This window comes from Elaeis guineensis, chromosome 6, assembly GCF_000442705.2.
Source record: "Elaeis guineensis isolate ETL-2024a chromosome 6, EG11, whole genome shotgun sequence".
NCBI classification, from domain to species: domain Eukaryota; kingdom Viridiplantae; phylum Streptophyta; class Magnoliopsida; order Arecales; family Arecaceae; genus Elaeis; species Elaeis guineensis.
Genome location: NC_025998.2, coordinates 57,492,074 through 57,564,162, shown reverse-complemented (window position 1 = coordinate 57,564,162; position 72,089 = coordinate 57,492,074).

Sequence of the window (72,089 nt, the reverse complement as noted above, 5' to 3'; positions counted from 1 at the left end):
TCTTTTTTCCTCCTTTAAGTGTCTTTATATCTTCAATAGATGGTGGAGAGTAATCTGGGTAGAATTAGAGCCGTTGGAGTGCATTAAATGAACATTAAATACGGCCAAAACGAGCTGAAAAACTAGCCATTACGGAGATTTTCCGTCGCAGGGGTCGACCTCTGCACAGGGATCGACTCATTGGGTCAACCTCTGTGGCACAGAACAAAAAATCACTGTTCTATATCTTTGACTTGCACAGCAACAGAGGTCGACTCATAGGATCGTCCCTTTTAGATGTGTCAGTCAAAAATAGCGTGCCATTCAGCCCTTTTGACAGGGATCGACCCTAGGGGTCGATCTTTTTTTTTAAACTTGATTTTCTTTCAAAATACACATTCAAAAAATATGAAATTACCTCCAATAGATCATAAATCTTCTGTTCTTGCTCTTGAGGCTTTCGAATCAGAACTTGATAAAATTATGATTTTGCCCCTGAAATACAATAAATCTTTTTCCAAGCTAAAATCATTAGTAATCTCCTCAAATATTTTGTAATCGTCAAAATCAATTCAAGGAGCAACAGATGGTCATTCAACTATTGGATAAGGTTGGCACCCCTTGGGATGAGTGGCATCTTTTCAAAGAAACACCGAGAAAAGTCATCGGTGTTTTGAATGTGCAGCCCCCTTGAAGAGTCTTTTTGTGAGAAGGCATCTCTTCATTTTAAATCACTGGTAGTTATCTCAGATGGCGTGAAATTCAAATGGGGCGTGAGTTTTCTATGAAAGGACATGAGATCATTTGAAGGGGCATGAGATCATTTGAATGGGCATGTGGAAGGGTTGTGTGCCAATTGGTTTGCATCCCCACGCCAATTATAAATAGGTGGCATGCCAGGGGATCAAGGCATTCAATCCCAATCTCTTATTTCTTACATCCAAGTCTCCAATGTTGTCTAAAATAGTTCCTTTTCTTTCCTTGTCAAGACAAAGTCCTTTTGGATAGGACAAGTCTAATTTTAGGACAAGGGCTTAGAAAAAGAATTAGGAAAGATAAGGAGGAGAAGAAAGAAAGAGAGAGAAGCCAAGAGAGGAAGGAAAAGGGCCAAACACTTGGGAAGTATTTTCCTATCAAGAAGGCTAAAGGAATTCTTGAAAAAAAATTCAGCAAGAAGAATCGAAGTAAGGAGCTAGAATCTTGAACCCAGTTCCTATGTGGATCACCGTTGGAGGGTGAACATTTGGGCATCTAGTGAAAAAAATTTTGGATTTAGCATGACAGGTATTCTTTTATCCTTACTTTTATTATACATGTTTGATTGTATACCATCAAGGTGTTCTTGGGTTTAGGGTTTGATGTTATGGTATTTCATAATAAAAATTTTGAAATTCGTGCTTCCACTGTACTATCAAAACCCTATAGGTTCTTCTCCGCAATTTCAATTTTAGCTTTATACATGACCATCATAACCACTAATAGATATTTAATTATTACCTTGCCACTTGTCTACCGGTTTTCACCATCCACTTCCCTAATAGCCACCACTTCTAGTTTAACTCCCGTGCAGTATCTCTACTCTTGATATTCTGACCTTTGATTACTGTCAACCAACTATTCAATGCAGTTGCCCAGTGCCTTGCCCCATGCTGACAATCAATTCTTCAGATCATATTCTAATATTCATCTTAGTATTTATCAACTAATCAGCACTTTGGCTTCAATTAGTGGCCTCTACGCTCAACTTGTTAAGTCAATCCTAGATGCTCATCTCGTCTCTCATATCTTGGCATATATGTTTACTTCCATTACCAGGAGTGAGGCCTTCTATTATTACTCAACTTCTAAGGTGGCCATGTGACCATTACTCAACTAGTCTCTAGGCCTTCACTATTAGTTAGGATATGATATAAATAACTGCCAACTAATTTATTATACTCTTATACCTAAAATGGTGGTCTTGAAGTTTTTTGGCATGTGCAGTGGGATATGGGTAACTGTTACGATGTTGCCTTGGAAGAGAAGTGAACTACCATTATTTAGTTAAGCCAATAGTTATAGCAATAGTGCCATTGGTATTAAGATTAGCTATCAAGACACGACCCACATAGACAAGTAACCACTCTCAGCAGGCGGACTAGTTCTCACAAACTAGGGAATTTAAGCCTTGAAAATTGAGTTCCCTGCATAATGCCCTTTTGGTGGAATGATTTTGTTACTCAGTTTGAGTTTCATTTAAATGAAAGCTACATGCTGGAAGTGGTTACTAGCCAAGTGGCCATGATATTAAGACCATTTATTGCTGAGTAGGAGACTTCACTGACTGTGATTATGAAGAAGCTTGAGGGGTTGATCAATGTGTCGATTGACCATCGTATACCATAGTTTCCTTAGGTACTAGAGCTATAGTTTTTAGCCAGATAGATGGTAGTCCATACATAGAAAGCAAGCCTACCAACTAATTTGCAATATGGAAGTGTTAGAATCTAGGAGAAACCCAACCTTCAAAAGTATATGTAGTATGATAAAGGTTAAGTCAAGGTTTAAGCTAAAGAATCCTTAGAATCAGAAGTGTCAAGATGAACAACAATATGGTATGTCCATGTTCGGATCCTCAAAAAAATTGTTGGTTAATCCCTCTAGCAATTTGAATTTTATCCTGGCATCTCTTCATCCTCTGAGTCTTTACTGATCTTATGTAATGACTGGTGGGTGGTCCTCGAACCAAAAGGATCCTTAGTCAAACCCAAGGTGTCTCTCTTCTTGCTCATAGTCAAGGACTAAATCCAAAGGGGCTGGTTTAGACCGACGGCCCAGATGATTCCTCCACGTTGTAACTGAAGCTTTTGCTTCTATCTAGGATGATCGAATAGGAATAGCCTCAAGGAGAGCTGAAAGAAAAGGAACAAATGTGAGTTAGCACTTGAGTCAACGCCAGAGATAATGTATGAGCTCACCTTGGTAGCCAAGCAAGACGCTTACATCTGTTCCATAAGCTCCCCACTCCCGGTCTGAGTAATATTTCCCCTAGTAAGTGTGACCAAGCTGCCCAAGGTACATTTGATCAAGGTGATGATCTGCTCTAAATCTGGGAAGAGACTTGGCAGGCTAATAAGAATCCGGCCACTCTTCAATTTTTTTATGGAAGGCCAACTAGTTAAGCATTCTCCCTGCCCTAACATTATCAACTTTAGTCCAAATTTGGATTCGACATATCAATCAATCATATTTTATTTTTAATTATATTTGCATTAGGTTTATTTTATTAGGACTCTACCTCAGGAGTAGTAGCAATCTAAATTTTTTCTATCATGTCCTCGGCGACACCTTATCCAAATCCATCTTTTTTGAATGATATGTGATGATAGTTAAAAGTTTTTAAAAATCAAGACACCTAGACCCATGCTACTCTCTATATCATCTTTTCTAATGACTTGAATGCCAATGGCATGCCCGCATATCTATGACATCCGTTGCTATTACACTTATTAAACAAGCTTTCTGACATGCCCATCCTTAGACAGTGAGAAAGGCCTTGGAAACAAGCTATCTAATATGTTTGATGGGACTGCCATGTAGTTACCATTGGATTGCTAAGATGACAGATGCTCATTAGATAATGGTGACTCATGTATCAATAGATCTTCTATAAAAATTAGCTATGCAACATTAGTCCTATCCAGAGGAAGCCAATGCAGCTTGTTGAAGATGTTTTCATGCAAAGTGGTTACTGTGTTAAAGTCATTTGCTGAGCAAAATATGATAGCTCTATAGATAATGATAGAACAAGTGGAAAAGCTCAACTCTGTTATTGAAGACTAGCATCACTAGCCACAGTGTACTGCGATGAAGGATATGGTGAACATAACCAATCAGGAAGCTGTGGGAAATAAATTGGCATGTCAGTTTTTGGAGCAGAATGTTGAGATCTTTAAGCCTAAGGATCTAATTTTGGCTATGCAATAAAATAAGACTGAAAACTATCTGGTGTTCTCAAAATTTTTTAGCTAAGACAATAAATTATGCACAATAGATTGTGTCAAATTGAGGAAGAAGTGCATGCTTCAATCAAGGAAATCAGCCAACCCTTTATGGATATATAGGGGAAGCATGGCAGCCCTCTAGTCACAAGGGTCAGAGGAAAACACTATATGTTATCCAAATGCTGAATGCATTGAAGCCATATATCAAGAGGCATTGTCATTTTAGCTATACTTGGAGATCCTACAATATATGGAGCTTGACCATTTGAATGGTTAAGGATCTTTATATGGACTACGAGTAATATGGATCCGAATACTATACAAAAGATTGCAACTTTGAACCAGATAGACAATAAAAGAAGTCAGTTAAAGTGATTGAGACAAGATTCATCTTCAAATATTGATGATAAAAGGAGGTGTTTAGAGAGTAAAGAGGCAAACATGAGATTGCTTGAGCAAGGCCAGCCTTTCTAGCAAAAAAGTTGGGAGAATAGTGTTGGACAAAATAAATATTTTTGCCAAACCATTTAATAGTGTATATATAGATACCATAAGACTAGAAAAATATCTCCGCAATACCTCGATAGATTTGGCCTCCTTTGGAGATATATCAACACTTGGAAACCGAATCTATAAAGGTTACATGGCATGGTAGAATAGGAAGAAGAAATAATTGGCCTAAGGAGCCAAACCATCGTAGAACTACTTGAAATAATCAGAAAAGAAACGAAAGGACCACCCAAATGAGTAAGATGGAGACCAACTAGATGAGTGATGTAGCATAAGCTGTAGCCAATAGGTACTATGACCAACTAGATCATACCAAGCTTTGAAGAAGCAAATAAATTCACTGGCAAAGCTTGTACGAAGTAAATATTTCGATAATTTTTTTATAAATTTTCCATTAGGAGTGGTATCAAATTTTAACTAGGTTTTTAAATTTGTATTAGAATAATTCTAGTATATTTTCTAATTGTTGAGTCATTTTTCGAGTATAACTCTATATTGCATTTAATATCCGAATTAGCATTAGGGTATCTACCCTATAAATATGTGCATAATGCATTGTAAGAGTAGCCTTCGAGATATTAATAAAATTCTTTTCAAGAGAATGTCTTTCACCAAGTGAAGAATTCTTCAATCCAATTTTATTCTATTTGCATGTAGATCATTGAAGTGTAACCTCATCAATCAAATCACCCCTTCTTCTTTTTTCTGTTGTCTCAGTATGTCTCATGAAGGGAACAAATGGTGGATCGATTAGAGGGAAGTAACATAAAGCCATAGCTAGAAGATTCATAAAAGACCACCACCACTCCAAGCACCAAAAAAAATACTTGCTTAAGACGTTGATATAAATCAGACAACATTAGAGGAGCCAAACTGATCCCTTAGATAAAGGCAAGGCCCAATCATAGGTGGGCCTTGACAACTTTGACTAACTGAGAACATAAAAAGAATTTATAGATCCAAAAAAGGAAAAAGGCGACATAATCTTGCTTAGAAATGGGATCTATTCTTCAACTGAAGGTATTTATGTAACTAGCATGACTAGTATTTTTCCTCAAATCAAGGCCAAACTCATTATCAAGAACACTGACATGTGTATCGGCATTACACTCTTCACCAGTTGGTTTGAGGAAAGAATTCCATGGTCTAGAACACTAGGACTTGGCTTCCCATGATTCAAAGGCAATGAATTGGTCAAAGAAGACCCAAAACAAAGGGATGTAAGAAGTAAGGACTGACTAGAAAAAGCAAACTTAGAAAAGAAAAGAATATTCAAAATCACATTTTCCTCCTAAATAGAGGCCTTCTTACAATATACCCAGCCAGCCACCAAGTCTAGAGCCTATATTTAGTTTCCCAAGACAGGTGCATGGTATGACCTTTCTAGACCAAAGTCTTAAAGTTTGGCCATTGATAGGGAAAGATCTCATTATGATGAAAAGGAAAAGAGAAGGAAATGGAAGTGGGGATGCTAGATTCAAAAATAGGGCCAAGAATGAGAAGACTAGAGGGTCGGGAATGAGTACCTAAGGAGAAACAGCTTTCGATAGACCATACATTCACCACAATACAGTGGACCTTTGATGATGCTTAAAGCTTCAATTCTTGATGCTAATAAGCATCGAAAATGAAATTTTCCATGCTATCCAAAGTATCAAAAGAGTGTCGGTATATGAAGAGCTGAAAAAAGTTTTACCGATGCAAAGAAAAAGCGTCGATAAGTTTCTAACATTTTTTAATGCTTAAAAGCATCACTAAATGGACAAAACTACTGGTGCTTTAGAAAGTGTTGATATGTTTTAACAAAATTATGATGAAGAAAAGTGTCGCTAAGCATTGCAACCACTGACGCTTTCAAAAGCATATGTAAGTTTTAAATTTTCTAACGCATTTGTTGACGTATACTAGTGTTAGCAATTCTTACATAACCGATGCTTTAAAGTGTCGACAATATTCTATTTCAAAATAAAAAATCTTAAAACAACACACTAATCTATACAAAATATATAAACATGTTCAAAATTTATAAGAAAATGCAAACACCAATATAATCACAATAAACATGTTATATCATAATCAGTACATAAACCTATCCAAAATTTATAAAAAAATTCAAACATCCATATAAAATCATAACAAACACTCCATATAACATAAAAAAATCATAATTACATTGTCCATAATTTAAATCCATAATCAAAGATAAGAAATACAACTCAAAAAAAATATAGAGGCATCAGGATATAAATGATCCATAGAAGCATGATCGTCATCGATTATGACTGCTAGAACTATCGAGAGCCAACAATAAAAAAAAAATTTAGTAATTGAGAAATTATAATGTAAATTAAATAATTAGGTATATGAAAGAATATAAATATAGTAAGATATGTATCCTATAAGAGTCGACAAACGTCTGTAATATGTATGCCAACTGATCAATCTAAGATCTCATGGTAGATATTACAGTATCATAGCTCTGTATGTGATGTAGCTCAAAGCACGGAAAAGACAACCCGAAGCACTATTTGGAGCTCTTGAATAAGTCAAGAAGAAAATGAATACCGAAGCTATAAAAATCCCTAAAATAATTGAGAATAGAAAAAGATGATTCAATTCATTGATGTCAAAGACTCTCAAAGAGTTACAATTTATAGGCACAATGACTTGTGCTTGAACAAAAGAAAAGACAAATAAGAAAACTCTTAGCTAGCTTTTCTTGAAAAAAAAAATTGAGTATAGAAACTAAATATTGGCCAATTAATTTGTTTAATCTCTAATTGGCATCTTCCATACATAAAGGATCCTGTATCAAGTGGACATCTTCTACATATAAAAGATCAGGTGGATATCTTCCATATATAAAAGATAAGGTGGGTATCTTCTATATATAAAAGATCCTACATCAGATCCCCTCCACTTGGATGCAACTTGTCCTCGAGTTAGCACTTCTTATCAAAGATTGGAAAGGTTCATGAAACTTGAAGAGATCTTTTACATTAAAGGTCTTGGAGATTTTCATGGAATCAGGTGATTGCTCTTGAAAATACTAGGGCATACATCTCTTCTCCATCCTCTAGCTCGAGTTGAAGATCTTTGACAATTAAGAAAGACTTCTCCTACATGTTAGAAGCTTTAGGTTGGTCTTCCTTTACTAGGACCAGAGTGATCTTCTTGCCCTCTTTATAGAGAATGAGTAGGTTGTCTCTGCCCTTGTGAGTTGAATCTACAACATATTGCCAAAGTCTTCCAAGTAACAGATGGCATACGTCCATGTCAATGACATCACAGAAAATCATATCCTTGTAACACCATCCTCTAAAAATAAGAACTAAGCATTGTTGTGTCACATTTCTTTGCTCTTTTCTCTTGATCCATCTAAGGAAATAAGGAGATGGATGCTTCATGGTTTTCAGTTGGAGCTCATTAATCATAAATTATGAAACCATATTTTCTATACTACCACTATCAATAATAACATCACATACTTTCCCTTGGCAAGTATATTTGGTCTTGAATATATGGTGCTTTTGAAGGAAATACTAATAGTTCTATGCATATAATTTTAAAATTTTCACAGCGGATCTTCTAAGATTAAACAATTTAATCTATCTTACATGCATAAGATCTAATCTAAACTACTATACCAAGATCTATGATATGATTTAATATGAGTTTAAGATTTATAAATTAAAAATCTGCATCGATCTAATCGATGCTATAGACTAGATCTAACCCTTAGATCTATCAAAACTAATCTAACGAGTTCAAAACTCATTACCAGATTGTGGGTTACTGATCTCCATAAGTATTTCACATGGAAAGAAGTTTCTTCAGATTGCTCATAGCAGCACTAAGGAGTCCAGCCTCTATAAATTATCCATACGAAGAACGGATGCTGATCAGGCTCCTCAGGAATGCTAGCTCGCAAGAATCTTCGAAGGTTGATCTACTTCTTCTTCCTTTGATCTCTTGGACGCTCTAGAAGAGAAGAAGAATTTATGAAGAAAAGAAAGAGAGGAGAGAACTTTGGAGGAGAAATAAAATTCAGCCAAGAACACCTATGGGGCATCCAACTATTGGACCCCACTTTAAATAGATGGGCATCAGGGTTTTGGATCAAGAGAGGAGGTGCCAAAGACTCCACACCATATCCATATGTGGCATCCTAATTTTCTCAAAATTAGGTGATGGTGTGAGAAAGAAATCAGATCTTTCTCGCACCAACAAACTCTTCAAAGAAAATAAGAAAAAAATCATTTGGTGCCATCTTTCTTTCCAAACATAACGGATCTCTTTCCTTCTTCCCTCCTTATCTCTAATTTGGATCTCATTCAAACTAGGAAGGAGATAAGGACCATGACTCATCATGGTTGCCACCCATCCTATCTATGTTCTCTCTTCTCATGCCCAAAAATCACATGATAGAGTCCAGGTGGGTCCAGGGTGGCGCAAGGAAAAGAGATAGAGTCCCTGCTGGCTAGGACTCTTTATTTCCAATTTGATTCTAAATCAAATTAACTTTAGTTTGAACCCAATGAAAGAAAGGAATCTAATCTAATTAGGGACCCAATCATATCAATAAATTTCTAACCCAATTAGAAATTAACTAAACCTAAGTCTTGATCAAATCAGAAATAAATTTTCTTGTAATTAGGCTTGATCAAATTAAATCTAATCTAAGTCAAATTAAATCCAATTCAATTAGACTTGATCCAAAACTCTTTGCTTAATTAAATTGAATCAATTAGCAATCTAATTACTAATAAATCTTTCATTAACAGTAGAGTCCCAGTCCAGTGGGACTCTCCTCTAGAGTCCCAATCTAATGAGACTCTTCAGCCATCAGATCAGATCAAATCTTTTAATGTGTGTGACCCCATAAGTTCGAACTTAAGTCGATAGTATAGGAATAATTTTCTATACTAATCGATGTAACTATTTAGCAATGGGATCCGATGTCTGGATGGGCCGAAAGATTGTAAAGCAACATCCTAGAACCTACTGATGTATGGTTACTGCATAATTCATCCCTTTGATCTAAATGCTCAAGGTGACCTAGGGTTTAACTGTCAACCCTAATATAGTCAACCATATTGTATTTCAACCTTTCAAATCCAACACATAGATTATCCTGATCAAGATTTTGCTAAATTGAAATACACTGATGTATTAACTCCTACTTATTCAAAAGGATCAGTCCCATCTTGACTCATGCATCGATTTGATAAGTACTTGACTACATCCAAAAATTTTTCATTACTGAATTAGAAATTCAGATGGTCCGACGCCAAAGTATAGTGAGTTGCTTACAAGTTACCATGATGATCTCAGATCGGAGGGACACTTATATACCCATATCCTTCACGAGCTACTCTTGACAGTAGAGTGCTCAGCAAATGATCACATTTGGTGCGAATGTACTCCTACATTCCACCTATATGCTATACTAGTATCTCCATACTCCTTGATTAAGTGCACAATCAATCCGTATGGTATATAATGACCTATACTTGATATTGCTATCATCCTATTAATAGCATATCATTTGATCGTGAACATATTTTAAAGACTAAAGATAAATCCTCTTTTGTCGATTAATTATAGTCCTAAAGACTTCATCACAATACAAGAGTTCAAACAAGATAGACAAAATATGATGAAAAAGCCAAATAATTATTATTAATAAAAATTTATATATAATTTATAAATATGAGCACAATTATCAACAGGCTGATGATTGAGTTTGAGATATAATTTTCAATAACTCCCACTTGAGAGTTCAAATAACATAGACAAAATATGATGAAAAAACCAAATAATTTTTATTAATAAAAATTTATATATAATTTATAAATGTGAGCACAATTATCAACAGACTGATGATTGAGTTTGAGACATAATTTTTAATAACTCCCACTTGGACTAAAGTCAATTGGTACTGTATCGTATACCCATTTTTGACTTATGATCATTGAACTCTTTGATTTTAAGAGTTTTAGTAAATAGATCAGTAAGATTCTTCTTTTCATCAATTTTTTGAAGATCGACGTCACCTTGATCTACAATCTCTAGGATAAGATGGTAGCAGTGCAGAATATGCTTGGTGCGTTGATGGATTTTTGGCTCCTTAGTTTGAGCAATGGCTCCAGTGCTGTCGCAATATAATAGGATAGGGCCATCGACAGAGGGTGCCACTCCGAGCTCATCGATGAATTTTCGTACAGTTTTCTTCGCAGCATCGCATGCCACGATATACTTTACCTCACAAACAGAGTCAGCCATGATTTTTTGCTTAAAACTTTTCCAGCAGATTACTCCATCGTTCAGGGTGAAAATATATCTTGACACACTTTTACTATCATTATAGTCTGACTGAAAGCTAGAGTCAGTGAACCCCATTAGTTTCAAGTCAGTTTCACCATAACAAGCCACTAGTTCTTACTATTTCTCAAATACCTAAGAATAATCTTCACAACCTTCCAGTAGTTCTCTTCAGGATTAGACTGGTATCTACTCACTACCCCTAATGAGTATGCCACATCTGATCTTGTACATGTCATGGCGTATATTATAGAACTAACTGCTAAAGCATATGAAATTCTACTCATATACTTTCTCTCTTGAGGAGTTGTTAGATAACCCCTCTTTGAGAGAGAAATTTCACGGCCTATCGGGAGAGCCTTTCTTAGAATTCTCCATACTGAACTACTTCAGCACGGTGCTATGTATGTAGACTGGGACAATCCAAGCAACTTTTTTGATCTATCTCTGTAGATCTTCATTTCAAAGATATAGAATGCTTCTCCCAGATCCTTCATAGAGAATTAAAATGATAATCAGACTTTTATTCTTTGTAATGTAGGGATGTCATTCCTGATTAAAAGAATATCATCCATATACAAAATGAAAAATATAACTATAGAGTTATTTATCCATTTGTAAATGCAAAATTTTTCTCCATTCCTAACTAAGCCATACATTCTGATAACTTTATCAAAATACATGTTCTAACTCCTAGATTTCTTCTTCAATCCATAGATGGATCTCTGAAGCTTGTACACTTTAGACTCATCTATGGATGTGAAACCTTCAGGCTGTATTATATACACCTCTTCTTCCAGCTCTCTATTTAGAAAAGCTATTTTCACATTCATTTGTCAGATTTCATAGTCCATGTGTGTCGCTATCGCAAGCATAATTCGAATGGATTTGAGCATTGCCATAGGAAAAAATATCTCATCATAGTCAATACTATAATGCTGATGATAATCTTTGACAACCAAATAGGAGAAAATATCTCGTCTCTACCTTTCTGTCTGTGCTCCTTTTTTTTTTTGAAGATTCACTTACACCTTATGGGTTTAACCCCTTCAAGTGGGTCAACTAATGTCCATACATTATTGACCTTCATCGACTCCATTTTGAATTTCATGACTTCAAGCCATTTATCAAAGTCAGACCTCTACATTGCATCCATATAGGTGATTAGGTCCTTATTGTTCTTGTTGGTGCAGAATTCTGCTGAAGCCGGAGAAGCTGGAGCTGAGATGACTGCGGCTGCCACCGGGACCTGCAAGGAAAGTCTAAACCGGAGTTGGGGGTGCTCCGACAAGATCCTTCAATGCTCAAGTCAGTACTCTGCTTCAACAAAAATGGAGTGCTCGAGTGAGAATTTTAGCAGAGTTTCAAGATAAAATTTAGAGCTTAGAGAAGAACATATCTGGGGGTCCCTTTTATAGATGGAGAGCGTAACTGATTGACAGCGACGTCTGTAACCGCTTGGTAGTGGGCCGTTCAGAGCCACACGAAGTTTGTTATAAAGAGTAGTGGCGTCAGGGGCCATTCAGGGCCACGTGGAGTTTGTCCGTTGTCGTGACTTGCCAGAGAGTGGTGGAGCCATGCGGAATTTATTGCAGAGAGTGGAGTAGGGTAGTGGCCATTATCATGATTTGCCAGAGAGTTTGGATCTATCGGTGGGAGCTCGGCTGGGATGTCTGATGGAGCAGAATGGCTCTCTATCTCGTCGATCTAGGAGAAGCTCGGATGTTTTTGAGGTTGTGATGGGTCTACTATTGTTGGGTGCCTAGAGCACTGATGCTGCAGGTGGGAACCATCTGCTGTAGAAGCTCGGATGGGGACTTTCTATTGGAAAAGTCCGATTTCTTGAAGAATCTGGCAGAGGGTCAGCTGGCGGTGGACTCCAGATGGCATTGGGAAGGTTCGTCCACTGGAGGAGTTTGGGGATCCTGTGGAAGTCTAGATGGCATTGTTGAAGTCCGACTGATGCTATTGAAGGTTGATGGCTGGGGAGGTTCGGCAGACACCGAAGATGATTGATCGTTGTAGAAATCCAGCTGCTGGATTCTATCTGTTGTAGAAGCTAGTCCAAAATCCATCTGCTATAGAACTTCGGACGGAATCTGGTTCTTGCAGAAAGCTGAAAGGAGGTCACTTATTGTAGAAGCTCGATCGAAGATCGAGTATCGTGGAAGCTCGGAGTGATGACCTGGTCGGTGGAGCCTGTCCCATTGTAGAAGCTCGTCCGGGATCCAGAGTAGATATCCGAAGTAGACCGCTTGCAGTAGGAGTTTGGAGTAGACTGCTTGCTGTAGAAGTTCGGAGTAGACTGCTTGCTGTAGAAGTTCGACTCTCGCAGGAGCTCGGGTGGAATCCGAAAGGTGATCGACCGTCGTAGAAACTTGGATGGAGTCTGATTACTGTAGAAATCTCATTGTCGGATAAGCTCGGATATTGACGAAGTTCGGAAGAAGTTCAGAGTAGGATCATTCATGGCCAGAAGAAGTCTGGAAGGGATTCGGAGAATAGTTGATCACGGTGTAAGATCGACTGATAGTGAAGCCCAGAGAGCTTTTAGAGCGGACTGGTAGATGAATGGAGAAGCTCATTGTCAGAGAAGTCCGGACGGTATTATGAAAGCTCGGACGGTCGAGGGGGTTCAGAGAGACGCCACACAAGGTCGGAAGTCGGAAAAGTCCTGGAAGGGTCGGTCTTTTACAAACTTCGACTGGGGGTATTTTATACCCAACAGTTCTCATCGAGTTCAACAAGATCCCATCCCGGACCAAGAAACCATAGTATATGTCTGATTGATGCGATATTCTATCGGATCTCCTTAACGGTGCCTTTACAATAGGTTTCGAGTTTGACATCATCAAATCTAATTATATGGGTTCACTAGATTGTGTCAGTTCTACCTGTTGAACTTTTCATTAAATAATTATTTCACCAAATAATTTTTAGTAATGGATTTAGCCCTAGGTAACTTTTCAGTTGACTTTGATCTTCTCTACATGTCCTGGTTAGGTCCCACCATTAACATAATCATATTTAGGAATCTAACTACCAAATGATCAGGCCCGACTTTGATCGGCTAATCTGACTACTTGCTAGAGAGACTCGACTGAGTTATCATATTATGAATGATAATTCCAATAGCAGATGAGCACCAGACTTTTGGACCTCCAATGATCATCATACTATGGGACCCATTATCCCTCAACTTAATGAGAAGCTATGATTTAGTTATCACTATAAGTATCTTATTTTAGGGACCTATTAATTTAGAAGATTTAATTTATGAATTAAGAGAAGAGAAGAGAAGAGAAGAGATCAACCAGTAAACCACAATCCTCCCATTAACTTCACTAAGTCAATAAAATGGATTAAGATCATGCCAGTCGAAATAGCACCCTGATCAATCACACTGATCAATCTTAATAGCATGGGTCAACTCAAATCACTTAGCGATCTAATCAAAATATAATGGATCAAATTTGCTAGATAAGTGAGATCAAAAGAAGAGTATGCTAAGCTTGTCTTAGACACCATTGAAATGGCTAGGTAAGCTGCTCCCAATTAAAAACCATCGATCGAAATGCTAAACTTATTTTGGATATCAATTGGTTACTTAGTTTCGATTTGACTAGCCTAATGATTCAGATTCAACCATTGAGTCACAATCAAAATCTATTTGGTCTAATCAAAGACATAAACTTGACCATCTACAACTATTGTATTGGTTCTAAAAAATTTTTGATTTAATCTAATTTAATATTTACTTAGATTTAATCAATTTTTCTACATGATCCATTAACTCTTTAATTCTAATTTTAGGTCTAACCTAATTAAGAGGATCTGATTTAAGCTAACTCATGCCTTCATGCTTTATGCAATGTCATTAGATCTTAAATCACAATTCTAGATTTAATCGATTCGACACTTAATTCTTAATTAAGTTTTAGCATCAACATGGGTTTAGGTTAAGTTTTGAAACTATTTCTCATGTAAATCTTTTACATTAAATCATAAAATCTTTTAGATTACATCTAAATTTTTATGATTTCAAATCAAAATAATTTTAATTATTAAGATTAGATGTAATTACTTTTCTTTGTAACTTGTATCACATACAACAAATCCTAAGATTTCAAGATCTAAGATTTTGCAGAAAAGTAAGTTTTTCTTTTTACTTTCTTCTTCATGAGACCTCACAGTGGCACCTCTACATGCCATAAAAGCATTCCATTGAATGGAAGGAGAGGGTCATACAACCCTACTTGCTCCTATGATCGGATGGCCTGGTGATTACCCAATTCGAGTACTTTGCTACTTAGATCATCTAATCTAACATATACAGGATTGATCAAAAATTAGATTTGAAAATAAAATATATTTAAATCTAATCTAAATAATATATAATCATATTTAAATATATAAGAAATCATATCATAACAAACCTGGCTCTGATACCAATTGAAGAAAATATGGGCAGTTCTATGCATGCAATTTAAAAATTTTTGTAGCAGGTCTTCTAAGATTAAATAATTTAACCCATCTTATATGCATAAGATCTAATCTAAACTACCATACTAAGATCTATGATATAATTTAATATGACTTTAAGATCTAAAAATTAAAAATCTGCATCGATTTAATCGATGCTGTAGATTAGATCTAACCTTTAGATCCATCAAAACTAATCTAATGAGTTCAAAGTATTGGGAATAGTGTCCCAAAGCCAATCATCAGTCTGTTGACGGTTGTGCTCATTTTTGTATATGTACATGAATTATGAATTAATAAAAAAATTATTTTGATATTTTTCATCACAAAATATTTCATCTTCTAATGAACTCCTATGTTGTGGTGAAGTCCTTAGGACTATTTAGACTCGACAAAGGAGGATTTGTCGTTTAGTCCTTAAATCTGTTCACGACCAAATGATACGTTGTTACCAAGGACGACAATATTTTTCAAGCATAGATCATTGTGTGCCATATAGGTTGGTTGTCCTCTTAACCAATGAGTGTGGAGATACTAGTATGGCATACAGATGAGATATAAGGGTACATCTGCACTGAACGTGACCGACTCCAGAGCTATTTCTGCTGTCAAGATTTGCTCCGATGGAATATGGGTATAAATGTCCCTCCGATCGGAGATCACCATGGTGACTTGCAAGTAACTCACTGCACTTAGGCACCAGACTACCTGAATTTCTAATTCAGTGATGGAAGGCTGCTGGGTGTAGTCAAGTACTTGACTTGTCGGTGCGTGTGTCAAGATAGGATTGACCACTCCAGTTTAGTAGCTATGTATAGTCGTATTTCAATTTAGCAAAACCTTGACCAGGGTAGTCCTTGTGAGGAGTCACAGGACTGTATGAGTTGAGCATGATTTGGATGATCTGATCAGGGTTGACAGTTTAACCCCGAGTCATCCTAAATAAAAGGGTCAAAAGGATGAATTATACAGTAACCATATTTATGTAGGTTCTGAGTGTTGCGATTGTGACTCTTCAACCTATCCAGATGTCGGGTACCATTGCTAGATGGTCACTTCGATTAGTACAGAAATTGGTTCCTGTGCTACCGGCTTAGGTTCGAACCTGCGGGGTCACACACATTAGAGGTTCCTATCTGATCTGATGGCTGATGTAGAATCCTACATATTTGAGACTCAGCGATCGAGAATCAGGATTCTCTGATCATAAGTTCCACACATTATGGGTACCTGGGTCAAGAGTCCCACTGGTTGGGATTTTTCGATCAGGGTTATATATCGATGAATTCTGATGCCCGATTGCCCATCAGATTTGGACTCAGTATTTATGAGAGGTTTAATTAGTGATTTGATCATTAATTAACTTAATTTGATTAAGTAATTATTTTTGGATCAAGTCCAATTGAATTGGATTCAGTTGGATTTGACCCGATTAGGTTAAGAGTTAACCTAATCGTCAAGATGGTTTGGTCCCTGATTTGATCAGGGGTTGGGCTTAGTCAATTTTTGATTTGATTAGGATTTTATTGAGCCTAATTAAACCTAATTAAGTTGAGTTTAAATTAGTCTAATTGGACCTAACTTATTTGGTTCAATTAGGTTGGTTTAAATAATTAAACCACCTTGACCCAATCTCCATGCGCCACCTCACTTCCATTGCACCCATTTGAATTCATGAGAAGAAACTTCTCATGAATTTTTTTCTCATGCCAAGCCCTCTCCATGCCCCACTTTAATGTGCCAAATGAATGGATAAGAATGATTGGTTGGCCATTCAAATTCAAAATAAAGTTTGAATTTGAATGGACAATCAATCTTTGCACCTTATCCCTTTTTTTATGTCCCATTTATTACATGAGAAAAGGTTTCTCATGAAATCACTCCATGCATAATTTAAGCCATGCCTCACACCTTTAGTGGATAAGAGATGAGTTGGTGTCCATTTGAATTCAAATGTGCAATTACTCATCTTTATCCTTTCTTTTGGATAAGATGTTTGACGTTGTTATAAAAGAAGGAGAAGAGTGGGGCATGCAAGAAAAAGATTTTGGGAGAAAAATTTTGGGGCATGAGAAGTCTTGTGTGTGAGAAGGAAGTCCATATCTTTCCAAGAGAAAAAAAAAAGAAAAGAAAGAAATGTGGGTGCAAGGTTTCCGGTGAGTTCCCTAGAGTTTTAACCTTGGATTCGGGAAGTGAGAAAGTGAGCTACGAGTATCGTGAGCCCACAAAATCTTAGAAAGATCTTCAACATCCTCTCAAGCACATCTGTGGATGATCTGGAGTATCCAAAGAATTGATAGACATCGATCGAAGGAGTTCGATCAGCATCTGCCGTCAAAAGGGCTCTACAACGAGCTAGCACTCGTGAGGAGTCGATCAGATCGGGAGCTTCGTGTGGACTATCCGCAGAGGCCAGACACACTGTGTGGCTACATTACGATGATCAGACTCTTCCGACGATGATCAGATTACAGCGATCTACTACCCGCAGAAAGGTATTGTGTTTTGAACACATTACAATAAAGTATTTATTGTTCAAATTCAAATTTAAAATTTAAATACATGCATGCTATATATCATATTTAGATCCTAGTGTAGGATAAATTTATGTTAATTAATTAGATTAATTAATATTTTTTCACTATAAAATCATGATTTTGAAAAAGTTTTAAAATTATCATTTTACTCCTGCACTGAATTTCTCCATAAATGGTATCAGAGTGGATTCTTAGATATCATATATATATTTGCATGCATAGATTAAGTTGTAATCTGAAAGTTTAAATTTAAAATTTAAATTTTAAAACTTAAAATTTGAATTTTGAAAGTTGTTCAAAATTCAAAATTCAAAATTTTGAAATTTAAAATTTAAAATTTGAATTTTGAAATTTAAAATTTGAAATTTAAAATTTGGTTGAAATTTCAAATTTGAAATTCAAAATTTAAAATTTGAAATTTGAAATTCAAAATTTAAAATTTGAAATTCAAAAATTTGAAATTTAAAATTTGAAATTTGTTTGAAATTTGAAATTCAAAATTTAAAATTTGAAATTTGAAATTTAAATTTTAAAATTGGTATATTTAGATATACTTGATCCAAGTAGCAAGTAATCAAATTGGGTTGGTTGCCATGGCCGTCCGGTCATAGGAGAAAAGCAGGGTTTAAAGGCCCTCTCCTCCCATTCGATGGGGTCTCCTATGGCGGTAGGGATGCCGCTGCAATTATATCCCATACAGATGAAGCAGTGAAAAGAATTAATTGTAAAGGTTTAATTATGAAATTTATCATGAATGTGTTAGATTAGATCTAAAAGAATATTCATGATTTATTTTGATTGAGTTATTTTCTGTTATGTAATTAGCAATAGGATTGCTATTTATGAAATGTGCTGATCTATTTGTGAAATGAGTCAACATATTTGGTGAACAGAAAATAAAACCTTTCAAATTTAAAAATTATTTTCGAAATGCCAAACCCTGACCCATCAGTCCAAATACTTAATTAAAAGAATTAAGTGTTGTCTAGTAGGTCTAAAATTATGAATTAAGACCTAAGACAATTGCATAAACTTGTGGGTCAATGGGTTAGATGGATTAGGTCCATAATTGGGTTAGACCTAAGGTTAGCTTAAAGAAATGGACTAAATTAGAGTAATTGGTCAAATCTAATCAAAAATTGAATTAGATTAGATCAAGGATACTCTAGACTCAACTCCAATAGTTGTAGTTGAATGGGTCCATGTCTTTAACTAGACCAAGATGGACTTAATTCATGGCTACGCGGTGGAACCCTATTTAATAAGTTGATCAAATTAAAACTAATGAACCGATTGGTGTCTAAGGTAAGTTTGGCATTTTGATCAGTGGTTTTTAAGCGGGAGCTACTTGTAGTGATTCGATCTCTGACGAGTTAATGGCATATCCCCACCACTGATCTCACTTACCTGGCCAACCTGGTGAATTAGGTTTTGATTAGATCACTTTGTGATTAGGGCTCACCCATGTCATTAGGTAAATCAGTTTGACTGATTTAGGTGCTCCTAATGCCAGCTTTAAGTAAATCCTTTTTAATCTGACTTGGTGAAGTCAGTGGGAGGATTGAAATTGACTAGTAATTTATCTTCTCATCTATTCTTTAATAAAATCCTCAAAAATTATTAGATCCTAAAAATGATTAAGTTATATTGATAACTAAGTCATAGCCTCCCATTAAGTGAGTGATAATGAGTCCATTAGTTTAATAATCATTGGAGGCCCAAAGGCCTAGTGCTTATTGACTAATGGAATTATCATTCATAATATGATAATTTGGTTTGAGTCTTTCTGATGGTGGTCAGGTTGGTCGGTCAAAGTCAGGCCTGATCATTTATTGGTTCGATTCACCAAATCAAATCATGTTAATGGTTGGACCTAACCAGATCTTTTCAGTGGAGGCCAAAGCCTACTGATTAGGTTCTAGGACAAAATCAATTACTAGAAGTTGTTTAGAGAAACAACTGGTTATGAACCTACCCATAGATGCACATGGGTTGACCAGCCAAAGTTGGGCTCGTGTGTAGTCTGTGTGGATTCTAGTACCCACTAAGAAATTAATGTAATTCCTCGAATTGGAGGTTGAGGCTACCAGTTCATAAAAATACTGAGAGAAACTTTAGACTAAAGTCCAAGTCTTTAGTATTTATAATTTATGTACTAATAGAGGTCTGATTTTCCTTTATGCAGCTATGGCCACTATCCTGTACCTTTGGTCATTATTAGATAATGACAAGCTCATGAGACCTAATTTCGATAGCTGGTATCAAAAATTAAAAATCATCCTTGAGCATGAGCGGATCCTTTATGTAGTAATGGATTCTGCACCTGAGGAGCCAGCTCCGAATGCTCGAGGAACGGTCCGAGACACTTACCAGAAGTGGCTCAACGACCACACCACTGTTCGGTGCATTATACTGGCAGAACGAATGATGAGTTCAGCCGTAGGTTCGAGAATGCCCAACCACAGGAGATGCTTCAAATGTTGAACGACTCCTTTGGCATGCCTGACGACGTTGAAAGGCACAAAACTAGTTGTGCCATTTTCAATGCTCGAATGAGGGATGGAGCCTCAATCACTGATCATGTACTGTACATGATCGAAATGATTGAGCACCTAAGTAAACTAGGCTTTCCCTTGCATGAGCAGCTCGATAAGGATGCGATCTTTAATTCATTGCCCAAGTCCTTCCTCCCCTTCCTTACTCATTTTCGGATGACAAAGCTTGCAGTGAACTACCATGACTTGTTGGGGTTGCTGCAGAACTTTGAGAAGGATCACCAGCTCCATAAGGAATCGGTGAATGTTGTGAGAGGGTCTTCTTCTGGTCGTCGACCTTTTAAGAAAGGGAAGAAGAAGAACAAGAAGAAGAAGAATAAGAAGGTGCAGCTGCATGCTGGGACGTCTGCACAGGGTCAGACCAAGAAGCGCAAACCCGACCAGAGCCAGGCGGAGTGCTTCTTTTGCAAGAAGCAGGGGCACTGGAAGAGGAACTGTCCTCATACATTGCCTCTCTGGACCCAAACATGCTGAAGAAGAAGCAAGGTACTTATATGATAACACCTTGCAACTTTTTCATTTGTGATACTACTGCCTAGGTATTGGATATCGGAAGCCCTTATCATATTTGCAATTCGATGCAGGGTCTGCGGTCAGTAGGAGATTTGATGAAGGTGATAGATTCTTGAACGTTGGAGATGGAAGCAAAGTTCCACTTCTAGCATTAGGAATCATAAACCTTGTAATCAATTCTCGAAATATAATTCTGAGTGAATGTCACTATTATCCAAGCTTTTTATTAAATATTATTTCTGTAGGTCTTTTGGCCGTGAACGGTTATCAATTTTTAATAAAAGAAAATATTTGTAATATCATTTTGAATGGTATTACAATATTCGTTGGACAACTTAATAATGAAATTTACTTTCTATCACAACCTGTTAATGTGGTTCAAATCTCCAATAAATGCCCTAGAATAGATAATGTGTCAGAAGTCTACCTTTGGCACTGTAGGCTAGGTCATATCAATAAGAACAGGATAAACAGGTTGGCTCAAGAAGAAATTCTTGAAGTAGGTGATTGTGAATCACTTCCAACCTGTGAGTCCTGTCTTCTTGGTAAAATGACCAAATCACCTTTTACTGGAAAAGGTGAGCGAGCCAGTGAACTCTTGGGTTTGGTACATTCTGATGTATGTGGACCCATGAGCTCAAGTGCAAGAGGTGGATATTTCTACTTCATAACCTTCACAGACGACCTATCGAGGTATGGGTATGTCTATTTAATGAAGCATAAATCGGAGTCATTTGAAATGTTCAAATTATTTCGAAATGAGGTAGAAAAATAAACTAGAAAGTGTATTAAAACTCTTCAATTTGATCGAGGAGGTGAATACCTTTCCAATGATTTTCTGACATATTTTGGGAAGAATGAGATTCTCTCTCAATGGACACCTCCTGGAACACCACAGCATAATGATGTGTCTGAAAGGAGGAATCGGACCTTGTTGGACATGGTTCGATCCATGATGGGGTTTGCTGGTCTGTCGATCTCCCTCTGGGGATATGCACTCGAATTGGCTTGTTACCTTCTAAATAGAGTTTCGAGTAAGTCTGTAACCAAAACACCATATGAGATATGGATAGGACATAAGTCAGTACTCTCGCACCTTAGGGTTTGGGGGTGTCTGGCTTATGTTAAACGTTTAATTACGGACAAGCTTGGACCTAGGTCTGACAAGTGTAATTTTATAGGGTACCTAAAAGAGACCAAAGGGTATTACTTCTACCTAGCTGATGAGCAAAAAGTGTTTGTCAGCCTTAAGGCAATCTTTTTAGAAAAGGAGTTCCTTGGTGAAGAGACTGTTGCCTCTAAGGTCGAACTTGATGAAGTTCGGCAGATGAAAAATCCAATGCAAGTTGCTGAACCTGAATCAGATTTGATTAGATCAGATCTGGAGCTCATTGTTCAAGCACCTTTAAGACGATCTGGTAGAGTACCATGTCAACCGGACAAATACTATGGTTTTTTGATCCGAGATGACGATCCTATCGAACTTGATGAAAATGATGAGGATCCGATCACCTACATGGATGCAATGTAGAGACCCGATTCTGAGAAATGGCTAGAGGCCATGAAATCTGAAATGGAGTCCATGAAGGTCAACGATGTGTGGACATTGGTTGACCCATCCAAAGGAGTAAAATCCATAGGGTGTAAGTGGGTCTTCAAGAGGAAGAGAGGCATAGACGGAAAGGTGGAAACCTATAAAGCCCATCTGGTTGCCAAGGGATATCGTCAACGTTATGGTATAGACTATGACGAGATATTTTCTCCTATGGCAATGCTCAAATCCATTCAGATTATGCTTGTGATAGCTGCCCATCTGGACTATAAAATCTGGTAGATGGATGTGAAGACAGCTTTCCTAAATGGAGAGCTGGATGAAGAGGTGTATATGATACAACCTGAAGGATTCACATCCACAGATGAGTCTAAGGGTGCAGGCTATAGAGGTCCATTTATGGACTTAAGCAGGCATCCCGGAGTTGGAACATACGTTTTGATAGGACGATCAAGATGTATGGCTTCGTTAAGAACGGAGAAGAGCCCTGGATTTATAAGTAGGCTAATGGTCCAGTAGTAGTATTTCTTATATTGTATGTGGATGACATTCTCTTAATCGAGAATGATGTCCCTGCATTACAGGGAATAAAGATTTGGTTGTCGTCACAGTTCTCTATGAAGGATCTGGGAGAAGCTTCCTACATCCTAGGGATGAAGATCTATAGGGATAGATCTAAAAGGTTGCTTGGTTTATCACAGACCACGTACATTGATACTATGCTGAAGAGGTTCAGCATGGAGAATTCCAAGAAAGGCTATCTTTCGATAGGCCATGGAATTTCTCTCTCCAAGAGAGATTATCCGACAACACCTCAAGAGAGAGAACGTATGGATAGAATTCCATATGCTTCGGCAGTGGGATCTATCATGTATGTCATGACATGTACACGATCAGATGTGGCATACTCACTAGAGATAGTGAGTAGATACCAATCTGATCCAGCGGAGAATCACTGGAAGGTTGTTAAAACCATCCTGAAGTATTTAAGAAATACTAAGGACCAGTGGCTTGTTTATGGTGAATCAGACTTGAGACTTATAGGGTTTACAGACTCTAGTTTTCAGTCTGATCATGATGATAGCAAAAGTATGTCGGGATTTATTTTTACCCTTAATGGTGGGGCTATCTGCTAGAAAAGTTTCAAGCAGCATACAATGGCTGATTCAGTTTGCGAGATAAAGTATGTCGCTGCATTAGATGCTGCCAAAGAAGTGGTGTGGCTGAGAAAATTCATCACCGAGCTCGGAGTAGCACCCTCCCTTATTGGTCCAGTTCTGCTCTACTGTGACAGCTCTGGAGCCATTGCTCAGGCGAAGGAACCAAAGGCACACCAGCAGACGAAGCATATTCTGCACCGCTACCATCTCATCCAGGAAATTATGAATTGAGGTGATGTCGATCTTCAGAAGATCTATGGGAAGAAGAACCTGGCCGATCCATTCACTAAAGCCATTGCAGTGAAAAAGTTCGACAACTACAAGTCGAAGATGGGTATTAGATACTGCACCGATTGGCTTTAGGCCAAGTGGGAGATTGTTGGGAATAGCATTCCAAAGTCAATCGTCAGCCTGTTGACGGTTGTGCTCATTTTTGTATATGTACATAATTATGAATTAATAAAAACTTATTTTGATATTTTTCATCACAAAATATTTCATCTTCTAATGAACTCCTATGTTGTGGTGAAGTCCTTAGGACTATTTAGACTCGACAAAGGAGGATTTGTCATTTAGTCCTTAAATCTGTTCGCGACCAAATAATATGTTGTTACCAAGGATGATAATGTTTATCAAGCATAGGTCGTTGTGTGCCATATAGGTTGGTTGTCCTCTTAACCAATGAGTGTGGAGACACTGGTATTGCATACATGTGAGATGTAAGGGTATATCTGCACTGAACGTGACAGACTCTGGAGCTATTTTTGCTGTCAAGATTTGCTCCGATGAAATATGGGTATAAATGTCCCTCCGATCGGAGACCGCCACGGTGACTTGCAAGTAACTCACTGCACTTAGGCACTGGACTATCTGAATTTCTAATTCAGTGACGGAAGGCTGCTGGGTGTAGTCAAGTACTTGACTTGTCAGTGCGTGTGTCAAGATGGGATTGACCACTCAAGTTTAGTAGCTGTGTACAGTCGTGTTTCAATTTAGCAAAACTTTGGCCAGGGTAGTCCTTGTGAAGAGTCACAGGACTGTTTGAGTTGAGCACGATTCGGATGATCTGATCAGGGTTGACAGTTTAACCCTGAGTCATCCTAAACACAGGGGTCAAAAGGATGAATTATACAGTAACCATATTCATGTAGGTTCTGAGTGTTGCGATTGCAACTCTTCGACCTATCCGGACATCGGATACCATTGCTAGATGGTCACTTTGATTAGTACAGGAATTGGTTCCTGTGCAACCAGCTTAGGTTCGAACCTGCAGGGTCACACACATTAGAAGTTCCTATCTGATCTAATGGCTGATGTGGAATCCTATATATTTGGGACTCAGTGATCGAGAATCAGGATTCTCTGATCATGAGTTTCACACATTATGGGTACCGGGGTCAAGAGTCCCACTGGTTGGGATTTTTCGATCAGGGTTACATATCGATGAATTCTGATGCCCGATTGCCCATCGAATTTGGATTCAGTATTTATGAGAGGTTTAATTAGTAATTTAATCACTAATTAACTCAATTTGATTGAGTAATTATTTTTGGATCAAGTTCAATTAAATTGGATTCAGTTGGGTTTGACCCGATTAGGTTAAGAGTTGACCTAATCGTCAAGATGATTTAGTCCCTGATTTGATCAGGGGTTGGGCTTAGTCAATTCCTGATTTGATTAGGATTTTATTGAGCCTAATTAAACCTAATTATGTTGGATTTAAATTAGTCTAATTGGACCTAACTTATTTGGTTCAATTAGGTTGGTTTAAATAATTAAAACACCTTGACCCAATCTCCATGCGCCACCTCACTTCCATTGCACCCATTTGAATTCATGAGAAGAAACTTCTCATGAATTTTTTTCTCATGCCAAGCCCTCTCCATGCCTCACTTTAATGTGCCAAATGAATGGATAAGGATGATTGGTTGGCGATGATTGGTTGGCCATTCAAATTTAAAATAAAGTTTGAATTTGAATGGGCAATCAATCTTTGCACCTTATCCCTTTTTTTACGCCCCATTTATTACATGAGAAAAGGTTTCTCATGAAATCACTTCATGCATAATTTAAGCCATGCCTCATGCCTTTAGTGGATAAGGGATGAGTTGGTATCCATTTGAATTCAAAATTTGATTTGAATTCAAATGTGCAATTACTCATCTTTATCCTTTCTTTTGGATAAGACATTTAACGTTGTTATAAAAGGAGGAGAAGAGTGGGGCATGCAAGAAGAAGATTTTTGGAGAAAAATTTTAGGGCATGAGAAGTCTTGTGCGTGAGAAGGAAGTCCATATCCTTCCAAGAGAAAAAGAAAGAAAAGAAAGAAAAGTGGGTGCAAGATTTTTGGTGAGTTCCTTAGAGTTTTAGCCTGGGGTTTGGGAAGTGAGAAAGTGAGCTATGAGTGTCGTGAGCCCATAAAATCTTAGGAAGATCTTCAACATCCTCTCAAGTATGTCTGTTGATGATTCGGAGCATCCGAAGAATCGACAGACATCGATCGAAGGAGTTCAATCAGCATCGACCGTCAAAAGGGCTCTACAACGAGCTAGCACTCGTGAGGAGTCGATCAGACCGGGAGCTTCGTGTGGACTTTCCACAAAGGTCAGACATGTTGTGTGGCTGCATTGTGATGATTAGACTCTCCCGACAGTGATCAAATTATGGCGATCTACTATCCGCACAAAGGTATTGTGTTTTGAACACATTACAATAAAGTATTTATTGTTCAAATTCGAATTTTAAATTTAAATGCATGCATGCTATATATCATATTTAGATCTTAGTGTAGGATAAATTTATGTTAATTAATTAGATTAATTAATATTTTTTTACTGTAAAATCATGATTTTGAAAAAATTATAAAATTACCATTTTACCCCTACACTGAATTTTTCCACACAAAGCTCATTACTAGATTGTGGATTGTTGATCTCCACAAGTATTTCATGTGGGAAAGAGTTTCTTCAAATTGCTCATAGCCATACTAAGGAGTCCGGCCTCTATAGATCGTCCACACAAAGAATAGATGCTGATCAAGCTCCTCAAAAGTACTAGCTCGTAAGGATCTTCGAAGGCTGATCTACTTCTTCTTTCTTTGACCTCTTGGATGCTTTAACGGAGAAGAAGAATCTATGAAGGAAGAGAAGAGGAGAGAACTTTGGAGGAGAAACAAAATTCAGCCAAGAACACCTATGGGGCATCCAACTATTGGACCCCTTTTAAGTGGATGGGAATCAGGGTTTTAGGTCAAGAGGAGAGGTGCCAAAGACTCCATGCCCCATCCATATGTGACATCCTAATTTTTTCAAAATTAGGTGATAGCATGAGAAAAAAATCAGATCTTTTTCACACCAACAAACTTTTCAAAAAAAATAAGAAAAAAATCATTTGGTGCCTCCTTTCTTTCCAAACATAATGGATCTCTTTTTTTCTTATCTCTTTATCTCTAATTCGGTTCGCATTCAAATTAAGAAGGAGATAAAGACCATGACTCATCATGCTTGTTGCCCACACTATCTACACCCTCTCTTCTCACACCCATAAATCACATACAAAAACTTTTTTGACATTGAGAAGAAAGGTGTGGGTTCACGGTGGTGCAAGGGAAAGAGATAGAGTCCCTGCTGGTTGGGACTCTTCATTTTCAATTTAATTCTAAATCAAATTAACTCTGGTTTGAACCCAATGAGAGGAAAGAATCCAATCATCTCAATAAATTTCTAACCCAATTAGGAATTAACTGAATCCAAGTCTGGATCAAATCAGAAACAAATTTTTCTTGCAATTAGGCTTGATCGAATCAAACTCAATCTAAGTCAAACTGAATCCAATTCAATTAGACTTGATCTAAAACTCTTTGCTCAATCAAATTTAATTAATTAGCAATCTAATTGCTAATAAATCTTCTTTTAACAGTAGAGTCTCAGTCCGATGGGACTATCCTCCAAAGTCTCAGTTCTAATGGGACTCTTCACCAGAATCCTAATCCTATGGGACTCTTCAGCCATCAGATCAGACTAAATTTTTTAATGTGTGTGACCCCATAGGTTTGAATCTGAGTTGATAGCATAGGAATAACTTCTTATACTAATCAATGTAACCATCTAGCAATAGGATCCGACATCCGGATAGGTCAAAAAATTGCAAAGCAACCTTCTAGAACCTATAGCATATGGTTACTGTATAATTTATCTCTTTGACCCAAATGCTCAAGGTGACTTAAGGTTTAACTGTCAACCCTAATATAGTCAACAATATTGTATTTCAATCTTTCAAATCCATCACATGGATTATGATGCATGTCATAGCACACCATAATTAATCCTACTCACTACTATGTAGATAGAGTGAGTCTAGATCGTAATCGTAGGGATCTTAGTTGATTGTTTCAAAAATATAAATAAAAAAATAATAGATTATAAAAAATTAAGAAAAAAATAAAGAGATTGCAATAAAAATATTTTTTATTAATTAAATAAAAAAATATATAATAAAAAAATAAAAATTTGATACAAGAACAACAAAACTAAGTTGATCTTCTAGCTACATCTGATAGTAGATACGTCTCCTTGAATCCTTCATCTTCCTTCGTGCAGATAGCGACAGGATGATTGGAAGGCTTGATCTAGGAACTCCAAGAAAGAAAAATAGATGAAAGAGGGTATGTGAAAGTGAAAGGATAGTGGCACTAGGATTAGGACCTCTCTTAAATTTTTTAGGATGTGAAAAAGGGATCTATGGAGGAATATAGTATTGTGCTAGGGTTAGTACCTCCCCTAGACTTATGGAGAAGAGAAAGAGAGATGGGGGTAGTAGCTTGGAGAGAAACTTAGGTGTTGGCTTGCTTGGAGAAGATAGAGGCCTTGGGGTTCTATTTATAGAGTGGGGAGGCTAGAGTTTCATGAAAAGAGGGATGGGAGCATGAATAAGGACCCTTAGATCAAGCCTCTTGCTTCTCCTCCATTGATCAATAAATCTTATTCACACTTGTTTTTCATTTAGAGTGATCTTTTAATCTGAACCCTTGATATTTAAGTCACGTTCACACTAGAATGGGAGCTGGTTGCCTGGTTCACTCAAATCTGATCCGATTTGAATCCAATTTGAATCGTATGAACCCAAACTTCCCATCACCTGCAAAATAGACTAGAGAGTATCAAATTTTAATAAAATAATATTAATTATTATAATATTTAGTATCTTTAGTAATTTAAATTAAGTATTCATCACACCCTTCAACTTGAACTTTTACTCATCCTCAAGTAAAATAGATACATTAGCATTGTGCACCAAATTATCCTTGAATCGAAAGTTATCCTAGATATTCCTAACTGTAGTAGATATCTGACTAGACTATTAAAGAGGCACTTCATTGGATTATCAGTTTGACCCAATTAGTGGTTGAGTATTAGTCATAAAAATTTTTAGAGATCTTCTTTCATCGATTTCCCACTCTTCTCTTTAAGTCCTCTAACTTAATGTGATTTTGGTGTAGTATCTTTTTATAGTTTATTCTCTTTATTCTTTCTCTTTTTTTTTAAAAAAAAAATATTTATATATATAGTCGGTACAATGTCTTAACCCTTTAAGCTTTCTAATTGACTATTGTAGCAAGTTTTAGGTCAATGACTTTCAAATCAGTTGGCTTTAGGGTATTGGTATAAAACATCCCTCAAGCTTACTGACTCAACTCAAAAAGGTTATAAGTTAAAACTAACTATACAAAAGGTTTCTTCACATTCTCATCTTTTGATGCAAACAATAATGCTTACTTAGGCAAAGGGACCTGATTACTTAGTGAGAAATGCTAACCCCCCCCTTTTTATCAATGATTAAAGTGGACTTTTTACATATTTTGATATTTTTCATTTATACCCGTATGAAGTAGATTCTTCATTGAGATAGGTAAAAAAAGGGATTTTAGAATCACTCTAAAATTTATTCTGATCTAAATTCTATCATTAATTGGGTGTCCTTAATAATTTCTTCTTTGATATCTTTAAAATTATCTAGACTGTTAATCACTCATTGATTAGGATGCCTAGTTAACTTCAAATCGAGATAAAATCTAGATACACAAAACTAATTATTTCTAACCATACTCAAGGATTTAATTAAATTAGTTATTCTCTCTCCAACTTAATTTCCATTGTTCCTAATGAAAGAAAAGGAAAAAAAATACAAAAGGAGGGATACCACCTAATTTACTGTTATTTGCAGGTTCTTTCATATTTTTCAAGAGCTCTTGTCAGATGTTGATGATGTTCTCTGATAGGGTCATGATGCTGTCGTTAGGACACCATGATTATCAATCAAATTTTAACTTCAATAAAAATTAAAAAATATATAGAAAGTAGTGAGTCGGATCGAATCCACAGAGAAGGCATGATTTTGATTTAAAATCTTTGATTTTACAAAAAAAAAATAAAATTTTGGAGAAAATAATTTAAGTCAAAAAATAAAAATTAAAAGTATAAAAAATAAATCGGATACTAAGATCAACTAACTAGATCCTAACATCTACTTGCAATAAAAATAAATAACAAAAATTTAAAAAGCATAAAAATAAATTGATACTAAGATTTACTAATGAGATCCTAGCATCTACTTGCGAAAAATAAAAGACAAAAATTTAAAAAGTATAAAATAAATTAGGTACTAAAATCTACTAATTATATCCTAGCATCTACTTACGAAAAATAAAAGATAAAAAATTTAAAGTATAAAAAAATAAATTTTGTATTAATTAAAATTAAAATTTAAGTATAAAAAATTTAAAAAAAATAATAAAATAAAATAAAAATAAAATTATAACAAAGATCTGAAGTTGATCAGTCCAGCTTCGTCGGAAAGATGGTTGATAATCTCTACATCTTTCGTCATACTCCATAGATCGAATCGACTTCTCTCTTTCTTTTTCTTGGGTCTCTAAAATTATTTAATTTTTTTTCTATTTTTTTCTATATTTTCTACTCAATTTTTCTACTCACAAAGTTTATTCCCAGACCTCCTATTTATAGATGAATTTTTTATAATTTTTTGGTAGGAAAAGGAGTCTTAAAACCCTTAGAAATCATGTTAATCCTCTTAGGAATATTTTTGACTATCGGATCTGGATTGGACCACTTAGATCTGCCCAAAAATCAGCCTTTTACTCATTATCAGGGTCAGATTCGATTCTGACCATCCGATCATGCTTCAGATGAGATCTGAGCCATTGATCAGCACTTCTGATCTCCTATTCAAAGTCGAGAGCATCCTCAGCCATTGGATCTCTTGATGGATCACTTCTGGATCGTTGGATCGTGCAAAAGAGTCCTCTTATAAATCGATAATGAACAGCAACCGTTGGATGTAAGTCGGATTGAATCTCAGTCGTTGGATCGCATCCAGGATCTTTCTCTCGCTGTGAACCGTGCTTGTAGATCGTGTGAAGTTTTTTATGGACCGTGCCCTAGCTCTATGGATCGAGCGGCCGGTCCACCATACACGGAAGACTATTTTCTTTATTTTTTAAGATATTTTAGCTTCATTTTTGCTTTGATTTTTACCTAAAAAATTGAAAAAAAGATGCATTAAGTTTTTCAAAAGTTTCTCTTCATTTTGGTGTTTAAATTGCTTAATTAAATTAATATTTATTTTTTTATAAATATATCTAATTTTATATTTTTTATAAAATTACTTATTTTTAAGAAAATTTAATAAATTTATGAAATTAGAGTTTTTAAGAAGATGTTAGCATCATAAATTACCAAAATATCTTTAATAAATATAAAAATATACCACTTATCACACTTTCCAACTTGAACTTTGCTCATCCTCAAATAAAGAAATAATTTAGAATTAAGTATCGTTTAACTTAAAGTTTCGAATTTCATCAAATAATTTTTAAAAGATCATTGATATTTAGTAGAGTGTGAATGAGATATGTCATTGGGGTATTAGTACTAGTCAATATGAGAGTTAAACTAAGAACACTAAACTTTTTCTGAACTTTTCCAAATTATCCCTATCTTTATCTCCAAATCATTCACCTTCATATGGATAAGTATATTGTTACTTTTGTCTTTCATTTATTGATTGATTTTTTTTTTTTAACGTTCTACTACTATTGAGTGTCTTAACCCCTTAAGCTTTTTGTTTGACCCATGTAGCAAGTTTTCAGTTAATGACTCTCAAACCAGATGGCTTTAGGGCACTAGGTATAAAATATCCCTTGAACCTACTTGCTCGAATCAAATAGGCTACAAGTTAAAACTAGTTTTACAACAAAGCTTTTTTGCCCTTCATACCTTTTGATGCGAAACTCAATGCTTGCTTAGGCAAAGAGGTCTGATTACTCAGCATGAAGTACTTGAAAACTTTTTTTTGAATATATGAAGAAACATATAATTACTTTACATAAGCCCATAAGAAGTAAACTCTTCTTTGATGCTGATAGAAAAATTTAAAAATACTCAAAAAAAACTATTTAATTTCTAAACTTAACTCTTTATTGAGTTTTCTTAGTACTTGATCCCTCAATACCTCACAAACTCTCTGATTTGTACATCAATTTTCTTTTAAAAATATTTAGTTTAACTTGATTTTTAAGTATAATCAGATGCTTAAATACTAAATACTAATTTACTTGAGGACTTAAATTTTTTTTTTATTCTCCCCCCTAACTTAATCAACATTATCCTCAATGGAGTAGAAAAAATGAACGGTGCATGTAAAGAGAAAGAAAAGGAGAGATATCATCTGATCCATAAGTCTTTTCAAAACTGATTCTCCCCCCAACTTAGCCAAGATTATTTTTAGATCCCTACAAAAGACACAAAGCAAGACTCAATTATCCTAAACAAAATGCAAAAGAAAGCAAAGGCAAAAGCAAAAATTGAAAACTTGAAAACTGGGTTGCCTCCCAGGAAGTGCTAAGTTTACTATCTTTAGCTAGACCATGCTGATTCTCTCACCTATCCTGTGTCAAATATTGGATTGATAAATTTTAATGATTTTGAATTGCCAATCTTAAAAAAATGGTCTAAAATAAATTTTAATATTTTATTATCAATCTTTAGAAAGTAGTTCACATCCTCATTCTTAATTGTAAAAAGATAATTTACAAACCCATTCACAAATCCTTGTTTGTTGAGAATTTCTCCTATTTGTTCTTCTAAAATACTCATGAATTAAGTTTTTAGGTTAGGAGTTGAGTTTGAAGAAATAAGCACTGAAAGGGTGTCAGTTGATTTTAAATATGTGTACTCAGATATGATCAAGGGCAATTTCAATTTTGGAGGTGATAATTTTAAAGTGGAAGAACCGACTTTTGGGGCTGAAGGAAATGAAACTTTTGATGAATATATCTTGAGTAACTCATCCGCTCTCTTCTCATTATCACTTAGATCAATATTAATACTAGGCTTAGGTTCTTCTATTGGGCTAGTCTCAGTACTAATCTCCTCTTCTAAATTCTCTTTTTGGCTAGCATCAGTACTAGTCTCACTCATCTAGACTTGATATGGGTCCTTAAGAATTCTATCACTTTTAAGCTCAAAGATTACTTTGTCATTTTCAAATTGGAGATTCTTAGGTGGGACATTGGATTGATGACTAGGTCCAGGTGATTGGTGGATGGGTGGGTCATTTTTAAAATTCGATATTAGTTTGTTTGATAATTGACCTAGTTCTCTCCTCATGGTAGATTCACTTAATTGATCTATTTATGCTTCTAGCCTAGCGAGGGATTGCTATTGGGTCATGATCATTTGTTGAAGTTGGTTCAATCTATCGTCAGCTAGATTAGTCTGTTGAGGAGGTGGGTATGGTGGCTGGATAGATTGACTGGGCTGACCTTTATTGTAGGCATAATTCTAGTATGGAGGCCTACTCTAAAAGTTTTACAAAGGAAGAATTTGGGTCTGAGCCTAAGTCTATTGGAGTCTTCAAGAAAAATTAGGATGGTTCCTCCAACCTGAATTATATGTGTTAGAGAATGGATCGTTGACAGGTTTGGAGTAATCTTGAGCAGCTTGAACTTGTTCTTGAATGAAAGGTGGAAACTGTGCAGTCGTGGGACATTCGTTCACATGATGGGCCAGGCTAGCACAGATAGAACAAATTTTCTGATAATTAGGTGGTGGTCTGTATTGTGTAGGAGATTGTTGACCTAATGCTAGGAACTGATCAAATTTTTGGGCAAGAAGGTTGACTTTATCTAATCTTTGGGCTATTAGGTTCAGATCGACCTTAGGACTAGAGTCAGAATATTTGATCCCATAGAATGATGAAAACATCGATGGGTTATAGATGGAAGGAATAAAATATTCTTTCATCTGCATAGATGGTTCTTAGAATTTCTAGCCATTTGATTATCATGTTTAGCATGGATCAGTCATTCAATTTTAGGATTAAGTTCAACTAGATCAAAAAAAATTATACCATGTATGTATTAGTGCAAACCCTAATATGTGTGTTGTTGAGATTTTTTTTTTTTAAGAAGAAGAAGGAGAAAAAGAAGAGAAAAGAAAAAAAGAGAAAAGTTTTAAAGATGAGATCCTTAAGAAAAGTCTTAGACCTAAAGACGTAAGATGAGAAGAATTAGTTGTGGTTAAGTGTTAATTGCAATCAAGTTAGCAAATAGTTAAACCTAGATACCTACGGGTTTCTTAGACCTAATAGTTTGATGTAGAGTAGCTTAGCCTAAATATGAATTGGGTTTGTTCTCACTTCCTTCAACTTGCCAGGTAAGAGGTGAGGTCGTGGGGGTCTTCCCGTTGCTTGCTTTAGACACCAATTGAATTGGTCAGGTAAGCTAACGGAATCAATTAAATAATCATGAATCCACTTAGGCGGAGCCTTTGTAACCTCTAGCCTTAGTCACTAGTTTCAGGGGTGAGTCCAAATATACTTTGTAATTGACTTGAGCACAATACTCAAACTGAACTCAATTGATCCTAGGGGCCCATGTCTACTTGATTTTAGTTAGGCTAGGGTTAATGTGGGATGCTGGTTGGTTATTTTTGGGCCAAGAGAGGGTGATAAAATCTCCACCATATCTTGTTATGAGTGTTGCCCTTAAATTGATTTGAGATGAATGTGCACAACCAATTTCAAACAAAGGGTTCTACGCAACTAAATTAGATGCATGAAACTAATAAAACTTGAAAGCTTACCTTATCTCCAACGATCATCAAAAATAAATTTATAATGATTAATGCTCCTAAAAATTAAGTTTCTACTCTTGTTATGCAATTTTTATTAGGTTTATGTGGATGAATTTTAAGTTAATTAAAAAAATAATAAATACTAAATAAAAATAATTAAGGCTAGGGTTAGGATTAATCTCACCAACTTGGAAGCTTTCTATCTCTCTTTTTTCTTTTTTGAATTTTTAATTTTTTTTCTACAAAAAAATAAAAAAATTAGTAATCAATAGTCATAAAAAAATCAAAGAAATCAAATATTAAAATTGGTGTCTTTTTCGATAACGGTGCCAAAAATTTGATAGGGTCATGATGCTGTCGTTAGGACACCATGATTATCAATCAAATTCTGACTTCAATAAAAATTAAAAAATATATAGAAAGTAGTGAGTCAGATCGAATCCACAGAGAAGGCAAGATTTTGATTTAAAATCTTTGATTTTATAAAAAAAAATAAAATTTTAGAGAAAGCAATTTAAGTCAGAAAATAAAAATTAAAAGTGTAAAAAATAAATCGGATACTAAGATTTACTAACTAGATTCTAGCATCTACTTATAATAAAAATAAATAATAAAAATTTTAAAAATATAAAAATAAATTGATACTAAAATCTACTAATGAGATCCTAGCATCTACTTGTAAAAAATAAAAGATAAAAATTTAAAAAGTATAAAATAAATCAGATACTAAGATCTACTAATTAGATCCTAGCATCTTCTTATGAAAAATAAAAGATAGGAATTTAAAGTACAAGAAAATAAATTTTACATTAATTGAAATTGAAATTTAAGTATAAAAAATTTTAAAAAAATAATAAAATAAAATAAAAATAAAACTATAACAAAGATCTGAAGTTGATCAATCCAGTCTCATCGGAAAGATGGTTGATGACCTCTCCATCTTCCATCGTACTCCGTAGAGTGAACCGACTTCTCTTCTTTTTTTTGGATCCCTAAAGCTATTTAATTTTTTCGCTATTTTTTTCTATACTTTCTACTCAATTTTTTTACTCACAAAGCTTATTCCCGGACCCCCTATTTATAGATGAATTTTTCATAATTTTTTGATAGAAAAAGGAGTCCTAAAACCTTTAGAAATCATATTAATCCCTTTACGAATATTCCTGATTGTCGGATCTGGATTGGATCACTCAGATCTGCCCAAAAATCAGCCTTTTACTCCTTATCAGGGTTGGATTTGATTCTGATCATCCGATCGTGCTTCAGATGAGATATGGGCCATTGATCAGCACTTTTGATCTCCTATTCAAAGTTGGAAGCATCCTCAGCCATTGGATCTCTTGATGGATCGCTTCTGGACCGTCGGATCGTGTGAAAGAGTCCTCTTATAAACCAGCAATGAACAGCAACCGTTGGATCTAAGTCGGATTAAATCTCAGCCATTGGATCGTGCACAGAATCTTTCTCTCGCTGTGAATCGTGCCTGTGGACTGCGTGAAGTTTTCTGTGGACCACGCCCTATCTCTGTAGATCGAGCGGCTAGTCCACCATACACTGAAGGCTATTTTCTTTATTTTTTAGGATATTTTAACTCTATTTTTGCTCTAATTTTTATTAAAAAATTAGAAAAAATATGCATTAAATTCTTCAAAAATTTTTCTTCATTTTGATATTTAAATTGCTCAATTAAATTAACATCTATTTTTTTATAAATATATTTAATTTTATATTTTTTTAAAATTATTTATTTTTTAATAAAATTTAATAAATTCATGAAATTAGAGTTTTTAAGAAGATGTTAGCACCATAAATTATCAAAAATATCTTCAATAAATATAAAAATATACCACTTATCATTCTCTCCTCAACTTAGCTAGTCATCCTTATTAGATTCTTATAAAATAAAAAAAAATTGGATAACTAAAAAAAATAAAATATTGAATTACCTTCCAACAAGCACTAAATTTAAGATCTTCAACCAGACCAAGCCAAAGTTTAATTGTAGATTAGATCCTTTAATTCAATTAAGTCAACTTGTTCACTATCTCTGATTTCATCCACATAATATTTCAATCATTGACCATTTACTTTGAAGGTATTTTCTTGTTTAGGATTTTTAATTTTAATTGCTCCATGAGGGAATATCTGAGTTATGACATATGGTCCATCCCAATATGAGCAGAGTTTTTTAGAGAATAGTCGCAATCTCGAATTATAAAGCCACACTTTTTGATTAGGTTCAAACATTTTTCATGGAATGCATTTATCATGATAAGCCTTAGTTCGAGCTTTATAAATTCATGAATTCTCATATGCTTTATTGCGTAGCTCTTCTAATTCATTCAATTGTAGTCTCCTATTACTATCTGTATTTTTCATATCAAAATTGAAATGCTTTATAGCCCAAAATGCATGGTCTTCTAGTTCTACCGATAGATGATAGGCTTTTTCAAAAATGAGTTGGTAAGGAGATATTCCTATCAGAGTTCTATATGCAGTGTGGTAGGCCCATAATGCATCGTCTAATCATCCAAACCAATTTTTTTGATCAGGCTTAACCATCTTTTTGAGAATTCATTTGATCTCCCTATTGGAGACTTCCACTTGGTCACTAGTTTGAGGATGGTATGGTGAGGCAACTTTGTGAGTGATTCTGTATTTCTTCATTAAACTTTCAAATGACCTATTCGTGGAGTGTGCACCTCCATCACTTATAATGGCTCTTGGGCAACCAAATTGACTTAAGATATTCTGTTGGATGAATTTGATTACCACCTTGTGATCATTCATTCTGGTTGCCATAGCCTCAACCCATTTAGATACATAATCTACTACAACCAAAATATATTCGTATCCATAGGATGGAGGAAAGGGGTTCATAAAATTGATTCTCCAAACATTAAAAATTTTCACGATGAAGATGGGGGATAGTGGCATCATATTTTTTTTAGAAATATTCTCCATTTGCTGATAGTACAAGTACTCAAGACAAAATTTATGTGCATTCTTAAATAGTGTCGGTTAGTAAAACTCACTTTGTAACACTTTCATGGCTATTCTCTTCCCACTGAAATGTCCCCCACATGCATGAGAGTGACGAAAGATAAGTATACTTTGATACTCACTCTCAGGGACACAACATCGAATTACTTGATCAGGGCAATATTTGAACAATTCGAGTTTCTCCTAATAATAATATTTTGACCTGTGAGAAGAATCGATCTTTCTCCTATTTTGTCCAATGGAGAGGAACTTATCTTGTTGTCAAATAGTTAATGATGTGGGCAAACCATGAGATTTGGTCAGAGAAAGTTGCAAAAAGTTGTTCGTCGAAAATTTTTTTTTTGACCTCATCTGTACCTATCGTATGGTCAACTAAGATTCTAGAAATATAATCAGTGACCATATTTTTGAAATCCTTCTTTTCTCAGACTTTTAGATCAAATTCTTAAAGCAGAAGGATCCATCTGATTAATCATGATTTAGTATCTTTCTTTGAGAGCAGATATTTCAGAGCCACATGATCAAAATACACTAGAACCTTACCCTAATAGATATAAACAAAATTTATCAGGGGTGAATACCTCTGCTAGTAGCTCTTTTTCTATCATGGTGTAGTTTAATTAGGCGTCAGATAGAGTTTTGCTAGAGTAATAGATCACATGTGGCTCCTTGTTGATTCTTTGACCTAAGATAGCCCCTATTGTAAAATCAAAAGCATCACACATGATTTCAAATAGGAAGGACCAATCAGGAGATTTTATTATGGGTGCTATTGTGAGGACTATTCGTAATGTGTGAAAGACTTGTAGACATTCTTCATTAAAGATAAATGACATGTCCTTGACCAGCAGATTGCACAAGGATCTCGATATCTTGCTAAAATCTTTGATGAAATATCTGTAAAATCCAGCATGACCTAGGAAGGATCATATTTATCGAATCGAAGTGGGGCGTGGTGTTAGATGTGTGCCCTAGATGCCAGATTGGCTGACACATTCCTATACAAATCTAAGGGCAAATTTATAATTTTGACTATAAATCAATAAATGGGTTGTTCTTCTATCACATTGTGTACATTGTGTTTGTGAAACATCCTTTGAGTTAGTAGGAATGTCAATTCATATTTTCAAGAGTTGAAAATTTAAGGCATGAATTTACATAACTAACTCATAAACAACTCCTGACCATAGGATCATCATGAGGATGGTGATCGATCTGAAAGGTTGGTGTGCGATCGCTTCTTAGGGTAGATGTGTCTTGAGTCTATGGTGTGGAGACACCAGAGCGAGAGTACAGGTATTCATTGAGAATGAGAGTACTGAGCGTGACCATATCGAGCAGTCATAAGGAAGTCTACTTTCTCATCGATAACTACCTCGATGCTGCAGTTGTGTGTCTAGTTCTTTGACCTGAGGTGCATCGATAGTTTATCTTGAGTATGTTATAGTTTGACTACACCATAACTCAGTCTCCTAGCCATTTAGAACCCTGAGGTGTATGTTGGCTGTAGCATATTCATTATAGGAACTAGGTCGCACCAAGATGGGATCTATCAACCTCGGTAGAAGAGAGGAGTAGTCCTATGGTGATCGAAAGATCGAGTCCTTAAGCCCATGGCCATCGTAGAGTGAAATAATGAAAAAGAGTTTTCCATTAGGGTTTCACATCGGACTCAGATCGATCGATTGATTCATATGACTGATGTTGGGTTTGATGAGTTCACCTTAACCCTAATTCAATCAGGACTCATGATAGAGGAACTCAATCACATAGGTAGCTGTACCGAGAGGTTTGTCTTCAGTTTTGATGGATTGCCACCACATATTGTTGGATGTCACTAGTGGATTATGGGAGCAATTAGAATGATATTGATAATTGATCATTCTAATTGTCTGAATTAGAAGAGTTCTGGTCCATCAAAAAGAGTTTCGATGATGTCGATGATGAGATCACGACATGCCTCATTACTATATGGAATTAAATCTAATTGGGTCACACAAACAAGGGTTAGGGTCTGGATGTCATCAATTGGGCTAACCCAATTGATTTGGATAAGATCCAATTAGGTTCAAGGAAATCGTGCTAGCACATGATTGAGCCTAACTTTCTCCTTGTGTAATCTTTTCTATCTCTACTGAGCCAAATATGATTTGACTCATCCAGAGAACCTAAGAAAAATTTCTCTCAGTCTAAATAAAGCTTGTCCAACTCAAAAAAGATTTATCTTAATTCATGAGATGAATTTAAGACAAGCACCTGCTAATTCCTGTCACCTGCCAATTTCATTTTAGGACATTTGTCAAAAGTTGACATATGGGTCTTAAATTGAAGGCCACTTGGCAAGAGCTTATTGGAGGATTTTTGTGGAGCCAAACTACATCAAATTGGGTGCCATAATTAGATTATGGCACGAGCCCAATTGAATTAAGTGGGCACCCCAAGTGGATAAGATTGGAGAGTCTTGATAAGATTGGACTCTTTGGCGCCAACCTCTCTTTGTCCTTATCTAGTATTGGTGCCAACTTTGAGATAAAGGCTTGGGTTTTTATCTGATGTGATTACATGATATCAAGCAACCAATCCAAATTTTTTTAGAATTTATTGAAATTTTTTGATTGGTTGAATGATGTGGCACTGCACAGCATACAGGGTCTATATAAACCCTTCTGCGCCTAGGGTTTGAAGGTAGAAGTTGTTTTATGCACCAAACCCAATAGCTGCCACCCCTCCCTTCTTCTCCATGTCCTCCCTTCTCTCCTATATTTCCTCTTCACATCCAAGGAGTTGGACGTTCATCTGGTGCAAGGAAAAGGTGTGGTGATGCCTGGAACAGGAAGGCTGTAGGATATCTTTGACAGGCTGCTGCTCCAACTTCAGAAGGAGTTCTGAAGTACTTTCAAATCAGATAGAGATCTAACTTTTGAAGCATAGATTCATGAGGAGAAGATATTCCAGGTCCTATCTGAGTAGATACCGGTAGAGGCCAGGTGCTTGCATGGCTACATCAGAACCTCGAGCTGTGCTGAGATCATCTATAGGGTAATCAGATTACCCTTGAGATATGTCTATACTTCTCATACTTTTAGATTTAATTTTAAATTTTAAATATCAAATAATAAAATTAGATCTAATAAATATTAGATCTAAAATAGCATACGATAAATTTTTAAATTATTCCACCCCAGATTTGATGAAATCTTAAAGATCCTATAAAGGAAAAAGGCGATTTTCCCTTCAACTGGTATCAGAGCCAGGTTTTTGGTTCTATTTTAGATCTAATTTAGATCTGATTTTTTATATTTATTTATTTGATATTTAAAAAATTTTAGATATCACATCAGATGTGATAAGATCTAAAATTGAAATATTTAAAATTAAATTTAAGAAGGTCTAACATGCATGAGATGCATGACCAGACTAGGATTAGTTGAATCCATGAACAGTCTTAAGTTTTATGTTTTAATGAGATTAAAATATGAATTAAATATAATTTATTCTTTATTTTTTTGATGTTATAAGTATTATAATCAGATCAAAAAATTAAAAATAAAATTTTATTTTTTTCATAAAATTGATCTGTTGCATGCCTAGACTAGTTGTAGAATTGTTCCAGTAACTTATCTAGAATAGATTTAATTTTGAATAGTTCAATTTAAATCTTATTTTTTAGATATTATATGTGATGTATCAGATCTGAAAGCATGTTAATTAGATCAATTTTTGATACATGAGATGTATGCAAAGCATGTATTAGTTAGATCTTAAATTGTATATGAGATATGTAAATTTAGATCTAACTAGTTTTGTAGTTAAATTTATATTTTTGATTAAGGTGTTCCTCATGGCTGTCCGGTCATAAGAACGAAGTAAGATTTTAAGACTCTCTCTTTTCAATCAATGGGGTGTTCTTATGACGTGTAGGGGTACTGCGCGTTCATCCTTAATCAGAAATCAAAACTTCTTTTCTGCAAAACCCTAGATCCTGAAATCCTAAGATTTATTTTACATATTTTGTTTATGAACCCAAACTTAATTAATAAATTAAGTTTATGAAATCAATTTGATCTAAAATTAAAAATTTCAGATCTAAGTTATTTTCATAAAATTGGGTTCGGGCTTGGGTAGCTCAATTAGGTTTAGCGGTTGATTAAACCGAATCAAGAGTTGGTTAGGTGGAATCATGAAAGCTAATAATTGACCAGTCTAATAAGATTAAGTCTGGGTCAAGATCGAATCACATTTAGATGTGAGTCGATTAAGTTAAGATCTAATTTGGCTCAGTGGTTAGAGTCTGGATTGTAGGCTAACCCAATTGGTTCTGGTTCGATAATTTGGTGTCTAAGGTAAGCTGGGCAGATGCGATCGATTGATTTTTAATTGGAAGCTACTTGACTCGAATGTATTTTTATCGAGTTAATGGCATATCCCTTCCACCGATCTCACTTATTTGACCATATGTGTCGACCCAGTTCTGATTTGAGGTGGCTAATAATTCGAGCTGACCCATGCCACTGGGTTAGTCATAATTGTTATGACTATGTCAAATCAAGTTTAATGAGACCTAAATCAAATCTCCCTAAGAAAATATTAAGTCCAGATCTTCCACCATTGTGGATGTGTGGGCCCTTCCCGAGGTTGATTGTTCTCAGCTGGTTACAGTGGCTTAGTTGCACCGGGAAGACACAACCATGTCCATTAGGTATTGGATGCTACGAATTAGAGGATAGGTTGGGCTCAATATTTCGGATACGGTGAGAGACCCAATCAAGAATCTAGTTCGTGCAAATGGTGGGTCTGACTTAACTAAGGATTGGAGCAATATTTCAGACATGGTGAGCTTCATGAATTAGAGATCAAGTTTTAGGTGCACTATGATTAGAGAACCATTGGACAAGAGTTGCCCACTCATCGGTTGACCCATCACCAATAATTGTTAGATGAGGTGATGAGCCAGTTGGTGAGACCGCACCACCCACTAGAAATTACTGATCATGGAGATTTTCACATCTCTACCAAGGGAGTGTAGGGATCTGAGAAAATAGTGGGAGCCTAATTTGTTTAAAAATGAAACTCCTAAACAAATTGGTTAAGTCTGATTACAAAATCTAACTAGAAATTTTCGACTCTCTACAGAAGACATGTCTACCTCCAACCCCCTGACCAAAATACTAGACACCCACAGATTGACTGGATCAAATTTCAAGGATTGGTTGAGGAACTACAGAATTATTTTGAGTTTCAAAAAATTGACTCATGTCTTGGACTAGAACCCACCTGCCATGCCAACACGTCCGACTGCTGAACAGAGAGCATCTCTGAAAAAGTGGATGGATGATGATAACAAAGCAAGGTACTATATGTTGGGTGCAATGTCTGATGACTTGCAGCGTCAGCATGAGAACATTTTGACTACCCACCAAATGTTGGCTCACCTGCAAGAGTTATTTGGTGAACAGAGTCACGCGGCCAAGTATCAAGTCTGTCAAAGACTTTTTAAAGCCAAGATGTGTGATGGACAGTCAGTCCAAGATCATTGTTTGACAATGATCAAGGATCTTGAGGAGCTTGAAAAACTCGATATCATCTTAGACAAGGATTTTCAGATTGATGTGATCCTTCAGTCCTTGTCCAATGCATATGTCAGTTCATCATGAACTTTCATATGCATAAGATGCAGTGTACCTTGGCCAAATTAATGAACATGCTGGTTACGGCTGAGCTTTCTATGAAGGGTTCAAAAGGCTCAGTTCTTACTGTGGAGTGAATTTCTTTCAAAAGAAAGTCTTTTGGAAAGAAGAAGAAGTCTGCGAAGAAGCAGAAGATGGATGGAAAGAAGAGGAAGCGAAACTATCCTCAGTACCTGACCACCCTGAAGAACAAGAAGGATGGTCCTTCTGGAGGTATGCTCGTTATAGAATCTAATCTTACGATTTTCTCTGCATCTAGTTGGGTACTTGACTCTAGTTCTAGTCTCATTTGTGCACTTCTATGCGGGGTCTTGAGGATAGCAGGAAGCTGAGGGATGGGGATATGATCCTACGCATCGAAAATGGAGCAAGAGTTGCTACTGTGGTCGTGGAAATCTACCCTCTGTGATTACCGTTAAGATTAGATTTAGTTCTTAGAGACTGTTATTATGTGCCTGCAGCAAGCAGAAATTTGATTTCTGTTTCATGTTTAGCATAACAAGGTTATGTGATTAGCTTTCATAAGAACTATTGTAACATATTTTATAAAAATAATAAAGTTGTAAATGGTTTTCTTATTAATGATCTCTATCAGCTACATATTGATGTATCTGTATTTAATATCGAGCAAAATATGAATGCCATAGGAATTAAAAGGCCTAGAGATAGTCTAAATAATAGGTATCTATGGCACCTAAGGCTAGGTCATATAGCAGAAGACAGGATTAACAAATTAGAGAAATTCGGGCTATTGAGTCCATTGGCTTTCGAGTCATATCCAGTTTGTGAATTATGCCTTCAAGGCAAAATGACCAAACTCTCTTTTGTGGGACATGGGGAAAGGGCCACAGACCTACTTGCCCTAGTACATACAGATGTGTGTAGCCCATTTGATGTGCCAACTAGAAGCAACTATATTTACTTCATTATCTTCACCGATGATATGTCTAGGTACGAATATATGTTTCTAATGAAACACAAGTCTGAAGCTTTTGAAAGGTTTAAAGAATTCAGACATGAGGTAGAAAAACAAACAGGAAAGCCCATTAAGGTTCTTCGATCAGATCGAGGAGGTGAATACCTTAGTTAGAAGTTTCTAGACTATCTTAAGGATAATGGTATAGTCTCTCAATGGACTCCACCTGGAACATCACAACTCAACAAAGTTTCAGAATGGAGAAACCGGACTCTATTAGATATAGTCTGTTCCATGATGAGCTTCACGGATCTCCCTGAATTTTTTTGGGGACATTGTCTCATGACAGCAATTTATGTATTGAATAGGGTTTCCTCTAAAACCATTCCTACCACACCATATGAGATATGGCAAGGTAAGAAGCCAAGTCTGAATCATCTCAGAATTTGGGGTTGTTCGGCTCATGTCAAGAGACAGCAGACGGACAAGTTAGAGTTCAGCTCTTTTAGAGCTCGGTTCATAGGATATCCTAAAGAGTCATTAGGATACTATTTTTATATTTCGAAAGACCACAATGTGATTGTGAGTCGAAATACTATTTTTTTTGAAAAATAGTTTATTCAAGATGGTGGCATCGGGAGAATAATTAAGCTCAAGGAGAATGTCTCCCAAGAGCAATGAGCTAAAGAACCTGAGGAACCAAATCAAACAGAACCAGTCCTAACACAACTTCTTCCACCTCGTAGATTGACTAGGGTTTCTCATCCTCCTGAAAGGTACTTAGGTACCATACAAGAGGATGTAGAGAAAATATTTCTCATGAAAAATGAGGTTCATGGTGATGATCCCAAGACGTATGATGAGGCGATATCAGATATCGACTCTGAAAAATGGTTAGAGGCAATGAGATCAAAAATTGACTCGATGCACTCAAACCAAGTCTGGACCTTGGTAGATCCATCTGATGGTATTGTACCTATGGGTGTAAATGGATCTTTAAGAGAAAGATAGGTGCAGATGAAAATGTGGAGACATTCAAGGCTAGGCTCGTAGCGAAAGGTTATAGTCAGCGCGAAGGTATTGACTATCAGGATACCTTCTCGCCCGTAGCCATACTAAAATCCATCCGTACATTGCTTGCTGTTGCAGCCTATTTCAATTATGAAATATGACAGATGGACGTGAAAAAGACATTCTTAAATGGACATGGAACAGCCACTTGGTTTGACATCCAGTGATGATGATCACAAGGTCTGCAAGCTGCAAAGTTCCATTTATGGACTTAAGTAAGCATCTCAGAGTTGGAATACTCGTTTCAATGATGTGATCAAAATATTTGATTTCATCAAGAATGAGGAGGAATCATGTGTGTTCAAAAAGGTTAGTGAGAGCGTGGTTGTCTTCCTCGTATTGTATGTAGATGACATCCTTCTAATTGGGAATGACATTCTCATGTTGACCTTAGTCAAAGTATGGTTGTCTAAGGAGTTCTCTATGAAAGATCTAGGAGAGGCATCTTTATACTTGGTATTAAGGTCTATAGAGATAGACCAAATAGGATGCTCAGACTTTCACAGAAGATGTACATAGAGGAGGTGCTAAAAAGGTTTAGCATGAAAAATTTCAAAAGAGATTTAGTACCTTTTAGACATGGCATTCATCTCTCCAAGAAGATGTGCCCTAGCACACCTGAAGAGATTGAATGCATGAGCAAGATCCCTTATGCTTCGACAATAGGGAGTCTCATGTATGCCATGCTATGTATACGACCTGATATAGCCCATGCTATGAGTGTCACAAGCAGATATCAGTCGAATTTAGGTGAAGAGCACTGGACTTCTGTGAAATGTATCCTTAAGTACTTGAGAAGGACTAAGGATATGTTTCTAGTCTTTGAGAATGGAGAACTCCAGATTCAGGGATATACAGACTCAGACTTTATGTCTGATATAGATGATCGAAAGTCGACATCTGAGAGTCTATTCATTTGCAATGGTGGTGCAGTCAGCTGGAAGAGTTCCAAGCAGATGGTGATTGCTGATTCCACCATAGAGGCAGAGTACATTGCTGCATCGAAAGCTGTGAAGGAGGCATTCTGGTATAAGAAGTTTGCCACAGAGCTTGGAGTGATATCATCGGATGCCATACCTCTTTACTGCGATAATAATGGCGCCATAGTCCTAGCTAAGGAGCCAAGGTTTCACCAGAAATCCAAGCACATCGAGCGATGATTCCATCTGATCCATGATTATCTCAAAAAAGGTTATGTCGAGGTAAAGAGAGTTGACTCCACAGACAATATGGTAGACCCACTGACAAAGCCATTAGGCTAGCAAAAGATCGAAGCCCACCTTGAGAAATGGGACTTAGATATGTAGCCAATTGGCATTAGGTCAAGTGGGAGTTTGTTAGATGTGTGCCTTAGATGCCAGATTGGCTGACACATTCCTATACAAATCTAAGGGCAAATTTATAATTTTGATTATAAATTAATAAATGGGTTATTCTTCTATCACATTGTGTACATTGTATCTGTGATACATCTTTTGAGTTAGTAGGAATGTCAATTCATATTTTCAAGAGTTAAAAATTTAAGGCATGAATTTATATAACTAACTCATAAACAGCTCCTGACCATAGGATCATCACGAGGATGGTGATTGATCGAAAAGGTTGGTATATGATCGCTTTCTTAAAATAGATGTATCTTGAGTCTACGGTGTGGAGACATCAAAGTGAGAGTATAGGTATTCATTGAGAATGAGAGTACTGAGCGTGACCATATCGAGCAGTCATAAGGAAGTCTACCTTCTCATCGATGACTAGCTCGATGCTGCAGTTGTGTGTCTAGTTCTTTGACCTGAGGTGCATCGACAGTTCACCTTGAGTGTGTTATAGTTTGACTATACCATAACTCAATCTCCTAGCCATTTGAAACTCTGAGGTGTATGTTGGCTGTAGCATATTCATTGTAGGAACTAGGTCGCACCAAGCTCGGAACTATCAACCTCGATAGAAAAGAGGAGTAGTCCTATGGTGATCAAAAGATTGAGTCCTTAAGCTCATGGCCATGACAGAGTGAAATAATGGAAAAGAATTTTCTATTAGGGTTTCACATCAGACTCGGATCGATCGATTGATTCATATGACTGACGTTGGGTTTGACGAGTTCACCTTAACCCTAATTCAGTCGGGACTCATGATAGAAGAATTCAATCACATAGGTAGCTGTACTGAGAGGTTCATCTTCAGTTCTAATGGGTTGCCACCACATACTACTAGGTGTCACTGGTAGATTTTGAGAGCAATTAGAATGATATTGATGATCGATCATTCTAATTGTCTGAATCAGAAGAGTTCTGGTCCATCGAAAGGAGTTTCGACGATGTCGATAATGAGATCACGACATGTCTCATTACCATATGAAATTAAACCTAACTGGGTCACACAAATAAGGGTTAGGGTCTGGATGTCATCAATTGGACTAACCCAATTTATTTGGATAAGATCCAATTAGGTTCAAGAAAATCATGCTAGCACACGATTGAGCCTAACTTTCTCCTCGTGTAATCTTTTCTATCTCTACTGAGCCAAATGTGATTTGACTCATCCAAAAAACCTAGAGAAGGTTTCTCTTAGTCTAAATGAAGCTTGTCCAGCTTAGAAAAGGCTTGTCTTAATTCATGAGATGAATTTAAGACAAGCACCTGCTAATTCCTGTCACCTCAAATTTTATTTTAAGACATTTATCAAAAGTTGACATATGGGTCTTAAATTGAAGGCCACATGGCAAGAGCTTATTGGAGGATTTTTATGGAGCCAAACCACATCAAATTGGGTACCATAATTAGATTATGGTGCGAGCCCAATTGGATTAAGTGGGTGCCCCAAGTGGATAAGGTTGGAGAGTCTTGATAAGATTGGACTCTTTGGCGCCAACCTCTCTTTGTCCTTATCCAGTGTTGGTGCCAACTTTGAGATAGAGACTGGGGTTTTTATTTGATATGATCAAATGACATCAAGCAACCAATCATAATTTTTTCAAAATTTATTAGAATTTTTTGATTGGTTGAATGATGTGACACTGCGTAGCATACAGGATCTATATAAACCCTTCTATGCCTAGGGTTTGAAGGTAGAAGTTGTTTTATGCACCAAACCCAATAGCTGCCACCCCTCCCTTCTTCTCCACATCCTCCCTGCTCTTCTATCTCCCCTCTTCATGTCCAAGGAGTTGGACGTTCATCTGGTGCAAGAAAAAGGTGTGGTGATGCCTGGAATAGGAAGGCTGTAGGACATCTTCGACAGGCTGCTGCTCCAACTTCAGAAGGAGTTCTGAAGCACTTTCAAATCAGATAGAGATCTAATTTTTGGAGCATAGATTTGCAAGGAGAAGACATTCTAGGTCCTACCTGAGTGGATACTGATAGAGGTCAGGCGCTTGCGTGGCTACATCAGAACCTCGGGCTGTGCTGAGATCATCTACAGGGTAATCAGATTATTTTTGAGGTATGTCTATACTTCTCATACTTTTAGATTTAATTTTAGATTTTAAATATCAGATAATAAAATTAGATCTAACATACATTAGATCTGAAATAGCATAGGATAAAATTTTTAAATTATTCTGTCCTAGATTTGATGAAATCTGGAAGATCCTACAAAGAAAAAAGATGGTTTTTCCTTCAGGTGGTAGTTTTGAAATGATCTCGATTTTGACTTTATCTATCTCAATCCCCCTTTTAGAAATAATATGTTCTAATACAATTTTTTTTCGAATCATGAAATGGCTCTTTTTCCAACATAAAACCAAATTTATCTCCGTATAGTGCTTAAGAACTTTGGAGAGGTTATGCAGACAATCTTTAAAGGTGGTTCCAAATATGGAGAAATCATCCATAAAAATTTTGAGATATTTATCCACCATATTCGAGAAAATGGTCAAGATGCACCATTAAAATATAGCGGATGTATTGCAGAGCCCGAATGGCATACGTCGAAAAGTGAAAGTGCCATAGGGGCAAGTGAAGGTGATTTTCTCTTGATCATCCGAGAATATTGGTATCTGATTGTACCCTGAATAACTATCTAAAAAATAGAAAAAATGTTGACCCGCTAGCCATTCTAGGATTTAGTCGATGAAGGATAATGAAAAATGGTCCTTCCTAGTAACGTTGTTTAGTTTTCTATATTCAATGCATACTCGCCAGCTAGATGGTGTGCGAGTGAAAAGCAATTCATCTTCTTCATTCTCCACCATAGTAATACCTAATTTTTTAGATACTACTTAGGTAGGCTGACCCATTTACTGTCAGATATGGGATAGATGATTCTAGCATCTAACCACTTTACCACCTCTTTCTTCACTATTTCTCGTATGTTTGGGTTTAGTCTTCTCATATGTCTCAATGGAGTTTGGCATCTGTCTCGTAATGAATGTGGTGCATACAGATGGAGGGATCAATTCCTTTTAGATCGATAATGGACTAGCTGATAGCCTCTTTATTTTTCTTCAAAACATCAACCAATTGTACTTTCTGATCTGGGGTCAAGTTTGATGCAATGATCACCAGGAGGGTGTCATTGTTGGAAATGTGTCCCAAAAAGCCAATCGTCAAGCTGTTGACGGTTGAGCAACCAAGTATTGTAATTGATTTGTTAATAAATAAAATATATTTGTCATCTTCATCATAAGCTTTCATCTTCTAATGAACTCTATTGTTATGATGAAGTCCTTAGGACTATTTAGATTCGATAAAGAGAGGATTTATCGATTAGTCCTTAAAACTGTTCATGACCAAATGATAGGCTGTTAATAAGGACGACAGCTTCTATCGAGCATAGGTCGCTGTAGGCCATATGGGTTGGTTGTCCTCTTAACCAAAGAGTGTGGAGACACTGGTATGGCATACAGGTGAGATGTAAGGGTACATCATCATTGAACGTGACCAACTCTAGAGTATTCTGCTGTCGAGAATGTCTCTGATGGGATATAGGTATGAGTGTCCCTTAGACTTGAGATCGCCTCAGTGACTTGCAAGCAACTCACTGTGCTTTGGTACTGGACTAACTAAATTTCTAATTCAGAGATGGAAGACTTTTGGGCACAGTCAAGTACTTGTGAAGTCAGAGTGTGATCGAGATGGGATTGACCACTCCAAGAGTTGGAGAAGAATGAGTCGTCGTATTTCAATTTAGCAAAACCTTGGCCAGGGTAATCCATCAGATGGATTTGATATTTTGAAATACAATGTGGACAACCTGATCAGAGTTGACAGTTGAACTCTGGGGTATCCTATGATCATTTTGGTCAAGGGAATGAATTATATGAAAACTATATCCGCATGGGTTCTAAGGATTTTGTTCTACACATTCGACCTATCCGATCGTCGGGTACCATTGCTAGATGGTCACTTCGATTGGTACAGAAATTTATTTTTATGCTACTGGCTTAGGTTCAGACCTATAAGGTCACACACATTAAAGTTCATGATCTGATCGGATGGTTGATCAACGATTAAGAATCATTCTAGGGTTAAATGATCAATACGATTGACATTTAACCCAGTGCAAGTATTGCAGGAGGATCGATTAGCAATTTGATTGTTAATTGGCTTAATTTGATTAAGCAAATGGACTGAAATTAAGTTTAATTAAATATGATTTAATTAGATTTATTTTGAGCTTGATTGGATCAAGTTCAATTGGTTTATTGGATAAGCCAAGTGCAAGAAAAAACTAGTCCTAGTTCAACTAGGACTTGGGTCAATCTAATTTTTAATTTGATTAGAAAATTAAATCAGATTTAAATCTAGTTTAATCTAATTAAATTAGTTTTTTAATTAGGTTAAGACCTATTTTAATTAGGTTGATCTAATTTTGATTTGATTTGGTTTGGAAAACCAAATTAAAACAAGTCATAAGATAGAATCCTAGTAAGACTAGGATTCCACCTGGCGCCACATAAGCCTTCCCCATGCCCTCTCTCTTATTCAACGCCAATCTCCACTTATTTTGTGTGACAAAAGCCCTCTCCTAGGTCTCTCCCATGTTCACAAAAGGTTTCCTCTCTTCTTTCTTACATGGAAGGTGGTTTGGATCAAATCAAAAAGGAATAAGTTTGGATTTCAAATTCTATGAGATAGAGTTTTAGGAATCCAAAACTCTTTCAATTTTGTACCGAATTTATCCAAATTTTTTTTGGAATTTTCATGGATTTTATGGTACACATTATGCACCCTTTTCTAGTAATCCATTCATGAAAATATGGAGGAGGTGCTCAAGAGTTGGGCGCCCCTTAACTTGCCATGTTTGGATAAGCCTTGACTAGGTATTTGACCTAGACAAGGACTCTATCATATCTCTCTGTATAAAATGAGTTTTTTTATAAACTTTTAGGAGAAGATAGAGATTTGAGATACATTTGTGCCATCCAAAAATCAAAGAAAAAAACCTTTGGGTCATGGAGATATAAAAGATGCAAGTTAGGGTGTCTAGAGAGAAAAATGTGAAGAAGAAGAGGGTCTTCTTCTAGGGTTTTTTGTTTTCATATCTTTCCTCCCTCCATCTTGAGTTTCCTAAGAGTGTCTCAGATCTAAAACTCCTCCTTTTACTTTTCATCTTTAGAAGAGTCTAAATCAAGAAGAAGGAGGCACCTGATCAACCATCAAAGAAGGATCAGCGCAGTACTAGCATACTGTGTTGATTTCCTGAAGCAGGACTTCTGATCGAGATTCGTGGGCTCGTGTGGATGACTCCTAGAGGCCGGATGTGTGTGCGGCTTGCAACATCATCCTTAAGCCCGGATCAGCAAGGTTAGAGCATCTAACTTGCAAGGTAATAGATCTGATCTATTGTTTAATACATACATTAGATGTGGTATAGAAACATGTTGATATGATCAACATGTAGTTCATGCTATATTTATATATTTTAATTTTTGATTTAATACTATGAAATAATCATGTAATAAGATCTTAGGTTTAGGGATTCTCTGATTTTAAAAAATAAATTTTGATTTATTTTAGTCTTCCGCTGTATGATCTTGAAAAAGTTTCAAGATCTAACCCTGAAACCCTAGATCTGGTTCCTACAATTGGTATCAGAGCCTAGGTTCTTTATTACATGATTATTTATACATACTTAAATTATTTTTTAAATTAGATCTAATTTATAATCTGATTATTAAATCTAAAATTAAAATTTTAGATCAATCACAAACTGCAAGGTTGTCCTGCTGTAAGGTTTACCCCTTACAGTGCAAAGGTTGTCCTAGTTTGTGTAGATCTATCTTTAATCATAAATTTGTTAGATATGATCTAGATTAAATTTATGATTTAATAAATTTAAAAGATGTTTAAATCTGAAATAAAATCTCTTTGTTAATAATTTTTGTGCAAAGAAATTATTTAAAGTTGAAATTATTTCAATTACATGAACCTGTTTAGATTAGATCTAAAGTAGTTTCATGTTAAATTCACTTGTATCTTGATTATGAATTAAACATGCAATATGGTTGGTAGAATCATATTGTAAAATTATTTTACAAATATGAAAATTATTTTTTGAAAAGCCGAACCCAACCCTCAGCCCAAAACTTAATTGAGAATTAAGAAGTTGTTTGATTAGGTTCTAGGATTGTGAATTGAAGAACCTAAGACACAAATCATAACATATTGGGTTAATGGGTTAGTAGGAATTAGGTCCATTAATTGGGTTAGACCTATGGTTAGATTAAAGATGGACTTAATTAGAGAATTGACTAAATCTAATCAATTGTTGTCTTAGATTAGGTCAAGGATTCTCTAGATCAATTACAATAGTTGTAGTTGGTCAAGTCCATGTCTTTAACAAGAACCAAATGGACTTGATTCTTGGCTAAGCGGTCTAGCACGAACTGTTAGGTTGATCTAATCGAAACTAATTAAATCAGTTGGTGTCTAAGGTAAACTAGACCGGTGGTTTTTAATTGGGAGCCTGTTTACCTGGCCATTTCTGATGGTGTCTAAGGCAAGCTTTGGCAGACCCTCCCACTGATCGAACTTACTTGGCCTCTTGGTGAAATTATATTTTGATCGAATTACTTGACTATTCGAGCTGACCCATGTCAGCTAGGTAAATCAGTGTGACTGATTTAGGTGCTCCTAGACCAGTCCTTTTAATGGTCTCCTTTAAGCTGACTTGGTGAAGCCAGTGGGAGGATCATGATAAGTTGGTTCATCTGACCTCATCCTCTATATTATTTAAATCCTCTAAAATTATTAGGTCCTTAAAATGATAAAGTTATGGAGATAACTGAGTCATTGCCTCCCATTAAGGTGTTTGATAATGAGTCCATTAACTCAATAATCATTGCAGACCTAAAGGCCTGGTGCTTGTTGACTAATGGAATTATCACTCATCATATGACGACTTGGAAGTGTCTCTCTAATGATGGTTAGGTGAGCCAACCAAAGTTGGGCTTAATCATTCGTTGGTTAGATACACCAAGTATGATCATGTTAATGGTTGGACCTAACTGGATCCTTACAGTGGAGGCCAAAGCCTACTGATTAGGTTTCTAAGGTAAAATTAATATTACTAGAAATTATTTAGAGAAACAATTGGTTATGAACCTACCCTTAGATGTACATGGGTTGGCCAACCAAAGTTGGGCTTATGTGCAGTCTAAGTGGATTCTAGTACCCACTAAGGAATTAGGGTAATTCCTTGAATTGGAGGTAGAGGCTACCAATTCGAATAAAATAGTGGAAGAAACTTTTTGATTAAAGTCCAAATCTTTAGGTTTAATGAATCAATTACTAATTAGGTTATGGTTCTCCGTTGTGCAAATATAGCCACTTTCCTATCGCTCCGATCATTGTTGGACAATGATAAGTTGGTGGGACCCAACTTCGGTAGCTGGTACCAAAAGTTAAAGATAGTCCTGGAGCATGAACGGATTCTATATGTGATAATGGATCCTGCACCTGAGGAGCCAACTGCCAATGCACGTGGAACAGTCAGAGACACTTACCAGAAGTGGCTCAGTGATCGAACCACGGTGCGCTGTATCATGCTGGCTATCATGAGCGACGAGTTCAGTCGCAGATTCGAGATGACTCAGCCAAAGGACATGCTTCAAGTATTGGAGGATGCTTTTGGCACACCCGATGACGTAGAGAGGCATAAGACTAGTTGTGCCATCTTCAATGCCAAAATACGGGATGGTGCCTCTGTCACTGATCATGTATTGTACATGATCGTGCTGATGGAAAGATTGAGCAAGCTCGGCTTTCCTTTGCATGAGCAACTTGGGAAAGATGCAATACTGAACTCATTGCCCAAGTCTTATCTCCCATTCCTCACTCATTATAGAATGACAAAGCCTGAAAAGAACTACCACGGGTTACTGGGGTTGCTTCAGAACTTTGAGAAGGATCACCAACTTTACAAGGAGTCAGTGAACTTAGTGGGAGGTTCGTCTTCTGGTTCTCGACCTTTTGAGAAAGGGAAAAAGAATAAGAAGAAAAAAGTGAAGAAGGTGCAAGTTCAGGCTGGGACATCTGTGCAGAGCCAGATCAAAAAGATCAAGCCTGATAAGAGTCTATTCTACTGGCAAGTATGCTAGATTAGATAGTGTGTCAGATATCTATTTATGGCATTGGAGGCTAGGTCATATAAACAAGAACAGAATAAACAGGTTGACTCAAGAGGGAATCTTCGAAGTCAGTGATTGTGAATCACTTCCAACCTGTGAGTCCTGTCTTCTTGGTAAAATGACCAAGTCACCTTTTACTGAAAAAGGTCAGAGAGCTACTGAGCTCTTGGGCCTAGTACATACTGATGTATGCGGGCCCATGAGCTCCAGTGCTAAAGGTGGATATTTCTACTTCATAACTTTCATGGATGACCTATCCTTACATGGATATGTCTATTTGATGAAACATAAGTCGGATTCATTTGAAATGTTCAAACAATTTTGAAGTGAAGTAGAAAAACAAACTGGGAAGAGTATTAAAACTCTTCAATTTGATCGAGGAGGAGAATACCTTTTCAGTGAGTTTCTCACATATCTAGGAGAGAATGGGATTCTCTCCTAATGGACTCCTCCAGAAACACCACAGCATAATGGTGTGTCTGAAAGGAGGAATCAGACTCTGTTAGACATGGTCCGATCCATGATGGGTTTTGCTAGCTTGCCGATATCCTTCTGGGGATATACACTCGAATCAGCCTGTTATCTATTAAATAGGGTTCCAAGTAATTCTATAATTAAGACTCCATATGAGATATGGACGGGACGTAAGCCAGCACTTTCACACCTTAGGGTCTGGGGGTGCCCGACCTATGTCAAACGATTAGTCAAAGACAAACTTGGACCTAGGTCTGACAAATGCTCATTCATAGGGTACCCCAAAGAGACAAAAGGATATTTTTTCTACCATGCTGATGAACAAAAGGTATTCGTCAGCCTTAAGGCAATCTTTTTAGAAAAGGAGTTCCTTGGTGAAGGAACCATTGCCTCTAAGGTTGAACTTGATGAAGTTCAACAGGTAGAAGGACCGACACCAATAGCTGAACCTGAGTTGGATATGATTAGATCAAATCCGGAGCCCAATGTACCTACACCATTAAGGCGATCCAGTAGAGTACCGCGTCAGCCGGACAGATACTACAGTTTCTTGGTCCGAGACGGTGATCCCATCAAACTTGATGAGAATAATAAGGATCCGATCACCTATATGGATGCAATGCAGAGATCTGATTCTGAGAAATAGCTTGAAGCCATGAAATCCAAAATGAAGTCCATGAAGGTCAACGATGTATGGACATTGGTTGACCCACCTGAAGGGGTTAAACCCATTGGGTGTAAATGGGTCTTCAAAAGGAAGAGGGGCGCAGACGAAAAGGTGGAGATCTATAAAGCCCGTCTGGTCGCGAAGGGGTATCGTCAACGTTATGGTATTGACTATGATGAGATATTTTCTCCTATGGCAATGCTCAAATCCATTCAGATAATGCTTGCAATAGCTGCCCATCTGGATTATGAGATCTGGCAGATGGATGTAAAGATAGCTTTCCTGAATGGAGAGCTGACCGAAGAGGTGTATATGATACAACCTGAGGGGTTTACATCCATAGATGAGTCCAAGGTGTGCAAGCTTCAGAGATCCATTTATGGATTGAAGTAAGCTTCTCGGAGTTGGAACATACATTTTGATAAGGTGATCAAAATATATGGCTTCATTAAGAATGGAGAAGAGCCCTGCATCTATAAATGGGCAAATGGTCTAGTTGTGGTATTCCTTGTCTTGTACGTGGATGACATTCTCTTAATCGGGAATGACATCCCCGCACTACAGGGAATAAATGTTTGGTTGTCATCACAGTTCTCCATGAAGGACTTGGGTGAAGCATCCTACATCCTAGGTATGAAGATCTATAAGGATAGATCTAAAAGGATGCTTGGGTTATCTCAGTCCATCTACATAGACACTATGCTGAAGAGGTTCAGCATGAAGAATTCCAAGAAGGGCTATCTACAGATAAGCCATGGAATTTCTCTCTCTAAGAAGGATTGTCCGACAACTCCTGAAGAGAGAGAGCGTATAAGTAGAGTCCCATATGCTTCAGCCGTGGGATCTATCATGTACGCCATGATATGTACAAGATCAGATGTGGCATACTCACTAGGAGTAGTGAGTAGATACCAATTTGATCCTGGAGAAAATCACTGGAAAGTGGTTAAAGCCATCCTTAAGTATTTGAGAAATACTAAGGACCAATGGTTGGTTTATGGCGAGTCAGATCTGAAACTTGTGGGGTTCACAGACTCCAGCTTCCAATCTGACCATGATGACAGTAGGAGCGTGTTGGGTTATATATTTACTCTGAATGGTGGAGCCATCTGCTGGAAGAGTTTCAAGCAGCATACTGTGGCAGACTCTATTTGTGAAGTGGAGTACATCGCAGCATCGGATGTCGCGAAGAAAGCTGTGTGGCTGAGGAAATTCATCAATGAGCTCAGAGTAGCACCCTCCCTCGATGGTCCGATCCTGCTCTACTGTGACAGCACTGGTGCCATAGCTCAGGCAAAGGAACCCAAAGCACATCAGCGGACGAAGCACATCTTGCACCGCTTCCACCTGATCTGGGAGATCGTGGATCGAGGTGACGTCGACCTTCAGAAGATCGACGGAAAGGAGAACCTAGCCGACCCCTTTACTAAAGCCCTGGAGATAAAGGAGTTCGACAACCACAAGTCGAAGATGGGTATTAGATACTGTGTCGAGTGGCTTTAGGACAAGTGGGAGTTGTTGGGAAATATGTCTCAAAAAGCCAATCGTCAAGCTATTGACGGTTGAGCAACCAAGTATTATAATTGATTTGTTAATAAATAAAATATATTTGGCATCTTCATCATAAGCTTTCATCTTCTAATGAACTCCATTGTTATGATGAAGTCCTTAGGACTATTTAGATTCGATAAAGAGAGGATTTATCGATTAGTCCTTAAAACTGTTCACGACCAAATGATAGGCTGTTAATAAGGACGACAGCTTCTATCGAGCATAGGTCGCTGTAGGCCATATGGGTTGGTTGTCCTCTTAACCAAAGAGTGTGGAGACATTGGTATGGCATACAGATGAGATGTAAGGGTACATCATCATTGAACGTGACCAACTCTAGAGTATTCTGCTGTCGAGAATGTCTTTGATGGGATATAGGTATAAGTGTCCCTTAGACTTGAGATCGCCTCAGTGACTTGCAAGCAACTCACTGTGCTTTGGTACTAGACTAACTGAATTTCTAATTCAGAGATGGAAGGCTTCTAGGTACAGTCAAGTACTTGCGAAGTCAGAGTGTGATCGAGATGGAATTAATCACTCCAAGAGTTGGAGAAGAATGAGTCGCTGTATTTCAATTTAGCAAAACCTTGGCCAGGGTAATCCATCAGATGGATTTGATATTTTGAAATACAATGTGGACAACCTGATCAGTGTTGACATTTGAACTCTGAGGTGTCCTATGATCATTTTGGTCAAGGGGATAAATTATATGAAAACTAGATCCGCATGGGTTCTAAGGATGTTGTTCTACACATTCGACCTATCCGATCGTCGGGTACCATTGCTAGATGGTCACTTCGATTGGTATAGAAATTTATTTCTATACTACCGACTTAGGTTCAGACCTATGAGGTCACACATATTAGAGTTCATGATCCGATCGGATGGTTGATCAACGATTAAAAATCGTTCTAGGGTTAAATGATCAATACGATTGACATTTAACCCAATGCAAGTATTGCAGGAGGATCGATTAGCAATTCGATTGCTAATTAGCTTGATTTGATTAAGCCAATGGGCTGAGATTAATTCTAATTAAAAATGATTTAATTAGATTTATTTTGGGCTTGATTGGATCAAGTCTAATTGGTTTATTGGATAAGCCAAGTGCAAGGAAAAACTAGTCCTAGTTCAACTAGGACTTGGGTCAATCTAATTTCTAATTTGATTAGAAAATTAAATCAGATTTAAATCTAATTTAATCTGATTAAATTAAATTTTTAATTGGGTTAAGACCTATTTTAATTAGGTTGATCTAATTTTGATTTGATTTGGTTTGGGAAACCAAATTAAAACATGTCATAAGATAGAATCCTAGTAAGACTAGGATTCCACCTTGCGCCACATAAGCCTTCCCCATGCCCTCTCTCTTATTCAACACCAATCTCCACTTATTTTGTGTGACAAAAGCCCTCTCCCAGGTCTCTCCCATGTTCACAAAAGGTTTCCTCTCTTCTTTCTTGCATGGAAGGTGGTTTGGATCAAATCAAAAAGGAATAAGTTTGGATTTCAAATTCTATGAGATAGAGTTTTAGAAATCCAAAACTCTTTCAATTTTGCATCGAATTTATCCAAATTTTTTTTGAAATTTTTGTGGCTTTTAGGGTACATATTTTGCACCCTTTTTTAATGATCCATACATAAAAATATGGAGGAGGTGCTCAAGAGTTGGGCGCCCCTTAACTTGCCATGTTTGGATAAGCCTTGACTAGGTATTTGATCTAGACAAGGACTCTATCATATCTCTCTGTATAAAATGAGTTTCTTCATGAAATTTTAGGAGAAGATAGAGATTTGAGAGACCTTTGTTTCATCCAAAAATCAGAGAGAAAGACCTTTGGGTCGTGGGGATATAAAAGATGCAAGTTAGGGTGTCTAAAGAGAAAAACGTGAAGAAGAAGAGGGTCTTCTTCTAGGGTTTTTTGTTTTCATATCTTTCCTCCCTCCATCTTGAGTTTTCTGAGAGCGTCTCAGATCTGAAACTCCTCCTTTTACTTTCCATCTTTGAAAGAGTCCAAATCAAGAAGGAGGCACCTGATCAACCATCAAAGAAGGATCAGTGCAGTACTAGCATACTGTGCTGATTTCCTGAAGCAGGACTTCTGATCGAGATTCGTGGGCTCGTGTGGATGACTCCTAGAGGCCGGATATGTGTGCGGCTTGCAACATCAATCCTTAAGCCTGGATCAGCGAGGTTAGAGCATCTAACTTGCAAGGTAATAGATCTGATCTATTGTTTAATACATACATTAGATGTGGTATAGAAACATGTTGATATGATCAACATGTAGTTCATGCTATATTTATATATTTTAATTTTTGATTTAATGCTATGTAATAATCATATAATAAGATCTTAGATCTAGGGATTCTCTAATTTTAGAAAATAAATTTTGATTTATTTTAGTCTTCCACTGTATGATCTTGAAAAAGTTTCAAGATCTAACCCTGAAACCCTAGATCTGGTTCCTACAGTCATTAGATCCTAGGAATGCATACTTGAGTGTGGCCAGAAGTAGCTTTAATTCTAGTACAAATGGTGATTCTAATGATGGGGCTGTGGCTTTAATTCTAGTACAAATGGTGATTCTAATGATGGGGCTGCGGGTGTATTGCTAATGTGGGCAATGACTCATACTTGATTGTCCAAGGGAGAGTAGTTTCAGCATTTGATGTATCAACTAGCATATTTACTTTTTCGTTATCTCCCTTCATATCACAGTCATCTACTCCAAAGTGCGTCAAATGGGTGTCTCGAGAATCATGTGCAAAAATCATTGATGTTGCTTTCTCTATGATATCCTCAAATGTATCTATCTCGAAGCAACTATCAGTTGATGGTCCCTAGGATGCACTAAACACATTCATTCTCAGTTTCTTATTCTCAAATGATACGTCCATGACTCCTGTTTTACAATTGATGCATGCGTTTGCCATAGCAAGGAAGGGTCTGCCTAAGATAATGAAAATTTGCCTTGGATTGCCACTCAGATCCATATCAAGGACTAGAAAATCAACTAAAAAATAGAACTTATCTACCTTGATCAAAACATACTCGATTATCCCGCATGGTGTCTTAATTGATCTATCATCTAACTATAAAGTGACTGACATGGGTTTCAATTTTTTGAACCAAAAAAGTTCATAAACTGAGCTAGGTAAAAGGTTCACACTGCCTCCTAGGTCCAAGAGAGCTTGTTCAATATGAAAGTTCGCTATAATACACGAAATGGTAGTGTACCTACATCTTTAAACTTTGGAGGGGTAGCATGCTAGAATACAGAGCTAGCTTGTTTAGTGAAGCATACTTTCTTTGGAAGTTGTGATCGGGATTTACATTTTTGGGTGCATAATTCTTTCAAAAATTTTGCATAAGCTGGGACCTGTTTGATTGCGTCTAAAAGAGAGATATTAATTTGGACTTGCTTAAATAATTGCAACATCTCATTGAGTCTTCTTCTCTTCTTATCCACAGGATTAGGGACTTTTAGGGCACTCAAAAATTGAGCTTTAGGCAAGTAAAGTGATTTCCATGCAGTTGGTCCATTCTCTATTTTTGGGTCCTCCTTGTTCTTGGGTGATTCGGACTTAGTCAGAGGTCTTGGGTTGGTCTCATTGGTTTTACTCATGTGTTCAATGACCTTCCCACTTTTGAGAGTCATGATTGATTTGGCATGTTCAGAAAAGATTTTTGAAGCATTAAAGGTCTCAACCATGAATTGCCCTCTCAGATTGCTCTCAAGTTGGCTAGGTAATTTTCCTCCTTCCCTCCTACTGAATGCGGTTGCTAGTTGACCTATTTAGATCTCTAGCTTAGCAATGGATTGCGTGTAGGAGTTAAGGGTCTGGGTGTTGACTTCTAATCGTTCTAGCACTTTTATAATCTTCTCCTCAAAAGCTGAGTTGTGACCAGTGGTAGATGGTTGAGGAGTATTTTAGAACTGATGGTATAGTCCATGCCTATATGTCAGATCCTGATAGTTGGGTCTAGGTATAGTAGGGCCAACCACTGGCTGTGGTCTCCAGAAAAAATTTGGATAGTTTCTCCAGTTAGGATTATAAGTGTTCGAGTATGGATCATTTCCTGGTCTACGAGCTTGTTGGGTTTGAGCTTGCTGGACCTGCTCGTGCACAAACTCAGAAAATTGAGGTGCAGTTGGGCATTCACTAACAACATGGGTCGGGCTTGCACACAATGTACAAACATCTTGGATTGAGTTAGATAGAATTGGAGAGTGTCCAGTATTCATAAGATAGTTTAATTTTTGGGACAACTCATCTACCTTACTTTGGATATCCATAATATTTTTAATCTGATAGATTCCTCCTCTTTTTTGTTGAGATATGAGTTGTTCTCTAGAAATGGCAGACATGTGATGCAGGGAGTTCTCACTAAGTATTTCAAAGAGCTGCCAAGCCTCATCCTCACTTTTTAGCATGAATATCCCACCACATGATGCATTGATCATTTATCGGTGTTTCTCTGATAGACCATTGTAGAAACACTGACAAGTTGCCATTTGAGGACAGTATGGTGGGGGCATTTATGAATAAGGTCCCTAACCTTTCTCATGTCTCATGAAAAAGTTCACCATCCAATTGGAAAAAAACTAGTGATGGTTTTCCTAATTTGATTTATTTTTTCAATTGAAAAGTATTTCTTGAGGAACTCTTTCTGAAGATGGTCCCAGGTTGAAATGGTTATGGAATCTAGGGAGTTTAATCAATGCTTAACTTTGTCCTTAAGTGAAAAAAAAGCAGTTTCAACCTGAGGGCATCATCGAAGAAGTTTTGGATTTTTACTGTAGAGCAAACCTCAAAAAATTCATCCAAGTGTTTGTACGGATCCTCATTCGTCAGTCCATTGAATGATGGTAGCATTTGAATAATACTGGATTTGATTTCATATTGTGCCACCTCTACAGGAGGAGGCTGGATACATGATGAGTAGGTGTAAGATGAGGGAGTAAAATACTCCCTTAATTGTCGTGGTGGGTCAGTCTCCTATTTTGGATCCATGGTTTTGATTTGGTTTGTTCGAATCATTTTTTCTAGCTCTAGATCTAATGGATGTAAATCATATTGTAATGATTGATGTCCTAGTATGCATCCAAAAGATCTCACTGAGTTTTAATTTCAATATTTTTTTTAAAAAAAAGTAGATGAGAAAAGGAGGGAGAGAGAAAAGAATTCTAAAGAAGAGAACCTAAGGAGTTCTAAGACTAAGAAGAGAGAGAAGAATTAATTAGGTTTGATATTTTTAGTTAACAAATAAGTGGTTCAATCAATTCTGACTATGGATTATCCTTGATCTAGATAGCTCCTAACTGTCAAGGTCTCCTTCAAGCACTCCAAGTAGCAGACTAGCTGCTCAACTGGTCAGATAAGTGTAAGATTGGTGGGGGTCCTCCCGTTGCTTTTCTTAGACACCAACTGCGTTGGCTAGGTAAGAGATTGGAACCAATTAATGAACTACCTTCTTACAGGATGTAATCTCTGAACCACTTTTCTAGACGTCAGTTAAACTGACTAACCTTAATTCAATCCAACTTTTAGGGTTCTTTGTCCTACTGAGCTTGGAGATCCTTAGGGGTCAATGTCTAATCAATTTTAAATTAGAGGTTTAGGTCAATACAATTGTAAGATGGTGGTTTGTGGGCCAAAGAAGGGTGATGAAATTCTCACCTTATGTTGATTAAGATTTTATCCTTAAGATTTTTTATGAAAATATATAATACAAAAAAAAAGGTGTCCCAATATGTTAAGTAGCTTTTAAGATTTAATTAACTTATTTATATTAGTCAAGTATTATGTGGTGTCTTTGTATTTTTTTATATTATGTTATCTTTAAGCAAGAAGGAATAAGAGGTAAATTTTAAATTAGGTTAATTAGGTATGAGAAGATCTAGTGAATCTAACTAAATGAAAAGTAAATAATGCTAAAAATAAAAGACAAGTAGGTAATCTATAAATAAAGTAACAAATTAAATATACTTTTAAGGCAATAAATTATTTTAAGCTATAGAAAATAGTAAATCACTAGGTTATAAAATGTAATTTTTTTTTTAATGCATGTAAATAAAGAAAAATAGATATAAAGTAGTAAATCTACTATATATGAAAAGAAATATGAGGTAAAAATTAAAAAAAAATAAATAGAAGGTAATCAAGTAATTTAAGTAAATTAACTAACAATAAAAGGTAAATTACTAATAAGCAAAGTAAAGTATGAAAAGCAAGATGCAAGAGAAGAAAATAATCAATTAGAAATATAAAGCAGTAAAGCATATAAGGCAGTCAAGCAATCTAAAATAAGAAATAAAAATCTAAAAAATAGTAAAATATTTTTTTATAGATTTTTTTTAATTCTTTTTCAAAACAATCACATCAAGATCTCCAGTAACGACATCAAAATTTGATGCGTGTCATAGCACATCAAAATTAACCCTACTCACTACTATGTCGATAGGATGAGTCAGGATCGTATTGCAGGGATCTTAGTCGATTATTTTAAAAATATAAATAAAAAAATAATAGATTATAAGAAACTAAGAAAGAAATAAAGAGATTGTAATAAAAATATTTTTTATTGATTAAATAAAAAAATATACAATGAAAAAGAAATAAAAGTTCAATACAAGAACAACGAAACTAAGTTGATCTTCTAGCTGCACTTGATAGTGGATACATCTCCTTAAATCCTTCATCTTCCTCCGTGCAGACAGCGGCATGATGGTTGGAAGGCTTGGTCTAGAAACTTCAAGAAAGAAAGATAGATAGAAGAGGATATATAGAAGAGAAAGGATAGCAGCACTAGGATTAGGACCTTCCTAGATTTTTTGAGATGTAGAAAAGAGATCTATGGAGGAATATGGTGTCGTGCTAGGGTTAGTACCTCTCTTAAACTTATGGAGAAGAGAGAGAGATGGGGGTAGTAGCTTGGAGAGAAACTTAGGTGTTGGCTTGCTTGGAGAAGATGGAGGCCCTAGGGTTCTATTTATAGAGTGGGAAGGCTAGGGTTTCATGAAAAGAGAGGTGGAAGCATGAATAAAGATCCTTAGATCAAGTTTTTTGCTTCTCCTCTGTTGATCAATAAGTCATGTTCACACTTGATCTTCATTTAGAGTGATCTTTTAATCTGAACCCTTGATATTTAAGTCGCGTTCACACTAGAATGGGAGCTAGTTGTCTGGTTCACTCAATCTGATCCGATTTGAATCTAATTTAAATCGTATGAACCCAAACTCTCCATCACCTATAAAATAGACTAGAGAGCATCAAATTTTAATAAAATAATATCAATTATTATAATATTTAGTACCTCTAGCGGCTTAAATTAAGTATTCATCAGATTATCTTGATCAAAATTTTGTTAAATTGAAATACACTGATGTATTAACTTCTACTTATTCAGAGGGATCAATCCCATCTTGACTCATGCACCGGCTTGATAAGTACTTGACTACATCCAAAAAATTTTTATCGCTGAATTAGAAATTCAGATTGTCTGACATCAAAGTATAGTGAGTTGCTTACAAGTCACTATAGTGATCTCAGATTGGAGGGACACTTATATCCATACCCTTCATGAGCTACTCTTGACAGTAGAGTACTCGACAAACGATCACGTTCGGTGTGAATATACTCCTACATTCCACCTGCATGCCATACCAATATCTCCACACTCCTAGGTTAAGAGGATAACCAACTGATATGACACACAACGATCTATACTTGATATTGCTATCATCATATTAATAGCATATCATTTGGTCGTGAACATATTTTAAAGACTAAACAATAAATTCTCTTTTATCGATTAATTATAGTCTTAAGGACTTCATCACAATATATAAGTTCAAATAAGATGGACAAAATATAATAAAAAAGTCAAATATCTTTTGTTGATGTAAATTCATATACAATTTACAAATGTGAGCACAATCATCAACAGACTGACGATTGACTCTGGTATAGGTCGTGCATAGGAATTTTGAGCAGCTAATTTAGCCTTGCTTGTTTCCTCACGCACTTTTTTCATTTCTTGATTTGAGACTATTGAAGGTGTTATAACATTCTGACTTGATGCCTTGCCTCGATCATTTCTTCTTTGGATTTGGTTAGAATAAGTAACTCCAAGGGGTGCCCGCTCCACTGTGGAGGCTCTTGTGATAGTATGGGATAGTTGCTCCTCGATACACCTAGCAATATGGATACATCATGCATCCTAATAATAGGTTGCAGTTGCACCCAATCTTGGATGGATTGTCAGAGTCTAGTAATAAAATAAGCAACCTTCTAGGACTCGATCTCATGTAATTGATTGCAGGCATAAAGTCATCGGAACTCCGAAGCATACTCACCCATAGAACGACTTCCTTGTCAACAATTATGATATTATTGGTGTAGAAACTGATCATAATCTAGCGGAAGGAACTTAGCCTTGAACATCCTTCGTATCTTTGCTCAAGTTGCAACTAATGGTTTGAGCAAATGACATCGAGTGCAACGAACGTCTTCCTACTAGGCTATTGCACCGTCTCGAAATTTGTATGCAACAAGTCTCTCCTTTTGCTCCTCAAGTATGCTGACATACTCAAAGAAGTTTGCCACCTCATAAAGTCATTGCAACACTTCCACAAAGAGATATAGCCACTAAATGAAAGAATTTTGTTCTTCATATGGCTCCCTCTAAATAAGTTCTTATGACCATACTAGGATATTTCTTCTAGCAGATCATCTTCATCACTACATTCTATCATATCCATAGGAAATGGGTGATAGATACCTTGGATTAGGATATGATCTCCTCTACATATATCTCAACAATCCATCCTTAGGTTTAGGTTTTGATGGCCCTAACCCCTAAGATGAACATCAACACCTTGATGTTGGTTGGTGTAGGTCTCCTCTTAGTGGTGGGGGTGACCCGCCATTTGATGCAAATTTTGTACTTCTGCCTCCACCTTTTCTAGATGGTGGTTGATCATATCAAACCTATTTGATAGCTCTTGAAGTGCTGCCATCACATCAGCCAAATAAAGGGCCTTGGGGTGATAGCCCGTGAGGTTGTTCTCGCTTGTAGCAGTGCTGGGGGCCATGGATCGAATGTTGAGGAAGACTCGAGGCTTTGATATCACTTGATGCAGCTTGAAATGCAAAAAAGATAACCTGAAGCACCTGTCGGGGCTCTCGAATAACTCGAGAAGAGAATAAATATCGAAGCTATAAAAATCTCTAAGATAATTGAGAATAGAAAAAGGTGATTTAATTCATTGATGCCAAAGACTCTCAAAGAGTTACAATTTATTGGCACAATGACTTGTGCTTGAAGAAAAAGAAAAGACAAGTATGAAAACTCTTAGCTAGCTTTTCTTGAAAAAAAATCTAAGTATAGAAATTAAATATTGGTCAAATAATTTGGTCAATCTCTAATTGACATTTTTTATATATAAAAGATTAGGTGGGTATCTTTCATATATAAAAGATCAGGTGGGTATCTTTCATATATAAAAGATCTTACATCAATATGATCATCTCTACCCATGCCTCCACCTGTGCCTACACCTATGCCTCCATCTGTGCTTGCAGCTGCTCCTCAATTCATGTTCGTACCTACTGCTTAATTCGTGCCTCCATTCGAGCCTCGAGCATACTAATATCTGTATTGCTAGAGTTTTCTCTAGCATCTTGAGTGTATCAATGTACATCAGATAACTAAGTGAGGGTGACTCCAACTCTATAATACCTCACTCGATCATAATGATCCTGTCCCAGCAGCTCTGTCATCACCTGAGCCTCAACATGACTGGCCTCCATAGATGCTGAGGACTCGCTGACACGCTCTGTAATAAGAGATGAAGCTCTCTCCTATATTCAAAAAAATATATATATTTATTTTATACTTAAAATAAAACTATATATCATTGCATTAAATATTTATTAATACATATAAATATATCTCTCAACTCATTACTAACAAAATGACCATCTCAATGAATATGAGTCATCCTATAGAACTCCACTTGATCAAACTCCATCCCATGCTCATCCATCTACAAAAAATATAAATTTTAATTGATAAATTCTAATAGTTTCAATAAAATCTATAAGTATCATGATATATGATATGTGATACAATATACATAATATCACTAAGAAGCATGAGGATCATATATATATGTAGCAAATTAGTCTAAAAAAATTTGTAATATGCTAAAGATTAATAAAGTCCTTGGCAATTACCAAGGTTCTCAAAGCTAATTCATGATCTATTAATCATCAAGAGCATTGTTCCAGAACCAAACGAAGAAACATATATCATAATATCATGCCAGAAGTAATCCCAGGATATCATTAAGGAAATAGCAGAAATGAATCAGTTGGATTTTGATTCTTTTATACTACTTGTTACGAATGGAAGTGGTTTCAGGTCGGAAGTGCTGGAGCATGAAGAAGCCTGACGAGCCAACGATGGCCGAACCTATAAGAAAAATCTCCATTAGAGGTGGCTTCGGCAGGAACCATTCAATACTCAAGTCAGATTTCTCACAACAGAAGGGAAGAGCAAGTCATTTTGAGAGGGAGAGGAGGCATATCTTTTTGTCCCCATTTTACCTTTAGTTATACAAAGAGCCTCAAGCCATGGGAGAACATGAATAGTCAAAGATATTTTCTCCCATAATATTCTCATGAATTGTGCCTAGTAGTATTACCTCATGGCACATGAGGAGCCACCCATATTTATGGCATAGGCAGATAAGTGGTGGCTGGATGGCATGGAGAGCTTACTCCACTCATGATTATCCCTATTTATTAATGGGGTGATGTGATGGGCAATAAAAAGACCTCATGGGGGCTAATTGTTGAGAAATATATCTCAAAGCCAGTCGTCAGCCTATTGATAATTGTGCTGATTTTTATAAATATATATGATTTTTTATTAATAAAAGTTATTTGATTTTTTTATCATATTTTGTTCATATTATTTGAACTCCTGTATTGTGATGAAATCTTTAGGACTATATTTAATCGACAAACGAGAATTTGTCACTTAGTCTTTAAAATGTGTTCGCGACTGAATGATATACTGTTAATAGGACGAAAGCAATATCGAGTATAGGTCATTGTGTGCCATATAAATTGATTATCCTCTTAACCAAAGAGTGTGAAGATACTAGTATGGCATGAAGGTAGAATGCAGGAGTACATTTACACCAAACATGACCATTTGCCTAGCACTTTGCTGTCAAGAATGGCTCGTGAAGGGTATGGGTATAAGTGTCCCTCTGACCTGAGATCACCACGATGACTTGTAAGCAACTCACTGTACTTTAGTGCTAGACCATCTGAATTTTTAATTTAGTGATGGAAGATTACTGGATACAGTCAAGTACTTATCAAGTCAGTACGTGAGTCAAGATGGAATTGACCCCTCTGAATTAGTAGGAGATATGCATCAGTATATTTTAATTTAGTAAAATTTTATCCAAGATAACCTATATGATGGATTTAAAAGGTTGAAATAGAATATGGTCGACTATATTAGGGTTGACAGTCAAATCCTAGATCACTTTGAGCATTAGCATCAAAGGAATGAATTATATAGTAACCATACGCCAGTAGATTCTAGAATATTGTTTTGCAATCTTTCGACCTATCCAGACGTCGGGTCCCATTGCTAGATGGTTACATCATTTAGTATATAAAATTATTCTTATGCTACCAGCTTAAGTTTGAACCTATGAGGTCACACACATTAGAAGATACGATCTAATCTGATGGCTAAAGAGTCCAATTGGATTGTGATCCTGGTGAAGAGTCTCACTGCACTAAGATTCTGAAGGAGAGTCTCATTGGACTGGGACTCTACTATTAATAGAGAATTAATTAGCAATTAGATTACTAATTGACTCAATTTGATTAAACAAAGAGCTTTGGATCAAGTCTAATTGAATTAGATATAGTTTGACTTAGTTTGGATTTGATTTGATCAAGCCTAATTGCAAGAAAAATTTAATCCTGATTTGATCAGGACTTGAGCTCAGCTAATTCCTAATTGGGTTAGGAATTTATTAAAATGATTAGGCTCATAATTAGATTAGATTCATTTCTATCATTGAGTTCAAGCCAAATTTGATTTGACTTAGAATCAAATTAAAAATGAAGAGTCCTAGTCGATAGGGACTCTATCCTTATCTCTTGTGCCACCCTTGGACCCATGCCTCTATTCTCAATGCCAAAATAGTTTTGGCATGAGAGTTTTGGTGTGAAGAGATAGGGCCCAGTAAGGGTGGGCAGTAAAGCATGATGAGTCATGATCTTATCTTCTACCTAATTTGAATTCGATCTGAATTAGAGATAAGGAGATAAAAAAGAAAGAGATTTTTAAGTTTGGAAAGAAGGGTGGCACCAAGATATTTTTTTCTTGAATTCCTTGAAGAGTTTTTGGGCATGAGAAACTCTTATTCCCCTCTTCATTCCATCTCTCTTTTTCTAAAATTTTTGGGATGCCAAAAATTATGGTTGGCGTGGTCTTTTTGGTGCCTCCCCTTTGACCCAAAAATCCTATCCGTTGTTATAAAAAAGGGGGCTCCAATAGTGGACGCCCCATATATGTTCTTCTCCTTGCTGGTTTTATTTTTCTCCAAAGCTCTCTCTTCTCTCCTCTTCCTCCTCTAGATCTTCTCTTACTTTAAAGTGTCCAAGAGACCAAAAGAAGAAGAAGAGTTCAGCCCTTGAAGATCCTTACAAGCTAGCACTTCCAATGAGCCTGATCTGCATCGATCTTCGTGTGGACGTTCTGTAGAGGTCGGACATCTTTGTGTGGCTGTGAGCAATCTAAAAAGACTCTCTCCTATGCGATATATTTATGAAGATCAGCAACCCACAATTTGGTAATGAGTTTTGAACTTGTTAAACTAGTTTTGGTAGATCTAACGGTTAGATTTAGTTTGCAGCATCGATTAGATTGATGCAGATTTTTATTTTCAGATCATAAGTTTATGTTAAATCATATTATAGATTTTGACATGGTAGTCTAGATTAGATCTTATGCATATGAAATAGATTAAATCATTTAATCTTATTCATCTACTGCGAAAAATTTTGAAATTGCATGCATAGTACTGTCGTACTTTTTCTTCAATTGGTATCAGAGCCATGTTCCTTATGGTATAATTTAATATACTTTTTGATCTAATTATATGATATTAAATTTGATTACTTATTATTTAGATTAGATCTAAATATATTTTATTTTTAAATCTAATATTTGATTAGTTCTCTACTGTTAGAATTCAAGGTTTGGTGCAAGCATATGTGTTTCAAAAATTTTATTTTCTAAATATCACTATGAAAAATAAGATTAAAATAATTTTAATTTGAATTATACTTGCATAAAAATATAAAATCACATAGATCTATCTCATATGCTAAAATTGATATATATTGAATTCAGATTGTGATCAAATCACATACTTGTTTCACAATCCATTTCTTCAAATCTAGATCTGAAAGAGAAGAAGTTTTCTCTTAGCTGCATAAGTGTCCGGCCTCTTTGAGTATTCATTCAGAATCAGCCTGGAACAGCCCTCTTTAATCTGAATTTTAGATCTTCAAAATTCAGCCTGCTGAATCTGAACGAAGCTTGGATTGCGATCAATGCTTGATCTTTCTTCTTGATCTTCTTCTTCTCCTCTTCTCTAGAGTTTCTCATTGCTTTGTGCTACTATAAAATACCAACAACTAGCAAATTATGAAACACCTAACACCTTGAGTGTGGAACTCCTTGGGACTCGCATCCCAAGAGATGGGCATGTAGAACGCCCAAGAGAAGAGAAAGGGAGAGGAAGAGAGGGCATGGGGAGAGCCTTTGATCGTGAGGGATCATTGGTTTGGATACTCTAGGGACCTTAGGGGAGGTCTCTTGAAATAGGTATGAAAATTGAATCCTATTTAATCTCATAATACAAGCCCTACTTACATTAGGATTTCTATTAACTTAAATTATCCAACTTACATTAGGAAGCCCATTGGGCACCAACAATTGGAGCCCTTGCACCCATAATTAGACACCCCAATACACACCCAAGAGATGCCCCATAAGAGAACTAAAAGTCCTCTAATCAATGGACATGCCCAATTTGATCAAATCAAGGTGGCACCCAAAAATAACTATCAAAGAAATTAATTAGATACTTATACCCTTAATTAATATGATCCATAATCTTAGACATCCAACAATTGGAGTCTCATGAATCTAATTCATGTAGGTTATTAATAGATAATTAAGTTTGAATTATCTTATCAAATAAGTAATCCCAACGGAAAGAGAAATTGGGTCCAACCATGTGCTAGTAAGGTTATCATGAACCCAATGGATTTCTCTAAACCCAATTGATAC